At 45.0% G+C, this 66,641-nt stretch overlaps 1 protein-coding gene across 1 annotated transcript; it reads right to left on the minus strand.

Moving 5' to 3' along the window:
- Positions 1-5,522: 5,522 nt before the first annotated feature.
- On the minus strand, positions 5,523-48,594 carry HTR7 (5-hydroxytryptamine receptor 7). Its single transcript, XM_035138523.3, has 3 exons — positions 46,540-48,594; positions 15,727-16,476; positions 5,523-8,159 (listed from the first exon to the last, which is right to left on the minus strand). Exons 1-3 carry the CDS (start codon positions 47,169-47,171, stop codon positions 8,117-8,119), a joined length of 1,425 nt encoding a protein of 474 aa, XP_034994414.3. The 5' UTR covers positions 47,172-48,594; the 3' UTR covers positions 5,523-8,116.
- Positions 48,595-66,641: the final 18,047 nt, after the last annotated feature.

The raw sequence follows: 66,641 nt of genomic DNA on the forward strand, positions 1-66,641 counted from the left end.
TGATGGTCTGCACTTGAATATCCTATTTCAAATGATGAGTTCAGTATTGTAGCCATGGGCATTCATTTAACACTTTTCACCACGTTTACTGAAGGATTTGGGAATTAATGCAATTCTTTTCTGTCGGAGGCTGATTATGTTAAGCTGTTGTGCTAATTAGGGATAAAACTAAATGTTTCATTTGAATTTCAGTCAGGAAAAGGGAATTTTTTTATACAAACACACATACATATGCAAAGTCCCAAATCGATTCTGTTTCTGCTCATTGCCTAATGCTCCAGCTCCCAAAGATGATGGATCATGAATTCCATTATATCAATGTCTGCCCAGTTCTTGTCAAATTATATCTAATTGAATCTCTTTTCTTTGATGAACCAGAACTTAACGTGTACAGATAATGCTGAAATAATCTCTTTTTAAAAATATACTTTTTTCTTCCTCAGTTCTGAACATAAGAAAAATACAAATCACCCTGATGTTAAGGAAGAGTGGAAATAAATGTTTGTGTGATGATGAAGTGTACATTCTATGCAATAAAGCTCAGACAAGCTCCCCATCCTCAATGTATAATACGATGCTGAAATATTAGCTAGATGCTCGTATAAATATAGAATCGAGACTGGGCTGAATTGCAAGTGTGAAAGAGATTTTCATGTAGCTTCCTTCTTCGTTTTCATTATGAATTAAATGGGCCTGTTCAAAAAACTCAAGGGAGGCTTGAGATCAGAGGTGTGAAAGGAACAGAACACAGCAGAAATAATCCACCGTTAGCAGAAATGTAAGGTCCACAGAGTGCATGGATATTTTCTTCCCTCTAGGGTCGTCTCCAGGCAAGCTGATATGAATTGGGTAACCATGTATACAGCCGGCCACAATCCTGCAATCATAGCAACATGCCCCTGCCAGTGCCACAATCACAGGAATTGCTGCTAGTTGTATTCAGGGTCAACTAGGCAGCACACAAAAATCCATAGCCAGGAATGGTGGGATTAGGGTTGAACAAATCTTTCTTGTTTCCACTCCATGTCATTTCCCAATCTTCTGCCCTGTTCCTGCATTAATCTCAGAGTGCTTTGCTTCAGTAGTCTCAAAAAGACATGTTCTAATTTACACCCAAGTGCATGTTTCAAAATAATATGAAAATACAATACAATGCTGAGAACTGTGTTGCAACATTCAGAGTAGCACATCATCTGCTGGAGAGCCACCTTCTGCTTTGAAAATTAGTCCGAGACGGGTGGGGCTGCTCACATGGAAAAGGAAATGCCTTGTGTGAAGTAGCCCTAGGAGAATGCAGAATTGCCTCCTTCAGCCACACCAGGCAGTGGCATAGCAAGGTCAAGTGGTACCCGGTGCGAAAAAATTATTGTCACCCCTCCCTCCCTTTTTTTGCCTGCAAAGATGGTTTGACTTTCTTTCATATTTTGGGGGAGGAGACAGAGTTGTTGGGCTACTTGGAGGAAAGGCAAGGAAATAAGGTAATAAGGAAAATAAGGAAATAAGGAAATAAAATATAAATAAATTGGTTTGCGAAACTGCCCAACTGTTTCTGAAGTAGAAGCGGAAGGATCACCACCAATTACTGTTACTACTCAAGTTATGTGAACAGGCACACATCACTTTCCTGCCCCGAGTCCCTGGCTTCCCAATCTCGCTCTTCCTCTTTAAAACAGAAAAGCAGATTTATTTAAAATTATTTACACTTGTTTACATCCCCTCCTCATATATCTAAAGAGTGTTTTGTTTTAAAAAAATGGATATGTACTCATTCAATTTAAGCACCACTGGGATGTAGTGTTTCATGGCTGCAAGCTGAAACCCACGCTGGAATGCAAACTGCTTCCATTCAGTTGTTTATCCAATTTCATTTTCATCCTACCGGTAGCAAACTCATTCTCCCCATGCTGATGCTTATGCAGTCAGAATGGCACCACCCATGCACAAGAGGGCTGCTACGAGCAAGCTCAAGGGAATCCTATTCACCACGTTCGAGCATCTTCCTGACATGTTCCCCCCATTCAGTGGAAGAGGCTCCTGTGGTGCTGTGGACCTTTCTGTTCAGGATCTGATCATCACTCTGCAAGGGCAGATCCCCAAACCACAGCCCAGCAGTAGGCTGTCCTTGTCATGCAAGGTGGAATCACCAAGTTATGGTCAAGTCTAGATTGGGTTCTGACAATTTTCTCCTCAAAGTCTCATGATTTCCTTCCTGCTCTGAAAACTTTCGTACAATTTGGTGTCCCTCTCTGGATGTAGATTTCAGAGTTTTAAAAAAAACAACTTTGTGAAGGACTACTCTTTTGTGTGTGTGCTTTATTTATAATAAGATCCTATTCATTTCTTTAATAGAAGTGCTACATCAAGCTCAGGAGTGGGGATTGGTCCTCAAGACCTTGTTGGACTCCAGCTCCCATCATTCCTGACCATTGTCCATGCTGCCTGGAGTAATCTTCCCGATTCCCTGTTTCCATGGCAATCTATAAAAAAAGCTAGAGCAGAGCCAAACCAGGCCACTGAGTTTCAAGAACGTTTTTTGTGCACCTTTCAAATGTTCATTTTCGGCAAATTTTCAGAGGGTGCTCGAAAAGTTAGGGAAGTGTTTAGGGAAGGGGACGGGGAAAGTATCTGTGTTGCCTTGGCAACTGAGGCAATGAAATGAAGGTAATGCAGCAAAGCAAAGAGTATTAGCTTCTTGGGGCAATCAAGTGCAGAGAAGTTGAGCTGATGTTTTAAGTGGGTAGCAGGAATGTGCCCACAAGCCACATCTCTCCCCAGCCATCCTGCACCCTGGCCACCCTCTGGCAGCCATGTCTTTGGCAGAAGAAAGTGGCACAAGGCTGTATATGCATCTGCCTCCTTTGCCCAGTCAGAACTGGTTGGGTTGCATGCACAGCATATATCATAGCTGCCAAGTCTCCTGTATTCCCTGGGAAACCCCCGTTTTTCCAGCTGTTCCCAGCCGGAAAAAAATGGATTTTTTTGTTTTTTCCCGGTTTATTCTGGCGCTGCGGCCATTTTGGAACTGGGCGGAGCATGCTCAGAAGCAACTTTAGATGCTGCTCTGCCCAATTCCAAAATGGCTGCAGTGTGACTTCTGGTGCGGCGGTCATTTTGGAACTGGGCAGAGCAGCATCAAAAGTCGCTTCTGAGCATGCTCCGCCCAGTTCCAAAATGGCGACAGCGCTACTTCCGGTCTGCTACTTCCGGTCCGATCCCTTATTTTTCCGGCAGGAACTTGGCAGGTATGGCATATATAGAGGGGACACACCAGCTACAAAGAATCATGGGAACTATCATTTCCACTCACAGAGTTACAATTCCTAGCAGTTCCCAGGATTATTTGGGTGCTTTAAATGTAAGGTGTGTTGAGAGTTTGGTAAATATAGTGCAGCGGTGTACAGAAAGAGTCTGGTAAGGCTTCCGGTTGGAAGGATAAAGGAACATGAGGTTTATCGGCCAACATAGCCATTCTGAGTACAGTGGTACCTTGGAAGTCGAATGGAATCCATTCTGGAAGTCCATTCGACTTCCAAAATGTTCAGAAACCCAAATGTGGCTTCTGATTGGCTGCGGGAAGCTCCTGCAGCCAATCGGAAGCCACGCTGTATGTTCAGCTCCCGAAAATCGTTCAAAAGCTGGAACACTCACTTCCAGTTTTCGCTCGTTTGGGAGCCGAAACGTCGGAGTTCCAAAGTGTTTGGCAACCAAGGTACGACTGTACAGGCTTGTTCTGCTTGTGGCTGATTTGGAGGCATGAGCACATACTATCTCCTACTGTAACTGGCTGGAACTGACTCGGAGAAAAAGCAGGAAGGAAGTAAAAGCCGGAAAAGTAGTTACTATGAGAGAAGGGATTGGCTAGGAGGAAAAACAGGTTCTCTTTCTGTATATTGCCCCTGACTGGTTCAGGTAACTTATTGCAAGTGCTGCTACTTTACTCCCAGCATGTTGTGTACAAAGTCTTGATCAGCTAGACTTCCCAGACTGGTAGAGGAGCTATGTGTGCATAAGACCCATTTTGCATTAACACTGAATGTGTGCAGCCACTGGTGGTATGGCCAGTAAGCAAAAAAATAAACTAGTCCCCCACATTAATTGACTGCAGGGGGAAATTTGGTGAACACCTCTATGGCCTCTCAATTGATCTCGGTGGGGTATATGCTTGAATGGACATTCTGATACACATCTAGTGTGCATTCTGGAACAACTAGAGCTACATCATGACTTAAGAACTAGGACAATATGTTGCTCCCCCCCCCCTTTTACTGGTAAAATTCCATTGGCTATTAAACTTTGTGCATCACCAGGTTCACTAAATGTGGTCCAATATTCTTAGGATTATGTAATAAAAGAGGACGGAATGGCCCTCTTAAGTTTCTTTTTTTAAGCTTTCACCAAAGCTCCAGAATGAGGAATACAAGCTTTGAACAAGTAGTACGAGTTCATTTTGCACCCCTTGAAAGGGCATTGTTTTGCCTTGGAAATGAGAGCTAGAAATCCAACACAGCTGTGCCGAAATTCCGCAACTACCTGCACTTCCTGGAAAGAAACTGAATATTTTTGTTTGTTTGATCCAACAAGCTTTCTCAGTTGAATGAATAGGTCTCTGCTGTGGGTGTCCATTTTGTATTGCTTTTAAAATTCCACTTCTGTTGCTTTTGACTATATTCGACCATTTTCACTATATTTTGTTCATCGCCTTGTGATATAGATATAGAAATAGAATGTAATTAACAACAACAACCAGATAGCTTTCCTTTTATTGGTGCTCTTTGAATGCTCAATGATAACAGTGACAGCTGTGCAAGGACCACTCTGTGCTGAATGACCGTGGCACAGATCATTCTAGAGGTGTAGCCTTTTGATTTCCTCTCTTTCATAATAAGAGTGGCGCTGTGGGTTAAACCACTGAGCCTAGGGCTTGCTGATCAGAAGGTCGGCGGTTCGAATCCCTGCGACGGGGTGAGCTCCCGTTGCTCGGTCCCAGCTCCTGCCAACCTAGCAGTTTGAAAGCACGTCAAAATGCAAGTAGATAAATAGGAACCGCTCCAGCGGGAAAGTAAACTGCGTTTCTGTGTGCTGCTCTGGTTCGCCAGAAGTGGCTTTGTCATGCTGGCCACATGACCTGGAAGCTGTATGCCGGCTCCCTCGGCCAATAACGCGAGATGAGCACCACAACCCCAGAGTCAGTCACGACTGGACCTAATGGTCAGGGGTCCCTTTACCTTTACCTTTCATAATACAACCGAGTCCCCACATTTAATCTTTGGTGTAGGAGCCCATTGCAAGAAGACTGTTCTGCTGTTGTTCTCAATCTGCCTGATCAGAGCTTTCCCATTTTCCTATATGGAAATATTAAGGCTGACAGACACTCATTCTATCACTCATGGATTCCATTCAGACCCATCTGCAATGTAACCCATTCCTTTGAGGAAATCAGTCTGAATTAGCAAAAGGCATCCATTTATGTGTGCAGGAACCAGTGCAATGAATGCTGATAATGAAGTATGGATGCATTCCTGGCAAGCTTTGACAGAATGTTATCCGGGTAATATTATTTATTGTTATCACTACAAAGGACAGATGTGACCCTCGGTCTCATGAAGTTCAAGGCAACAAACATGGTTCTCTGTGAAAAAAGGGGTATCTACACATAATAACAGGAAATGCAGTACACAGAAAGCTGCTGAAATCATACCACCATTCATATAATTTATTAACACATTTTAGCACACCCCGAAATGACATTGAAATAGGATAACAGACACATAAATTAAGGGTTGCGTTGAATATATTGGGTTTTGCTTGTTGAATCATCTGCAACGAATTCACTGTAGCCCTATATTTTCCTAATATAGTCCAGTGATTCACTATCACCGTTTAAATTACCTTCTATGTCAAAGAGAAACGATTTTCCTATTTTAGACCTGATGGCTGCTTTTGAGTCGATCTCGTTTTTGTCCTTTTGTCCTTTCTTCTTTAGCCAGACATTGGCCAAATACAGAGAATGAACCGATTCACACTGAACATGAACCTCCCTTGGTCCTCCTGCGACCCACACAGCTTGCAGCTAAGCTTCGGTGTGCCTTCCTAATTCAGGCTCATGGTACGTCTCCTCCAGGCAAAGCATGAGCTGTAAACCCAAAAACAAACCTTGGTCACAGCTCATCCTTGTCTGGAGCAAGACAAACCATGTGGTAAAATGCTAAGCCTAACCATGGCTTGGCTCATAGCAACACAGCAGCAAGAACTTGAGGAAGAGCGAAGCAGCCACAATCTCCTTCCCAAGGAGTTTATGCATTCAGGCTATGCCTTCGTTCTCTTAGCATTACATGTGAACCAGCTTGATATCAGTTGCACTAAAGCCCAAAGGAAATAAATGGGACATGTTAGCCAAGGATCAAACTAGATACAATGTTAACTGCATCCAAGGAGTTAACGTGCATCTTTTAAACAATTTAAATAGCCGTCATGTATTGGGTGGGTGGGTCATTGAGCTAGGTCAGAACCAGGATGCACAGGAAGGGGTGTTTCAATTCCACCCCATGCCTACCACAGTTCTGACAAAAAATCTTTAAATGGAAACTTCCATCGCAGGGAAGCACTCACTGGGGATAATTTCTTATAGGACTGCGGTGTTGGTGAGTTCTAATTCTGTTCCCTCTGCAGCAGCTAATTAAATTTTTGAAGCATGCACTTTAATTTCTTTACACATAATTAAGATCTTTTTTTGCACTATGGTTGTAAGCCTAAACATACTTACCTGGGAGTAAATCTGGACATCCTTTTGAGTAAACCATGATTAGGGTTGTGCTGCATCTTCTCATCTGAGACAAGCTTGGCTAACCTTTTGTGCACTGGAGCCAGCCCAGAATATTTCGCACCTTGCAGTGGCAAGCATCCTCACAACCATAATCCTTTGCTTGGAAAACGTTAACAACCCTGCAAAATACATTCTGTATCATAGTCCCTTCCTGAATATTCATAGCACTAGGAAACTGGTATATCTAAACCACTGCAAGTTTATTTCCCATTTGCATTTGCAAACCATGGACAAGGTTGGCAAAGCAGAGACTTCCAAGAAAGCTTATATAATATAAATCTAGTGGTGTCTACACTTCCCATGATTCTCAGCAACAGAAAGTGGAGCAAGTTGGAAAGAAAGTGAGCAAAAAGGGGGCTGAGATGGAATGTGCAAAAAATAAACTAAAGCTGTGTTGTTACCCTTCCTATTTTGTCTTCCTGGTCAGAAACAAGTTGTTTTAAAAAAAAACTGTAACCAAGTGATCTTTATAATTTACATTGACTGATAATGATGAAAGGTTGCACAGACTTTCATCCAATGCAACACTAAGCAACCATCCCATCCACACAAGGAGTTCCACTTGCTCAATCGGACTTTCCCCACTCTCCTCCCCCTGTGCACCCCCTAAATCTGATCTGGGGTTTCCCTCAAATCTCCAGAGCAGATTTGAGGAAGGTGGGAGGAGGGGAAGTCTAATTAAACAAATGGAAATCCTGGTGCTGAGGGGATGGTGGCTACTTATCATTACATTGGATACATGCCTCAGCCTCCAGTTCCCATCTCTAGCCTCAGCTTTTCGATCGTTTCTCCTTGCGAGGGAAATATTGATACCCGGGGTGAAATTTTGCCTGCTCTTGTTGAAAGGTTTTTTTAAAAAGGAGGCGCAAGAACAACTAACAGGGACAAGTTGGCAAAGTCATCGGGTTGGCGAGCCCCTCGCAATAAGGCACACCTGAGAGGGACCTCCCTCGCCATTTCAGGCATGCATCAAACTGATTATTGCCTATGCAATCTTGTCGTCTTCTCTTCCCCCCCCCAAAAAACCCCAAAGAAAATGGTTTATTTGTACACAATGGTCATCGGTTCAGTTGAAGAAAAGAAAAGGCGATCAAAAGAGATGTCACTGTGTTCCGCTGAAGTACATTTAATACAATATACCAAGCTCACTGACTATCTTTACAGTATCCCCTTCCCAAGAAGACCCTGTGTGTTTCCTGAGCCCATCACATTCTCCTTGCAGGTTGGATCTTCAACGCTGTTCCTTGCACAGCCGTGCCTTGTTCGTTATATGACTGTTTCATCTGCATCCAGTCATAAGTCATGGCTCTTTTTTCTTGAGTAATCAGAGCTCCTCCTGTTTAAAGAAATAAAAACCACAGAAATATATCAAGATGAACGTTCTTTAGCTTATAATCATAGCGTACAGAAGAAGATTCCCTGTCCCTTCGGGGAGTCCTATGAGGTGTCAAGGATGGGCATGACAGGTCATAGGAGACTTTTTAGAACCGGCCCTTTGAAAGATGGAGGTCAAGTAGGATACAGACAGAATTTGGTTGGTTCAGAAAGCAAGGTGGGATCAACAGGAAGCCTTCTCAGAATTGTTCAAGAACAGGTGAAGTGATCTAAAGGTTAAATGGATAGGTGAGAGACCAATGCTTAGGAGACAGCTATCACTGCAGGTTCTGATCAGAAGTTCCCACTTGATGGATGTGTTCCTTCCTGATTGATTTCTGGAATGCTGGGGACACTCACAACACAACACAACACAACACATGTGGGGATTATTTGTCTAAGGTAAAAATCAGTCAATTGGGGTTTTCTGAGCGATGACTGCCAGGGAAAATGCAGGAGGAAGGACAAAGGATAGAGCTCCAATGCTCCTGACTCACCCTGCCAAACATCAGCTCAGAAATGTTGCAGACCTTTACTTATCAATGGTCTCAACCCCATGCAAATGGGGAGTTGCCTGTGTGTGTGTGTGTGTGTGTGTGAGAGAGAGAGAGAGAGAGAGAGAGAGAGAGAGAGAGAGAGAGAGGTAGGATTCTGTAGGTGTACTGCAGGCATGTCAAACCTGCGGCCCTCCAGATGTTTTGGCCTACAACTCCCATGATCCCTAGCTAGCAGGACCAGTGGTTGGGGAAGATGGGAATTGTAGTCCAAAACATCTGGAGGGCCACAGGTTTGACATGCCTGGTGTACTGTATTGGATAACAGTGGTTCCTAGGATTTTTTGTAAAATGAAAACAAGAAAGCAAACTACAGAACAGACTGAGACAAAGTTATGGAGAAAGGAAGCAAAATTGCTTAGAAACAATCTCCCCAAATCCAAAATAAGTTGACTTAATTGAATTTACAGATGTTTCCTAGACCTCCTTCCCCCAGGACACACACACATACACACACACACACACACACACACACACTGGTATCACAACCCACATTATTCAGAAGGACTTTTCAGAGGCTGGGGGGTGGGGGGACATAAACAGGTTCAGAGAAGAGGAGGAAATGGGAAACTTTCCTTCTGTGAATTTCAAGTTAATTTGCTTTAAGATCCGCACCTCTCATTGCTTCATAGCATGTCATTAATGATCAATAGATTAAGCCTTAGCCTATTCCATGTGTCTTATTACGTGTCTTATTAGAACCACTCTCCTTCCACGAACTTCCTTAAATGTATCTTTGGATGCAACCCAGGAATCCCAATTGTGTGTTTGCCCTGTAACGTTAATGAAAGGGTTACATTTTTCAGAGTATTCTATATACCTGTTTTCCCTCCAACTGTACTCCAAGAATAGAAATGCACCTACTTTTGGCGGGGGTGGAATAAACATCCCAAGATGGGCATTCATTTAGGGAAAACAGTGGTCCTGGAAGCACCTCCTCTTTGCTAATTGCCCTGCACCTATGCTAAGCTCGACAGTCAGACGTTTGGAAGCTCGACAGTCAGACGTTTGCACTGCAAGGCACTTAAACTTCTGATGTGGACACTTATGAAATGGAAGTACTTTTCTAGCTCTGTTTACTGACATGCACAATGCAACACTGTCACAATAATGAAAAAAGACAAAGGCCAAATCCTGCCACTTTCTCCAGTGCTGGTTAAAAAAAAAACCCAAGATTGAGCTGAGTCAATGTGGAGGAGTATTTGCAGTTTCATGTGCAACAATATTTTTGATCACATAGAATCCTTTCACACACACCCCATATGCAACAGAGGGGTATTCTTTGTCCTCGAGGCAACCGAGTATTCTGTCAGTCATTCAAGCCTACCAATGGTCCTTTGAAGGCGGAATTCATTTCTCTCTGCTTACTTTCTTTTTCGAGGAAGCAGAGCAGATGGCATGCATTCTCTGACAGAGGGCAAGTGTTTCACTGCCCAACAACCCAGCCACTTGGATGTACAGATATTCAGGATTTAGCCCTAAGGGTAGGACTACATGCTACAGCAGCTACACAGAAAATGAGGCTTCCTTTTCTCTCCATAAACATCTGGTTTTACATGTGCTGTGCCCACAAAGTCATTACAAAGTGCATTTTCTTTCATCAGCGTGTAAGTTTTGAGTGGGCTAGAGAAATGCACACTGCAATGATGTAGGGATATGGGTTAAGTTGAGTGAAATGTTAAAGCCAGAGGGGTGGATGGGGACAAGAGTCAACCCAGGGATGGTGTGTTCAGCAGCAGCTCCATGTTCTTTGTAGTAGTGTGTAGTTTTGCCCTAAAGAACACAAACAAGCAGACATACCAGCGGGGGGACAACCCCATTACATACACACAGTATGTTCTTTGATACCCCCATCGGTCTAAGCATTCTACTCTGGTGGGGAAGGGCAGGAGGTGATACACAACCAAGCACCCTGAAGGGTGAAGATTTGCAACAGACGTCCGAATACGATGCACACAGGGTTTGGCTTTCATTTTATTAGAAAAATAGAAAAAGCTTAAGTTTTGAAATCAAAACGAAAATAGGCATTAGAAATGAAATTAACTAACCATGTGGTTTTATCCAAGGTCAAAACTAGTTTCAGAAGGAAGGAATAATAAAGAATAAAGGTCAGTAAATGAAACAAGAAGAAATGGACCAAAAAAGTACTCTTTTTTGCTGTTTTATGTTAAGAATGACTGGCCATTGTTGTTGTTGTTGTTTAGTCGTTTAGTCGTGTCCGACTCTTCGTGACCCCATGGACCATAGCACGCCAGGCACTGGCCATTAGTAAGAACCATATGTTTGCCTGTTAGAAATTGAAATCTGTTCTTATACAAAGCTTATCATTCCAGAAAGAACAAGCAGTACAGTTAGGTAACTTTGCATTACTTTACTTACTACTGGTACTGAAAATGTGGTATAAGCCAGCCCTGCTGCTTTGGAAATTTGCCTACTCTAGATCTCTTACAACTCTACGCATGTAAACCTGCATAGGGTTGGGCTGCAAGTTCAATGGGACTTACTCCCAAGTAATGCATGCAAATGACTGCAATCTTTTACAAAGGACAGAAGCTGTCCCTTTGGGAAAGGCCTGGTCAGCAACCCAGGCCTGAGCCCAGCAGAATCAAACAGAGGATGAGGCCAAGGCTGACAGCCTCAGGAAGGCAGCAGCTGTAGGTTACAAGCAGAACATTATGGATGTAAGGCTGAGAAATTATAAAAAGAGGCCACTGCAAATCTGGAAGAACGGGCCTTTCCCAAAACTACATGGACAGTATGTTCTTCTTCGGCTGCAGTTCTTCTGCACACCAGGATAGTCCAGGTTTCCAAAAGGAATGATAGAAGGAGCTGCAATGTGGGCTGAAACAGGTTCTTTTTCATACAACATGGGTTATTTAGTTTCCCTACTTTCCCCAAACTATTTTTGAATTAAACAATTTGTCTTGTTTACCTAAAGAGCCAAAGCATGAACTCCGCAGGATAGTAGGCGCTGATAAATCCTACCTTTAGGACCCACAATGAATTTTGAAGCTCGGCAGGAGTCATTTAGCATTTTTTTAAAAAAAAGCTAATAACCACTGCGGTCTTCCCCCTTTCCTGCCAACAAGTGCCTCCGATAAAGCAACGGCTTCATCCATTTAATAAGCAAATCCTCAGCTCAGCGACTGCCAGCAGCAGATTTATTTCAAATCATTTGGCACGTCTCTTACCCTGAACAAATATGGAACACCATCTGTGGAGTGGAAAATCAAAAGCTATGCCTGCATGTGGTCTAAACAGCAATGTAAACAAATAGGTGGAGATACTTTGAAAAATAAATGTGGAGAATTTCACCAGCATCCCCACTTGCGTCTACATACTTTCCAGGTGATCTTTCTCCATGATGCTAAATTTTAGGGTGGTCCACCCAGTGGCAGGGTGGAGTTGAAAAAAAAAAACTCTTCCATTTTATGACAGGGGTAGGAAACCTTCAGCCTGTAGGGGCCTCTGTCTGGCACCCAAGACTCTCCCAAGGTCATTCCCTCCCAGTGGCCCACTGCTCCACACCTTCCTCAATTGCTTTTGCCTGGTTGGAATGTTTTTCCTGAACTGCGATAATGGTTCCTGCTTAACCGGAGGGGTGTGTGTGTAGAAACCTCTGGCTTTTGTACAGCTGGACTAGAGCCTACTGTATGAGGATAAGTCAGATCCATTGCTTCGCTCCTCTCTGCCTCTGACCCTACCCTGCCACTCACATACAGAGCCCGGATGGTTTCCCACCAGGAAATGTGGCCAATGCACTGGAAAAGGTCCCAGAACCCTAGTTTTATGGTGCACCTCTCCCTGGTATCACTACAGACGAAGGGTGGGCTAGAAACCCTTGTTAATAATAAGCGCACCAATAGATCACTGCTGAGGCGCACCCAGGATTGTGAGGCCTGAAGAGATTGTGATGGTGCCTCTGCAAGCATTGCCATTGGCTGTGGACTTTTGGTGACATCTCAAAAGCACAAAGAAGGTGAGTGAATACAAAGGTGAGCCAAGCGAAAGGTCCATTGATTAACGTCCTCTTCCTCACCAGGACACAGTGGGGACCCCGCTGTGGCATGCCTCATTGCCTGGTCTTCTTCCATGTGGAGGAATCGAGTGGGCAAATGGAAGGTGGTGGTCATAATAGGGCAAATTTGCTTGCCGAGTGGGATTGCAACCGAGTGGAATCCTGGGAAGGTGGCTGATATCCATGAAAGGAAGCTGGCCCCTGTCTGGCGAGGGACCTAGCAGAAGCTGGCAGATGTTGGTGGATGGAAGCCAGTGGAGTTCGCATTCGGAAGCTGCTAGATGCCGTAAGCAGGCTGATGTTTGCAGATGTAAGCTTGGTTGGAGCTCATCTTCGGAAGTCCGTTAGTACTAATGTGAATGAGTGGAGCATGAAAGATGAGTGCATGAGTCCGTTGGCATTCTTCATGAAGTCAACTGGCATGTGTTTGTTTGTGTGATTGGATGTGGTCGAGGCAAATCTTGCGTGTATGTGCTCGAAGGTGATGTGTGGAAGGAAAGTGGTGGATATTCATGAACAGATGAAACCTGTGGACGCTGGCAGGCTGAGTTTAGTGGCTGAAGTTGCCAGGCAGAAGGCAGCAGGAGTGCCCGGGCGATGCTGCTGGATGGTAGCCATGCCACTCATTGTTCCCAGGATCCCCCCACCCCCACTCCGCTTTCTAGGGATGTCCAAAGCTAATGAGGTTTTCTCAAGACCACCCATGAAAGCAATGCAGAGAAACTGCATGCCTTAAGGAAACCAACTTGTGTTTCTAAATAGACGTCTTTCTAAATACATATTAGTGTTTGAAATATTTATTAACCACCCTTCGACAAAATATTCCAGAGCAGTGCACAAAAGTATAAAATAAAACTAATGCAATAAAACAACAGTAAATAAATATATCAAAATACCACAATGCAAAAGCAAATCCCTTAATGGATCTTAATGGTAGACATTCAGTTCAAGGGAGAAAAACTGATCCTGATAGGAATATACGCCCCAAATGGGAAAACAAAAAAACAAAACAAAAGCAAATTCCCCCTGCCCCACACCCCCAAGAAACCCTACCTGGGCAAAACATAAAACAAAAATGATCTGAAAGCAACAAGCCTTACATCACTCCTGCCATTGTTCATCATGTTCTGCTGCCTAGTGTTACTTTCGCTTGATAGCTTTCATGCCCCCAATAAGGGGGAGAGGGAGAGCACAATAACTTCCTTTCTTTAGAAATATGGCTAAGTGAGAGAGCACACGGGGCCAATTTTCCTACAAAGAAGCAGATGCTCTCAGCAAAGTCCTGCCAATAGACCACCTGAGCAAACACCTGAACAGATCACACGGGCCTCATTCCCACTAACAGCAGAGGAGGGAGTCATCCTGTTCCTTTAACTACACAACATGGGCAGAGGGCTGTGCAGAGAAGTTGGAATGTGCAGTCAGGCTTTTGAGACCACTGTGCTACTGAACAGATTGTTCCCCAAATGCAGGGTAGCACCAGAAATGGCCCAGCGGAGTACCAAGTTCTGCTGCCAAAAGGAAAAGAGAGAGAGAGAGAAAAAATGATATCCTAGTGCAGGGGTAAGCCAATGTCATAGCTTCAGATTTTTTGGACAGCAACTCCCATCAGCCCTGAGCAGTATGACCAATAATCAGGGATGATGGGAGTTGTAGTCAGCAGCATTGGCTATCTATGCCCTAATGCAAGTGTGCATGTATTTGTACATGCCTAAAAGGGCCGTCTGGATCACATCATATACAATTGGACTATGGAATCTGTGGCCCTCCTGCTGAACTCCAGCTCCCATCATCGGTTACTATTGGCCATGCTGCCTGGGGCTGATGGGAGTTGGAGTCTAACGCCATCTGGAGGACCAAAAGTTCCTCACCCCAGTTATACAATTCACCCTGTTGTCTATGTTTGTCTTTCCAATGTTTTCAAATAATAGTAACGTATCAAAGCTCTCAAGATAGCACTGCTTCTTTTCGTTAGTTTCTCAACTTCAATACAGGATCAGCAAGGATTTGGGTCAAGGTCCCAGGGTTCAAAGATGCACCTTTTGCAACAGTTAGCCTCAGCGGACCTGGCAATCCCAAAGCCACTTATTATTCTATAAAAAAAGTCTTTGGGGCTGCCCCAAAGTAAATAATGTTGAGATTCCACTCGTGGGCTGTGATCAGCAAAACCATTGTTTATTTGGGGTCCATCTGTCCTACGAAACGCTTATGCTTTCTAAACGATTGTCAAGTTTAAACTTCAAGAAACAGTGGAAAATATGCCTAGAAGACACCAAGCAGGCATGCACCTAATCATTCGGACAAAATGCTCCATGGATCATTCACCAGATTTGGCTGGTAATCTGAGGAGTGCAGGAAATAACAATGGGAGCCAATCAATGGCAGCATCCAATCACAAAGTAGAGCTTTAAAAACAACAGCTATGTGCCCACAACTATTAGGCCTGATGGCTAGTTTGTGGTTATGGTCTCCTGGAAAGAAAGAAAAAGTATAAGCAGCTACCAAAGTTTGGAGTAACACAGTTTTGTATAGCTACACACTAGAAGATCTTCGAACAGAGATCCTAAATTAAGATTCTCAGTATCTTTTAAAAAAAAACAAAAAACCCCACCCTCTTCACATACAACTGCTTTAATACAAAGAATTTTGGTACTGGGGTATCCAATACTACGATGATGCTAAGCACTCACAGGTGAACTTATTTATTTGTTATTCTGTCTTCCTGGGGCAACTGTAGTTGGGTAGAGAAAGGGAACCCTAATTCTTAGCATTCTCTCCAGATTTATGAGGGGAAAGCCACAACAGACTGGGATAAGACTGACAGAAATCTTCAACTAAAAAAGGAATAATCTGCAATCAGACACAATCATTCTTATCTGTATTTGGTGTTACTTGGAAGAGGAAGCTTACACAAAGAACTAGCAAATAAGTGTAATAAAAAGGCAAAATGACCTTACAGAACAAACTCTGGCTTTTCAGCAAGCTTCAGGGCCTCATGCATGCCTGCGGCCGATAGCTTACGGTTGATATTCCTATATCTGCATTGCAGCAGGTTGCGATAGGTTGTCCTCAGGTCCCGATTGAAGAAGGCATATATAAAGGGGTTGATGAGAGAGTTTGCATAACCCAACCAGAGAAATGTCCTCTCGACCCACAGCGGGATACAGCTGCAAGACGTCCCGCAGATAAAGGGCCTGGCAGTGGAAAGTATGAAAAACGGCAGCCAGCACACCGTAAACGCCCCGACAACAATCCCCAGGGTGGTGGCGGCTTTCTGCTCCCTCTTGAAGATGGAGATGTTCTTCCGCTCGTGCTTAAGCAGCCGCGAAAAATTTGTGCACTCTTCCGATTCTTTGTGCAGTTTCGCAATGCCGTTCGCCGAAACGACCCCTTCGTTTTCTTCGGGGCGGGGGAAACCGGCGAACTTATGTTTGGCCGCGCTCTTCTTGGCGGCTTTGAAGATCTGGTAGTACATGAAAAGCATCACAGACATGGGAATGTAAAACGCCACCGCCGTGGAATAAATGGTGTAACCGAAGTCTTGGCTGATGAGGCAAACTTTGTTGTCGTTGATATTCTGAGCCCAGCCAAAGAGGGGCGGCAAAGTAATTGAAGCCGACAGCAGCCACACGCTCAGGATCATTTTAGCCATACACTTCCCATTCTGCCTTACGGGATAGGTGAGAGGCCTGGTGATTCCAAGGTACCTAGAAAGCAGAGAGAAAGCAGAGTTAGTGTGCCTTTCGTTAGTTACAAAGTTTGCGGGCAAAACCACTGCTGTTGTAACTTGCTGCAGGGAGCCCCACAGGTTGAACTGTAGCTAGTAATACTAATTTGACCTGCAAACAAAAGATGAAACAAGAAGTTTGCATTTTATACCAGCCTGGTTCTTTAAAACACACCATTTCTAGGGTAACTATAGCAAGCAGGAGAGTAAAAGGTAATGCATGCACCAACCAAATTTTATTCTCTTTTGCATGAAACAATTCCAATTTTTGGTTTCTTTTGCGCAGTTTTTAAAGTGTGCTTTACAGCAACCTGTCTTCAGGTGTTTGGTCTAATGGCTCAAACCAGAGAGGGAGCTAAAACTCAGAGTTCCCTGGGAAGAATGATTAATTTCAGGACCAGGACACACGCTCCCCAATTCTACCACTCAGGTGAGCTTCCAGTAAAGGAGACCACACAATTGAATGGGATTGAATCAGGCCACAACTTTATTGACTATAGATGAAGTGGTTTGGCATAGGCATTGGGTAAGCATTTATTTCCAGGCTGCCTACCGGAAATGACATCAGGGTCAACCTGGCAGCGGGGATTCCTATGACTTACATCAAATAGGAGGATCCCCGCCTCTAAGACAAATGGACAGAAGCAACTCCATCACGGGTCTCTTTAACAGGATACCCTATTTCTGGAGGGGAAGGCGAGGGTACAACCCCCCCCTCCAACCCCAGCTGAGGTTGAAGGTAAAGGGACCCCTGACCATTAGGTCCAGTCGTGACTGACTCTGGGGTTGCGCGCTCATCTCGCATTATTGGCCGAGGGAGCCGGCGTATAGCTTCCAGGTCATGTGGCCAGCATGACAAAGCCGCTTCTGGCAAACCAGAGCAGCACATGGAAGCGCCGTTTACCTTCCCGCTGTAGCGGTTCCTATTTATCTACTTGCGCTTTGACGTGCTTTCGAACTGCTAGGTTGGCAGGAGCAGGGACCGAGCAACGGGAGCTCACCCGTCGCGGGGATTTGAACCGCCGACCTTCTGATCGGCAAGCCCAAGATCTGTGGTTTAACCCACAGCGCCACTAAACCACCACTAAACCGCCACTCGAGCCAAAAGGCTCACTGCCAAACCCCTAATCTGCCGCCAAGATTTTAGGCCCTGTGATATGTCAGACAACCAGATCTCATTTCCCTCCCCCGACAAGTGCACCCCATCTGACCGGTATAGGGGCTCTCAGTCAAAAGTAATGTAAGGGTGCCAAATCACCCTGCCATTCCACTGAAGGACGCTCTTGCGCACTGCCCGATTGGCTTTCTTCTGGGCCCGGTTAATGCCCACAGGATCGGGGTTGCGCCAAGTACACCTCTCCAAAAGTTCAGACCAACAGATTAGGGTGGCAGGATCCTCGATAATTGCCCAGGTTAGGTCAATTCTCCACTCTGGTGGAGCCAGAGTGGCTGACAGGCAACATTTGTTCCCGTTCTTCTTTCTGCTAAGATAGACAAGGACAAAGCTGAGATGAAGGACAGCCAAGTGCCACTCCTTAGAAAAGTTGAAAGTAAGAAGGCAGGCAGGTGGGGGCTGGCTGAGGCTGGTGGGGCAATGCCAGGTTCTCCCTGATGGATCAGTCTCAACTTGTTCTGATTCAGGAAGAAAGATTGGGTCCAGTTTTCATTCCAAGTTTGGTTTGTGTTCATTCTCCCTAATACTTCTGTGGGCTCCCCCACCCCCCCAAAAAACCCATTTCAAACCTTGCCTTTAAAAATTTGCATGTCGGTGGAGTTGGGGTTGAGGGGGTTGGGGTGTGATTCTTCAAAGCAGAATAAAGCAACAGCTTCAATGGAAATATTAGTCTTTGGTATTTATAAATGTTCTAAATGCGGCAAAATCAATTTCAAAGAGAGTTAAATGTTTTCATTCTGCTTAAATGAATAAAGGCATTTTGCAGCATTATCGAGTCACGCTTCTTACAGGGACTATTTTGGAACACGCAGATTTCTTCCACGGTTTGATTAGCTTACAATGACTTGAAACAAAGGAGCATTCCGTGGTCATTTCACTGCAAGAAAGGCATGCTTGCTTAAATTCTCATATCAACGGTTTCTATGTTAAATAAAATGCGTCCAAGTGTTTTTAGATTCCATCCCACCCACAGGATTAAAAAGAAGCTTTACAAGATGGAAGAATTCATGAAGCTAGCACCATTTATAATGCTACTCAGCAGCAGGTGGGTAACCTGGCGTTTTCCATCTACAACTACAAATCCCATAATCTCTGGCTGTTGTCAATGCTGGCTGGCGCTGATGGGAGCTGGAGTCCAACAATATCTGAAAAGCCACAGGTAAGCCCTTCCCTGCTGTTAAGGAAAGGCAGCTTTTGGAATAGGGTAAGAATAAAACAAATGCTAATACTTCATCTGCAGTTCCACATGTTTCTCGACAGTTTTGCCATGACTGATGGGACAGTTCAAGAGTTTGGAATTATGCTCAGAGGGAAAGCAGCGCCCGTCTGTCCCTGCAAAAACAACCAAGAATCTTATGGCACTTTATAAGCTAAGCCAATGTGATGCCATCTAGATGTTTTTTGGGTTCCCATCCCAGCCAGTGGTCAGGAATGATGGAAATTGGGAGTCCAACAGCATTAGAAAATCACCAGGCACCAGGCACATTTTGCACCTGGCTGAGCCTAGGGCTTGCCGATCGGAAGGTCGGTGGTTCGAATCCCCACAACGGGGTGAGCTTCCGTTGTTTGGTCCCAGCTCCTGCCAACCTAGCAGTTCAAAAGCACGTCAAGTGCAAGTAGATACAGTCATACCTCGGGTTGCGAACGTGATCCGTGCGGTAGGCACGTTCGCAACCCGCAGCATTCGCAACCCATAGTGCCACTTCTGTGCATGCGCATGATGCGATTCGGCACTTCTGTGCATGCGTGTGACGTCATTGTGCACTTCTGCGCATGCACGAGCACTGAAACCCGAAAGTAACCCGTTCTGGTACTGGACCGCAACCTGAAAACGCATGACCCGCAGCGTTCACAACCCGAGGTATGACTGTAAATAGGTACCACTCCGGCAGGAAGGTAAACGGCGTTTCCGTGCACTGCTCTGGTTTTGCCAGAAGCGGCTTAGTCATGCTGGCCACATGACCTGGAAAAACAGTCAGCGGAAAAACGCTGGCTCCTTCGGCCAGTAAAGCGAGATGAGCACCGCAACCCCAGAGTCGTTTGCGACTGGACTTAACTGTCAGGGGTCCTTTACCTTTACTTTTATCAACTACTTGAGGCCAAGCGAAGATGCCCAGGGACCAGAATGGCACCCGATGTCTCCACCATCAAGAGGTGGATGCCTGGAAATCCTTGGATCTTGACTGTTTTCACACACTAGCAGCACATTAGATACATTAGAATTTGGCTTGGGGTAGTAAAATGTCCCCCAATGCTTTATTTTTTAAGTTTCTGTTTAGGAAGGTTAATGAACATCTAGCCTTTTTCTAACAGAGATTTATTCATTTTTTAATATTGGAGGGGGTGATGATGGCCATTTGAATTGAACGCAGACGCAGCTTATTATTGCTGCATATTGATTGTATCCCTGTATTATACCTGTACAAGCTCAGAGATGAACCAAGTATAAAGGTTGACTTAGGAATCCCAAAGGAGGACCTGGCTCATAGTCCCTTACACCCCTTACACCCTGACACCCTGCGTTATGCCAGAGGTCCCAATGATGTAAAAAAAACCTTGAGAAGGAGACATTGCAGGAAGACAGAGCAGCCTTGCAAAATGAAAACATTCCCGGCAATGTAAAATGAAAACATTCCTAGCAAAGGATTCTCTTATCAGAAGGGAATGATGCACAGGAGCCAGCCAGAGATAAGTAATTGACGACACGCATAGATGATGCAGGAGGGGGGAAGGATGCGCAGACCACTATAGTCCTGTTTATGTTACCCATGCCTTTGCGTCAATGTTTCTGACCTTTTGCCTTGGCGTCTATGCTTTAGAATCCTTGCGTCTATGTTTTAGGAAAATATAGTCAGGAAAAGTGTATAAGAATCTTTGCAAATTTGTGTCTCTTTACTCCTGTCGTGAGCTTGACCACCAGGAGTCTCTTAAATTTAAGAATTAAATTCTTTCTCTGGATTCAAACCCCCCGGTGTCATTATTGGCTATCTCTGTCCTGCCTGGGCGCAACTTAAAGGACCCTTAGTAGCTGATAAGGCTACATTTTAAGTGGCCAAGGGTTAAAAACGGTCCAATTTAAGGTCAATCATATGTATATTATATATTTCTGAAGTGCCCACCAATGAAAGTTAATGCATTCAGGTACTTTTGAGAAATTGCACAAGCAACAGAGCGACGTGATGATTGAGAAAGACATATCAGTGCAAAACTATATTGGTTCCACAAAATATGCTATTTGAAATAAAAATATATTTATCCTCATAAAAATACATCAAACTAGTCCCACTAATACTTCTATTTCAGCTGCAAGATAAAAACAGCATCAATCTTGTATGCCTCAGACCATTCACCTCAATATATACATTTGATTAACCTTGAAAATTAAGATTCTTCTTTAACACAAAGTAAATAATTCAGTTACCTACTCTGCAGGAAGTGTGCAGAATGACTGAAAAGAAATGCATACATATATCAGTAGGCATAAGGAAGAATTTTCATTTATTTATTTTTCTGCTTTTTAATAAGAATCTACCTCATTTGCAGTTATTGAACCAATATATGAGCTGAAACACCTCTATCCTTTGAAATTCACACTTCTCCCAATTTTGCAATGCAGTTTTCCTACCATGCAGAAAGTACAGAAAATGCATACACTGTATTAGGGGGAAATGTGCAGGAAAATGCATATATTGGTGGAAATAATATAGAAAAATGCATTTTATATATTGGAGAAAATTGCTTGCAAAAATACATTAAGTTAATCAAAATTGCATACAAAGATATGTGTATTAGGGGAAATTTGCACTGAAACACTGTTGAATTTTCATTAGGGGTAGGGGCTTGTGGGGGGGGGAACCACAGATTGCTGCAGAAATGTAGAGCGCTGTGTTTAAGACTGGAAAAATGAGAAGTTAAGCGAACTAAAACTGGCAGATATACCAGCCCCTTTGCAGAAAATCACTGGGAGAGGATCTGCAACTTGACACATTTTCTCCCCTCCTAAAGAATCTTAGGAACTGTAATTTACCCCTCACAGAGCTGCAATACAGTCGTACCTTGGAAGTCAAACGGAATCCGTCCTGGAAGTCTGTTTGACTTCCAAAATGTTCGGAAACCAAGTGCGGCTTCTGATTGGCTGCAGGAAGCTCCTGCAGCCAATCGGAAGCCGCAGAAGCCCCGTCGTACATTCGGCTTCCAAAAATATTTTGCAAACCGGAACAGTCACTTCTGGGTTTGCGGTGTTCAGGAGCCAAGAACTAAGCTGTTCGAAAACCAAGGTACAACTGAATATATTGATTTACAGTATTTACTTCATGAGCTTGAGAGGCACCTTTCTTCTTCTTTTATTCACCAAAACCAAACTAGTGCCCATACCATCACAAATATTATGTTCTATGGGATGGTGTGCTTCCTGGACTCAGGACGGTGCAGTCAGTGCAAGCACGACTACCTAGAAGTGTTCAAAGTGGAAATGTAGAGTGAAGCATACCAGAATTTGTCACCACTGCCTGGTTCTGAAGTCCAGCCAGTGGAGAGAGACTCTTTGTTTAGGCAGCTGATAAAACCTGGACTGGAATACCTCCAGATTCTGATGCAATAAAACCAAAACGAAGTATCAAAGCAGGCCTTGCAAACATTTCACATAGGGGAGCTTTCCCCCCCTCCAAATCTCAGTTTTTAGCATCAACTCCATCATCAGTATTTTTCCCCACTTTCCTAATTTTAATATGATCTGCGTTGATGTCTTTTTGTACTTCCTGTGTTCTTTTCTTTGTCCATGTGATTGTCTAGAATTCTTTTTTAATGAGTCCCCTATCTTGCAAATGGCTTTTTAAAAGCCTTGTGTGTGTGTACATATATTTACTCCATTTATCTGTCATCCACACGCTTCTCATTTGGCTCCCCTACTGCTCGTGGCTTTCTATTTATTTTCCTTTTACCTCTCTACATGTTTCCTTGACTATTCATTTTCCTCATTTCCGTTTTCAGAAATAAGCATTTCATCCCTTTCGAGATCCTTCTTCATTCCGCTTTCATTCAAAAGTCGTTTATAATCTAGCAGCGGAGGTGCTTTCCCAGCAGGGTTTCTCCTTTGCCCTTTCTTTCCTCAGATGCCGAGTTTTGAAACCATTTACTTTTAACTCCCAATATGTCCACTGCAAATAATTGTTGTGCCTCCATTCCTCATCCTTTTTCTGTTTTCTGTACTAGTGAGCTTTTCCAGCCCCTCTCTTATTCATGCAGGTGCTTATTGGTTTTTACCATTTTTCTTGGGATATATATTTGTATCTATGTTTATAAAGAAATGGAATAAAGTTTGTTTTTTACCCTCTCATAATGGACATATATTCATCTTTGCCCATAGATTCCCCTGCTCTGGTCTACCTATTTCTCTGTTATTCTTATATAGGAGCATGAGAAGCTGAAAACGCTTCTCTATGCAAACCAGGAAGTGACTTCTCAAGATGACTCTTCTTTTCTTATCTCTGCAGCTGCAATCTTCTGGGTGATACAGACACTATTAGGCAGTTGAATGTGCATGTGTACTCCGTCCCACCCTTCCTCCGCGCAGCCCCGGGTACTGGCAACCCATGCTATGCCACTGGCATTGTCCATACTGACTGACCGGGTTTCTGACAGGGTCCTCTCTGTGTCCTGCCTGGAGACACCAGGGATTGAATCTGGGGCCTTTGCCATCCAAAGCTGAGCTAGGGCCCTTCCCTTTCAAAGCACAAAATTATCCACATGCCTTCCAGTCATTTCTTGCCCACCCTTCACCACAGGTGATACAGAATGGCTTCCCTTAAACGACAAGAGAGAGGAGATCCAATTGTGGGTTCTGCCTTGTGACATTCAGCAGGAGAAAGCGAGTGGATTGTAGCCCAAGTCAAACAAGATGCAGTTGCCAAGAGTAACATCCAACACTACAAGCACACACTCCTCGAGTCCTGAGCTGTTTGAACAGCTGCCTTTGTTTAGTAGATTGTTTCAGTGCAGTATGGTTTATTGTGAAATATATGCACACAAACAATGGCATAGACAGCACACACACACACACACACACACATACACAGAGGATTATGATGGCAGTGGTGACATGACAGGCATGGGTTTCGCCAGGAAAATAATGAAGAGGCTACTGGCCAGCTTGGAATCTCAGGTTCCCACAGCAGCACTGCAGTTAGCATGCCTGATGTTCAATGAATATTCCTGGCCCCAAAAGCAATAAGTGAAGTATACAGTGTGGTGCACCACCTTGGATCTCTGGGACCTGCTGTCCTTTTGTCGCTCTGTCCCTACTATCTTAAGCAACAGCCGCACCATCTGTTAAACGTAGCTGGCCAGGATGAAGTCCGCTCCACCAGATAAAGCAGATGGTAGGGGGGAACTAGGGCCCACTTGAGGCAGAACCATTTCCCGACCCCTTTGTGAAGGGGAAAGGCTATGGCAGAACATGTCAATGCAGACTGCAGAGCTAAGTTAGGAGGGGCCACTATGAAAACTCTATGGCGGCTATCCAGCTGAGGAGAGCTGGATAAAACAATCTTGTGTTCTCACTCTCTTTCAGAGGCCATTTGCCTTCACACTCATGGGGCAAAGGAGGCAGGTGGAAACCACAGAAAGGAGGCACAACCCCTTTGCTCCCAGAAATGAAAGCTGGGTTTCGAAATCTCACACCCACCCACTGTCTCTAATTCCAAGGTTGGGGAACCTCTGGCACCCCAGCCCACTGGGAAAGGCTTTCAAAACACTGCTCAAGACAGTGCTTTGAAAGGGGCTTCTGTTGACCCCTACAGGCAGAAATAAAGGCTACTGGACATGATGTCAGGTGATTGACAGGTGGGCTGGGGAAGATAATGATATTGGGCCTATGGACCAGTTCCAGGTGTCCCCCCCCCCCGACCCTCGTTTTGTTGGTAGTAACAGATTTAATATCCAACAATACTTCCTCCTTTCCTCAATATATTTAAGTTTCTGAAAGGTTAGGTGGGTGGAAATATGCTAAGACTTTGAAAAAGAAAACTCCCTAGAATGCAAATGATGTAGGAGATGATGAATGCAGCCTTCTCAGCCTACTTCATAGCTTGGATGATAAAACTGTAACAATATTTATCTTTGGAGAAGTGGAGTCGTTTTCAGTGCGCTGTTTTATCCATTACTTGCCTTTGTTCTTCCCTGAGCAAACACGGAAAATATATAAAGTCTTGAACTATGCCTGTAATTCGAGAGCCATCCATAGAAGCACAACCAACACTGTGGAAGGCTGCAAATCACTCAGGACACGAAATAAGAGAATAAAGCAGGGAGGGGAAACTTTTCCCAATGGACAATCTTCCGGGGGGGGGGGCAATGTTATGGCTATGACCTGAACTTTGTACAGCAGGCTACATTACAGAGGCGCCTACGACACCCACACCTCAAACCCCACCATTGTCTAACCAGAGATGCGCAGCTGAGCGCCGCTTCCCTCGGCCAGGCAGCAGCAGCAGCAGGAGCCACCGCCGGTGCAGCGCTCGTCCTCAAGCTCGCCTCGCCGCCGTGGCCCACCACCTCAGCATCCTCAGGCCCGGCAGAGGCTCCCTGCTGTCTACCTGCAACACTGCAGCCGCCACCGCCACCAACACCGGGCGCAGCGATCATGGCCAAGCACCGCAAGGAGCAGAACAGCTGGGTAGGTCTGGCGCTTCCTCCAGGCGGGTAGGTCAGCGGCGCTTCCTCCAGGCCCGGCAAGAGGGCAGGCGCCACGGCGGCCTTCCCCAGCTCTCCACTCCCAGTCCCCAGAGAGGCTGGAGTGGGGTGCAGGGTCACCCCGGCTGAGGAAGACCAGGATAAGCCACCCGTCCCTGCCTCCCTCCCTCCAGCCCATCCCAAATGTTGCTCCTGAGCTCCTAGGCGGCCCCGACTGTGCCCCCCCGGGGGTGCATCCTGCAGGGCGCCAAGAGGATGGATGCTGCCCCACCGGCCAGCAGATTGTGGGGCAGGGAGGGGGGAGAGGGAAGAGGATGTACAATGGGGCCAAAGAGATGCAAGGGGTGGGGAGCGGGGATCCATCGTTTCTCCTCCTCCCCCTTTACTTGTCAGAAGTAAACACTGAATTGGAAGACGGTGGTCGAGACAGGGTGGCTGTGCAAAAAAAGGGGGGGTCTGGCTGTCAGATGCATTTTAGTAGCCTGTTAGCACTCCTTGGTGGCCAAAGGTAGTGTTTCTCTCCCCCGCCCCCCTTTTAAAATAATGTGTGGTGGTTGTTTTTGCAGGAGTGGATGCATTCTGATCCTTATTAAATAGTGAATTTTAGTCATGATCTTCCTGCACAAGGAGGCACTGGATTCTAATGCAGAGCAGGAAGCCCCCTTTCCTTCCTCAGGCTGGGGAGTTTTGTGCAGGGTGTCTGTGTGTTGTGATAATGTGTGAACTGATAGAGCTCTCTGAAGCCAAAAAGGTGTGGTGCTGAGTGTATTTGCTTGAGGTTGCAGATTGAGGTTGAATCCTGACAAGACAGAAGTACTGTTTGTGGGGGACAGGAGGCGGGCAGGTGTGGGGGACTCCCTGGTCCTGAATGGGGTAACTGTGCCCTGAAGGACCAGGTGCACAGCCTGGGAGTCATTTTGGACTCACAGCTGTCCATAGAGGCGCAGGTTAAATTCTGTATCCAGGGGAGCTGTTTATCAGCTCCATCTGGTACGCAGGCTGAGACCCTACCTGCCCACGGACTGTCTTGCCAGAGTGGTGCATGCTCTAGTTATCTCTCGCTGGGACTACTGCAATGCGCTCTATGTGGGGCTACCTTTGAAGGTGACCCGGAAACTACAATTAATCCAGGATGCGGCAGCTAGACTGGTGACTGGGAGCAGCCACCGAGACCACATAACACCGGTCTTGAAAGACCTGCATTGGCTCTCAGTACGTTTCTGAGCACAGTTCAAAGTGTTGGTGCTGGCCTTTAAAGCCCTAAACGGCCTCGGTCCAGTATACCTGAAGGAGCGTCTCCACCTCCATCGCTCTGCCCGGACACTGAGGTCCAGCACCGAGGGCCTTCTGGAGGTTCCCTCGCTGCGAGAAGTCAAGTTACAGGGAACCAGGCAGAGGGCCTTCTCGGAAGTGGCACTCGCCCTGTGGAACGCCCTCCCACCAGATGTCAAAAAGAAAAACAACTACCAGACTTTTAGAGGACATCTGAAGGCAGCCCTGTTTAGGGAAGCTTTTAATCTTTAAGAAATTAGTGTATTTTAATATTTCTGTTGGAAGCTGCCCAGAGTGGCTGGGGAAACCCAGCCAGATGGGCGAGGTATAAATAATAAATTATTATTATTATTATTATTATTATTATTATTATTATTATTATTATTATTACTAGGAGGTTGAATCAGCATGAAAGGGGGTGAGTTTTAATGCATGTGTTTATTTACTGCATTTTGTGTGCATATCTTGATATTTACGGTACATTACGATTCATAACAGTAGCAAAATTACAGTTATGAAGTAGCAACGAAAATAATTTCCTGGTTGGGGGTCACCACAACACGAGGAACTGTATTAAAGGGTCGCGGCATTAGGAAGGTTGAGAACCACTGCCATAGAGTGTTGGTATTTAGATGTGAGAAAGCCGGCTGCAAATCCACTTTGATCCCCATAACTCACAATAAAAGTCACACAGCCAGCATAATATACAAATTATATGTTGGCATCAATCCTCCTCCAAGTGGAAAAGCCCAGCTGTTAACGAGTTGAATGGAGATTTTTCTACTTTTACTAGAGATGTCAGCCAGAGGTATTCCACTGCCAAATCAAGACCAGAGGACATTTTAAGAGACAGGTAGGTAGCCGTGTTGGTCTGACGTAGTTGAAACAAAATAAAAAAATTCCTTCCATCAGCACCTTAAAGACCAACTAAGTTTTTATTTTGGTATGAGCTTTTGTGTGCATGCACACTTCTTCTTCAGAAGAAGAAGTGTGCATGCACACGAAAGCTCATACCAAAATAAAAACTTAGATGGTCTTTAAGGTGCTGGTGGAAGGAATTTTTTTTATTTTAAGAGCGTTCACAGATATATGCCATAGCTCGGGGGTCACCAATGCAGTGCCTGCAGATGCACCCAAGCACACCTTAGCCACCCGGAAAATGACTCAGTGACTACAGCTGAAAGTAACCAATAGCCACATTTGAAAACCCAGCTAGAAACCAGGCCAAAACATATTAATTGTGCTAAAACATATCAAAAGCTAAAATTAAGTCAAAGACTCATTTGGAATGCAGTCAGAGTCACCATTTGAAATTTGGAAAGAGCTTTTACATTCATTAGCAAAAGAGGAACAGAGAAAGACGGTATTATTTTGGGATGGAATGTTTTCCCATTGTTATACATGCTGCTTAAAAGCATAATATTTTTCTAAGTGCCAATTATTGCTGTATGTTCCCATTAAAAGGCAATAAAAACACAAGAGGACACTAAGTTAATGATACAGGAGTGCTTCTTTCCACCATGGGGAGGAAGGGAAAGGAACCCAAGAAATATAACCCCAGCGTCGAACAATGGTGCCATTTTGCAAATATACATAGCACAGAAAACAATACGAATGAGTGAACTTGAGACAAAACTATGCAGAAACTCCCATATTGGAGGTAGACTGTGCTGAAGCAACAAAATACAGGATCACAGTAGCACCTTAGTGTACATGCAGGAATTCAAAAATCTCCCTCTAGAACAGGTGTGGGGAATCTTTGAACCTCTAGGTGTTACCGGACTACAACTTCCATCAGTCCCAACAAGCATGGCCAATGGCAGGGGAATTATGGGAGACGAAGCCCAGCAACACCTGGAGGGCCAAAAGTCTTCCACATCTACTCTAGAGGCCCACTTTGTCTAACAGAGTGCCTTGCCAGAGCCCAAACTACAGTGGCCACTTTTGAAGGGATGTAGGGAGACGCTGCTGTAAGCAGGGAGCAGAGAAGTGGACAGTGTTAGAAACTCAGGTATATATCTAATCGCTAAATGGCACCTTAAACCTGGGTTACAGGTGGCGCTGTGGTCTAAACCATTGAGCCGCTTAGGCTTGCCTAAGGTCAGCAGTTTGAATCCGCACAACAGGGTGAGCTCCCGTTGCTCTTTCCCAGCTCCTGCCAACCTAGTAGTTCAAAAGCACAGCAGTGCAAGTAGATAAATAGGTACCGCTACGGCGGGAAGGTAAACGGTGTTTCCCTGTTCTCTGGGTTCCATCACAGTGTCCCATTCATTGTGTCAAAAGCGATTAAGTCATGCTGGCCACATGACCCGGAAAGCTGTCTGTGGACAAACAGTGGCTCCCTCAGCCTGAAAAGTGAGATGAGCACCGCACCCCATAGTCGCCTTTGACTAGACTTAACCGTCCAGGGGTCCTTTACCTTTAGCTTTGGTCGTCTTTACCTTTACCTGTCCCAGTCATCAATCTAGCATCTAGGGATCTAGAGATCTCCACGTGGTTGCAACTGGACCCGCACTAGTCGCAAAATGCACCTGTCGCCTGGCTAATTTCTAATACTGGGCCTGTGGAGACTGCCTGGTAACCTTATGTCTTAAGTGCCATAACTGAATGGACTGGGGTAGGTGGAGAAAAAGAAGGAATAAAAATTAAGCTACCAACTTTAGATCAAATACATCAGAACTACAAAAAAAGCTCTTAAAGCTACAGGTAGTTTCTTTGAGTTGGGACTGGCAACTCCAGTAAATTGTTGAACCTTTAACTCTTGACCATTTTTCTCTTTTAAACAACAGTACTTCAACACACATACCTTTGTTTTTGTTTCCTGATGAATAATATCCCCCAGAGCAGTGGAATGATACATCTCCTCCATAATCTTACAGGATGTTTCTCTCATGCTAAAAATAGTTTATTACTTTTAAAACAACCAACTGACATGTTTAATTTAGAAAATATTTAATTGCTGACTGGAAATAGAGGCACAACTAGTCTTTCATCTGTACTATAACTTGGCTTTCTGTACTCCCACACAAATATTAAAACTGTTTTGTTACCTTTCTTCTCAGAACAGTGAAAGAAAATGGGGCTGAGGAAAATCATTCCCTGTTAAATCACCTAAAGATTTTCTAGAATCGATCTTCACAGTTACAGCCTGGAGTTGATAAACTGAGTTTTCGGATACTTTCATAAAGAAGCGGGCTAAGGGGTATGTATCTCAGGGGAGGGTGTGTGGTTTTTTTTCTTTCAGCATAGCACTAAGGAATACAGCAACCAAGTCTTTTAAAACAAAATAAAATCAGAGTAAGAGAAATGCTAGTGGCCTAGGGGTCAAATTAGATAGGGCATAAAATGCATCATGCGGGCTTTTAAAAATGCAGACTGCAAAACTGGGAGAAGGCTGATAATTACTGAAATATAATTAATTATGTTTCTAACCCAGTCATTGCAATTTACTTTTTTTTAATACAGTGGTACTTTGGTTTGCAACCGCTTTGGATTACAACCGTTTTGGATTACAACCACGTCAAACCCGGAAGTGCGTGTCCCCCCCTTTTTTTATTTCAACCCATTTTTTTGGATTACAACCAATTGGGGGGGGGTGCCCCATTGGTGAAAGCGCGCCTTGGGTTACAACCTGTTTTGGTTTACAACCGGACCTCCGGAACGGATTATGGTTGTAAACCAAGGTACCACTGCCATTTTATTTGGAACTGGGACAATAGTACGGTAGCTGCTTTTAAGCATGATGGAACACAAGCCGTTTGCAGGGAGGACAGGAGATCAAAAAAGTGCCGGCCAGGGTGTGAAACATCCCTAAGAATTTTCCTCACTCTCCTGAGGCAATGGTCTTCCGCGATGTCATCCAGCGGATTCACGGGACAGCCCATAATATCTTGTGCTGTATTCACCACCCTCTGTAGGCACTTCCTACTCACTGATGTCAACCCAGCGTACCACACCATGATGCAGTATGAAAGGACACTTTCTATTGTGGACCAGTAGAAGGAGATCATCAAATGTTGATTGACATCGTTCTTTCGCAATACTCTAAGGAAATGGAGTCTCTGTTGGGCTTTCTTAACCACCTGGGTTGTATTGATTTTCCAAGTAAGGTCTTCACTGAGATAAACTCCTAGGAATTTAAAGGAAGAGACTCTCTCCACACAGCCCTCCCCGATGTATAGCGGGGCTAGTACTCCTCTCTTCCTCTGGAAGTCCAACACCATCTCCTTTGTCCTGCTGATATTAAGGTGCAAGTTGTTCTCTAGGCACCATGTAGATATTTTTTGGACCTCCCCTCTATACGCTGATTCATCTCCACCTGTTATTAAACCCATTATGGTGGTGTCATCTGCAAACTTAATAATTGCAGTAGATGGGTCAGATGATACACAATTGTATGTATACAATGAATACAGGTAGGGACTTAGCACACATTCCTGTGGTGGGCCAGTGCTGATTTTTAAGGAATTAGATGTTACTTGTCCAATCCTCACTGTTTGTGTCCGATCTATCAGAAAGTCTTTACTCCAGCCACATATGGTAGAAGAAATGTTCATGTCAGTCAGCTTTTTAATGAGGATGTCCAGAAGGATGGTATTAAAAGCCGCACTATAATCAATAAACAACATCTTGACATAGTTCTCCAGTTTCTCTAGATTACTTGCTGCAAGATGAAAGGCGGTAGCTATCGCATCATCTGTTGACCTATTTCTTCTATAGGCAAACTGATGTTTATCAAAGTCTGGTGGAAAGCAAGCTCCAAGGTGTTGAAGGACCAGTCTTTCCAAGCGTTTCATCACTACAGATGTTAATGCAATAGGTCTGTAGTCATTCAGGCAGGTAATTGCCGTTTTCTTTGTTAACTGGGACAATAGTAGCTGCTTTTAAGCATGATGGAACACAAGCCGTTTGCAGGGAGATGTTAAACTCATCTAGTGGTGAGGTGTTTTTAATGTTGGTTGATCCTTGTGCTGCAGAGGCCTGACTAGGCTCAACCGGAAGTCAAGAACTGATAGCTGTGCTCTCATTATCCAGCCACTATTTGGTACTTGGCTCTGGTTGGTGGATCTCGGGATTCTAGTAAAGATCAAAACAGATCTCACAAGCCTGACGACTCCCTTCACTGTACCAGATACACAGAAATGAAGCAGCAGAGCAACTCCATTTTACCACTGATAAAAAGAAAGAAAATTCCTGTACGTAGTAGGATAACCAGACCCTCCAAGGATCATTCCACACAAACGATGCTATGGTGTGCCATTTAAGCAAAGAATGCACTGGAACAAAGTATGCAGGACTAAAATGGCACAGACAGTCCCAGGAAACTCAAATGAGCTCCGGATAAAAGCTTCCTTTGGCTTCCTAAACAACAACAACAACATCCACCATATTCCACTTCATGGTTACTAGCCAATCCGATCTGAGAGAAAAGCCTTTTCCCAACTGCATCTACATTTATAGATTAAATTACATTTCAATGCACTTAATAGAGATGATACAGTATTTATTATGCACAGCCTTGATGGAAATTTTGGCCAAGGACAGCTAAAAAAGATCTAGATTCTCAGAATGATTAACTTTGCCAATTTAAGTGCATGAACCCTCAGTTCTTTTTCAGGAGCTTACATCCACATGCAGCATCCTGAAACAATTAGTTTTATTTTCAAGAGGTTTATGGCTCCAGTTGAACACAGAGAAGACCGCTGAAGACAACTAGGCTTAAGCGCTCTTCATTGTGCTGGACTTCCAGAACATTCTGCAATGAGCTTGACCAAGTAATCAGAGCAACTGAAACTTGACAATAAAATACTATAATATTCTCTCTGCTGAGCCTTCTCCGAGCACAGTGACTTGTGAGATGTATTTAACTTACTCTTTTCTTGGGAGTACCTTGGAAGAACATAAACCTCAATCTAAGGGGTGTGGGGAGTTTTGTCAACGGTGTGAATTCTGCAGCCCTTTCCTATCGGTCCTGTAACTTTCAAACAAGTTGGGACATCTTCATATCAAGACGTACACAAAGGGCAGAGACTTGTTATAAAGTAATCATTGCTGGGAAATATCATGACCTTTTGGAGAGATAAGTGAAACCGCGGGTTGCAGCATTTCCTGCCGAGCGAAATGCCTTGGCCTCGGTTTATGAAGTGTTTGCGACTATTTTTAAGCACTGCAGAAACTTAGCAATTTGTTATAGTGAATGCTCTCGCTGCGTGGCTTGCAAGAAGGATTAAGCAAGGTGATAGTCTCATGAGCCAACTGCTGGATAGGAATCTGCAGTGCTTCCAAGTTTCACAGCAATCTTTCACAATGGAGAATCCAGGCATTGCAGAAGATGATCGTTGAAGTGTCTCTCTTTTGGCTTCATTTATTTAAAAACCGAGGAGAGGAAGAGATACGTACAGATTTGTACAGGTATAATTTAATACCAGAAGTCAGGTGCAGAAGAAACTAATGTGACACACCAGATCTGGAAAGAGTGGCTTTCTTTTCTCACTCTCAAGCTACCAAGGGAAAGGGAAGAGCCCCTACACAGTTATTTAAAGTAGGATGCTGACAAACTATACCTGTTGCTGCTGCAGCCCCTAAGAGATCAAGCAGAATGGCGCACCTCACTTCTATCTACAACAACAAGGTATCACATAAGCGTATCCCAAGGTTACCTTGACCCAGTCGTTGTGGCCTGTTTATTATCTAGGACTCTCTCTGCTGAAGCCAACAGCGAAAAGTAGCTGAAATGTGGCCTGATTTAAGAGAAGCGTGACTAAGAGATACAGCTTGCGTAAAGTTACCTCAGGCAGCTGCATAACACGGAGCCCTGTTTGGAACAACATGAAACAGAAAACAGCAATATTTGCTTTCTCAATAAGGATACGCTTCTGTCTCCATCCTCCACTTTAAGGAGACAGCACTACCTCCAAATGGCTTTTTTTCCGGCCATAAATGGCCCATTTTGGAATAACCAGTAAACTGCCCCTTCTGTTCTATACACATTTAAAGTAGTATCATACCACCATGAGCAGAACTGTAGTTTGTTAAGGGCGCTGAGAGCTGTTATGTGATTCTCCTATTCCCCTGCCAGAGCTACAATTCCCAGAGCAGTTTAAAAATCAATCCCTCTTCACAGGAAACTCTGGGAATTGTAGCTCTGGCAGGGGAATAGGGGTCTCATAGCTATCCATCTCCTGCCATCCTAATATTGACTCTGGTTTGGGGAAGGTGTGCTTTCTAACTGCTGAGAAGACAGCGTTTCTGAATAAAAATATGTCACTGTCTCACTCAAGACACAATGTCCAGTTCACAGGAGTTGCAAAACCACTGTATGTACCCGTTTTCAGGTACTGGTACTTTGCTTACTGTTGCAAACCCTCACCATGATCAACTCCCACCCAGAAACCAATGTCCCCACTGTGGAAGGATGTGTGGATCCAGAATTGGCCTCCACAGTCACTTACAGACTCACTGTTAAAACCATGTTTATGGAAGACAATCTTACTTGTCCAAGAGTGATTGCCAAAGAGAGAGACGCCTGGGCAGCAATTTTCATTCTCTCACGACACTCCACACCTCCTTGTCTTTAAGGTGTTTTTATTGTGCATATTATTTACAGTGCAAAGAGTCTGGAAAACATGTCTGCTTAGTCCGAGTCAGAACCTCGCAATGGCTTCTTTCTGTTTCGCGCCCAACATAACAGCTTGGGAACCCCAAAGCGCCTCCCTCTCGCCCTACGGGGTGTCGTGCGCCTCAATTCAGGCGTCGGGGGGGGGCCGTCCTTCTGACTGCTCTCCAGTGGCCAATCCCGTCATTTCCTTCCCAGGTGCTTCCTTCTCTACTCGGTGTTGAGGCTCTTGCATGCTGTCAGAGCCTCTCCCCGCCCTCTCTACTTCCTGATTCCTGTAATCCGATTCGCTACTGGACTTGCTGCTCTGCGAAGAGCTCGACCTGATGGGGGGGGGTTGTTCCCTATAAGCCCTCCCCCTTACATAAGCTTTTGATAATCTGTTACTGTTTGTATAGCAGCTAATACATATAGACAGATACCGCACATGGTTTCAAAAAAATAAGGGAGATTATGCAAACTCATAAGGCATTTCCGTGGCAATCACTAATTAGTCAAGCTGATTATGGACACAACTTCGTGCAGAGGCCATTTCTACATTTCCTTCGGAGGCAGTTCATTCCCAAAAGGCCAACTGGGCTCTTGATTGTGTGTCATCTTTCTTTGAGTTGTCCCTGATGCAAATCTTTGCTAGTTACTGTTCTAACATCAACAGCCACCTTAACTAGGCATCAAATATGCCTCTTCTGGGCACCACCTGTTCCTCGGGACAGCCAGAAACTGTTCAAACTGGGAAGGGCCGAAATAGAACAAGAGGTGACCCAAAAGAGGTCGACTCACAGGAAGGGATGGGGGGGGGAATTCAATTCCAAAAAAAATGACCAAGGCCTACATTTCCCTGGAGTTAACGCCTTGTGAAAGCGGGGTGTAAGTATTGTATGGCCTGTTTTCATGTGCCCTTAGAGAATACCGCGTTTTGTAATTTTGCATGGTTTGTCATTCTGAAGAGTTCCCATAAAGTGGCCTATGACTTGTCAGGGCTCGTTTACCAGATTTGGCTCCGCACAATGCTCAGCACTTGCTGGCTTTCCTGTCAATACTCAGAAATTCCAGACCAAAATTACTCCCAAGAGAAGGGACTCAGAAGAAGGGGAAACATTATCCAGACACAGCACTTTCATGCTGCTGCAAAGGCACAATGGAAGAGGGTGGACAAACACCCTGTCCCTTTGACAAACAAATAAATCATGTTATGGCTCTGGTACACATGCAGCGCCATTACTCCAAGGGCCAATTCACACAGCGCCCCAGTCTGCATTTTCCAACAAGAGAGTGTGAGAGCAGTTCTCGGAACGCTGCCTCCATGCACATATTTCACATGTCAAGGTCTACATTTGATTAGAGCATTGGTTCTCTAGCTTTCCACACACACACACACACACACACACACACACACACACACACACACACACCATTTTTTTAATTGATACACTGGAAAACAAAAAGGAAACAACTCCTAGCAGTGTTTGATTTATAGCACAGAACACAACTACCTTATAATATGATCAAGGGACATCCAGAAAACATAAAACAATGCAGCTACATAATAACATGAATCATTCCCCAATTAGAAACGAGCCTCTTACATATGTACCTTAAGTAGGTATGCAAAATCAGTGAGAGGTGTGAGCTTGTAATATCATGTGATGCTCTTGCTCTCGTTTTGAAAATATATCTATCCATATTCTGCAAAAAAAACACCTTGATGCTACACTACCCTGAAATGTTTAAACATTTCTTTGATTGTCCTTGAATCTTCCTGCCACACTTGTCATCCTCTCCTGCCACATCAGTGTGGTGCACACAACACCCTTTGAGAACCACTGGAAAGTTGCAGGGAAAGTTTTTCTTCTCTTCCCCCCCCCCACCATCCCTCATCCCTGCAGCCCCACCCCACTCCAAACCTGGCTGCTATTTGTAATTTTCCCCATAGGGAAAACTAGCAGCTTCAGAGACTGGAAAGTTATTTTGGATTGAGGAAATGGCACAGTGAGAAAGGGTGAACCAAAATACGCCTTCTCCCCCAGCACCCTGGCCTCAGCCAAATGCAAACACTTCTTACTTAGGGTGGCCATTTATGAATTGCCAAAAAAAGAGGGTGATATTTGCACATGCTAATTTATGCATATACATGATATTTTAGAAATAGCTACTATAATTCAAATGGAAATATAATCCACCTCATCATAATGAAGAAGACTGTTACCTGTTGTACAGGTGCAGCATCAAGGTGCCTCCTCTCACTTCTTATGGTGCCTTATCTCTAAACTGGATTTGGACCAAGTTACCCTTCAGACAAATACAGAGGACAATTCTCTGGGTGAAAGACACAGAACCACCCTACTCTTATCTGCTAAAAGCCTTGGAAAAGGTCAAAAGAACCAACCACTGGTCTCACCTGTGGTGCAGTCTTTAGGATGATCCGGGTCCTGAAATGGACTAACACATTTTTGAACCTGAAGTTTTAGAAAATAAAATCTAGATGCCGTTCTTCCATGCCAGTAAAGATCATAAACTAATTGGGGATTAAGCTTGCCAAAGCAATAGGACGGCCTTTCTCAACATCAGATCCCCAGGTGTTGTTGGACTACAATTCCCACCATCCCTAGCGAGCAGGACCAGTGGTTTGGGATGATGGGAGCTGTAGTCCAACAACATCTGGAGGCAACAACGTTGGCAGGGAAATCAGTGTGGTAGGTTTTTGTTCCCTTGCTGGTTTGCAGGTTGTTGTTGTTTTTCCAGGCAAGTAAGTTTTGTGGGCTTACTTACAAGGCTGCAATAGGCTGTTGTTGCTTTCCTTTTTTCTGGACTCACAAATATATTAGATTTTATTTACTGCAAGAGTTGGCAGTCCTATAGGCTTTGCGTTTGTTCACTGTATATACAAATTGACCATGCTCACATGGTATGTCCACCTATCGTGTGAAACCTTTCAATCACATGTGGAGAGCTTCTTGGGGAACTAGCATCTATATATAAGGGGACATGAGTTCAAGGGTCTTCTCCACACCCCGTAGCAAAAAGAGCACATTCTGGACTCTGAGGTTACTACCAGATAAAGAATAAGAATATCCCTGCCAAGCGATATAAGGGAGCAATCTGTGCAACCTTAGCATGATTGATGCATCCATTCCAGATACCTAGAGGGCAATCTCTAACAGGCCTTTTAAAACTATTCACTGAAAGCTGGAATGGTGCTACGATATGCAAAGCATGGACTTCCTTTTAGAGTCTCGGCCACCCCAGGGGAAGATAATTCTAATAACAGGGATCTTAAATCCCACATCTGAATGACAAAACAGGCACATAAATGTTGACATGCTGATCCAAAGAGCCAGAAGTGGGTATATTCAGGGACCTGTATTGTGAAAAATCGGAGCCCAGGGGTGGAAAAGACAAATTGCAGGCTGTCTTGCATCTGATATATGCCTTGTATGCCTCTAGCAAGACAGCCAAATTACCTAGCGATGCTTTAATAAAATATACGGCCACATTAGACTATTGCCCCTTCCCCCCTCCCAGCCCTTCAGTATTCTTTCACTTGCTAAGCACTGAAGTCCTTCCTCAATAAGCTACATATTATGCAAATATATTTGGCGCCATTCCTCACTCTCTAGTAAATAGGGCCCCTTGCATTTTTATGTATCAGCAAATGACTTCACTTGGGAACATAGGTGCTAACTATGCAGGGCCCTGGGTGCCCAGGCACCTACAAATTTCAAACGAAGGGGCTGCCCCACCCCAAGGTTCTACACCACGGGACCTGCTGATATCACAAGTGCATGTTGTGGTGACATCAGCACACACTGGACACCCACAGTTGTGGGGGGCAAGGCAGCATGCCTGCTTGGGAAGCATTATGGTCCTTCAAAAAGAAAAGCTTCGCAAAAGACCCAAAGTCAAGATCCAAATCTGCGAAACCTAACTATGTGCATGTTTACACAGAAGTAAGCCCTCAGCCCCCACCGAGATCAATGGCATCAACAGCATGGTTAGGGAACCTAGATTCACAACCTTTGACTGAACTTCTATGTCAGAGTTTGCTAGCCTGGTGCCCTCCAGATGTTTTGGACTATGCCTCCCATTAGCCCCAGCCGGCATGGTGCCGACTGGGGTTAATGGGAGTTGTAGCTAGGGATGGGGGGCGGGTATCAATTATGTTTGCACTTTAATCAGAAACTGCTAGCAGTCACATTTTTCAAACCAATGCGCAAAACTAGGGCACCACTGTCCTCCAAAATTTGCACTTCTCCAGATTTTATGTTGCAGTTCTCCAATCAAACAGTGTGTACAAAAAATGTCTCTGTTGGGAGAAAAATATTTTCCTGAAAAATAAAATAAAATAATACATTAAATTAAGGAGAACTGATGGAGCAAAAAAGGGTACATATTAGTCCAAACTGCATACAAAAAAAAAGCGTATTAGAAGAAATTGTTGCTGAATCTTCTTTTGTTAAAAAAAATAAAATGCAACTTGATGTAAAAATGTGGAGAACTGAATTTCAGACTGGGAAATGGGATCCCGAGAAAGAAACCAAAATTGACGGATTCATTTATACCCAGCCACAAACTTCAATACCTCAAAGACCATCTCCCCAGATATGAACTGACTCAAACCCTGCAATCATCATTTGAGGCCCTTTTTTATGTGCCCCTTCATGAGAGGCCTGGAGGTTGGCAACACGAGAATGGGCTTTTCTGCAGTGGTTCCCGATTTGTAGAATGCTCTCCCCAGAGAAGCTCACCTGGCACTTTCATTACGTATCCTTAGGAGGCAGGCAAAAACCTTTCTCTCTAACCAGGCCTTTTGCTGATTAAACCTTTTATAGCCTTTTAAATATGTTTGTGGTAAGGGGGTTGTTGGTTTGTTTTATGCTGTATTTCGCGTTCACATTTTATATTATGTTGTGAGCCACCCTCTGAAGGGCAGTATACAAACTTAATACATAATAAATAATTTGTAAAAGCATCTGGGTTGGCAAAGGCTGATCTACACATTAGAACAAAGTTGTCACTTCTGTGAGACACACGCCTTGTAAGCAAGCAAACCATGATTATTTATACAGCACCATCCATGTGCTATGTACATAAATTGCTATGTACTATTGAATTTCACATACCCTCCCCCCCAAATGTCCCATTTGTTTTGGGGGCAGTGGGGGAGATAAGAGGGATGAATGTTAAGTTTCTTCTCTCCTGTTCCCAGTTGCCCTTTTTTGTTGTGACTTCCAAGCCCAATTCATCAGAAGAGTGATCTTTTCAGGTGGATGCACATGCGATCTCTTTGCAGGTCAAGTGGATGCGCAAGGAAATGGGCTGCAGCCAGCCACAGCAGCAAACAGAGGAAAACGCTCCAAAGTGATGTCGTGAATGGAGCCGCCAAAGTTCATCTGTGTGTCACAACAGGCGAGGGAAGAGAAGCCCCAGATTAAACAGGCTCTTTGTTTGTATTTTCTTCTTCCTGCCTCGCTGACAGCTGCCTCTTGCTCTCCAGCAGATGTGTAAGCCACAAGAGGCCATGGGTGCCTTTGGTCCAAGCATACGCTGTTGTTGCTGCTTTTATACAGAAAAGCAGGGTTCTTGATACCCATGAACAGGGGTTATATTTCAGAATAACTATGGTTTGAAATGAACAACTGAAGTTTCACATTCCATTTCCCCACCACCACCAATCAGTCCATAAATTCAGATTTGCTTTGAAGACTGAAAAAAAAAGGGGGAAGCTGGGTTTGGCTCTGCCCTATGAAAAACCCCAGTGCACAGGCAGTGCTATGGGGCCACATCACCCCTTCACTGGTTATGTGAAATGTTTCCAACTTTTGCATTCACTGGATTCAAATCATGCATCTATAAAGTGTGCTTTAATCAATCTTTTAAATTCATCAATGTAATTAAAATAGTTAATTAGTAGGCAAGCAACATTTAGTCCATCAATCAATTTTTGATAATTACTAAGGTGTCTCGGTCAGCAGAGGCATACCTGAGGGTTGGTGAAACAGGCCCAGGAGGTCACAAAAATCACCTGTCAGACTATGGAGTATAATAATATTTTATTTATGCCCCACCCATCTGGCTGGGTTTCCCCAACCACTCTGGGTGGATTCCAACAAAATATTTAAAATACAATAAAACATTAAACATTAAAAACTTCCCTAAACAGGGCTGCCTTCAGATGTCTTCTAAAAGTCAGATAGTTGTTTACTTCCTTGACATCTGATGGGAGGGCATTCCACAGGACAGGTGCCACTCCCGAGAAGACCCTCTGCCTGATTCCTTGTAACTTCGCTTCTCGCAGTGAGGGAACCACTAGAAGGCCCTCAGTGTCCAGGCTGGACGATGGAGGTGGAGACGCTCCTTCAGGTATACTGGACCGAGGCCGTTTAGGGCTTTAAAGGTCAGCACCAACACTTTGAATTGTGCTCGGAAACGTACTGGGAGCCAATGTAGGTCTTTTAGGACCGGTGTTATGTGGTCTTGGCGGCCGCTCCCAGTCCCCCGTCTAGCTGCCGCATTCTGGATTAGTTGTAGTTTCCGGGTCACCTTCAATGGTAGCCCCACATAGAGCGCATTGCAGTGGTCCAAGCAGGAGATAACTAGAGCATGCACCACTCTGGCAAGACAGTCTGCGGGCAGGTAGGGCCTCAGTGTATATGTGTATGGTGCCATGTCGCCACTGTTGCAGCAAGATCCAAAGGGGGAGAAGCTTCCTGTCCTTCTTGCACTGCACTGCAAAAGCATGCAAATTTTTTTGCCCTTCCTCCAAAGGAAAGCAGAGCAATACATTTGGCACCAGCTAGGCTGCAGGAATTGCCTGAAGGAGGCGTACAAGATGCCATCCAACTGTCTTAGGGACTCCACTCCAGATTTGTGTAGGGTTCACTCCTTAGCCTTTTCTTCCCGCAAGGCAGCAGAGGTTCATGATCAGAGTTTTCCTTCTCCTTGGAGGGCTTGATTACAAGAGTTTGAACTATCATGAAGGGAATAGGTTGTACAGCATATGCACGACACACTCAGAACCCATGCAACAAGACCCCACACAAATGCACCCAAAGCAACTCACAGTGCAAGACCTTGCTAGACTGGGATTGGGGTGGCCAATCTGTAGCTCGTGGACCAGACACGATTCCAGGGCAACATGACTACCAGGTCTGGTCAAGCAGAACAGGAAGCAAACAAGAAAAGTCAGCGGGTGGGCAGGTGAACACAAGTAAAGACGTCTTTTTCTCATCAAAGACAACACAAGAATGTAGGAGTGTCACCTATTAGGCTCAGAAGTATAAGGTGCTCCAAGAATTAAGGATTTCTTCATGGGCAAGTGGATGGGAACGAGTAATAGTGGGGCCATTGCACAGCAAAATTGGAGATTATGAGGAAAAACTGCTTTGGAAGAAAAGGACTGGCATGATTTGTAGGGAACAAGCCTCAGGATCAAGTGTCTGGACTAGACTTTCCTAGTCCTGTTTGCTTCTGAGTCTCATTCCTAATAAAAATAATAAGAATAATTTATACCCCACCCATCTGGCTGGGTTTCCCCGGCCACTCTGGGTTCCCAATAGAATTAAAAGCACAATAGAACATCAAACATTAAAAACTTCCCTAAACAGGGCTGCCTTCAGATGTCTTCTAAAAGTCAGATAGTTGTTTATTTCCTTGACATCTGATGGGAGGGCATTCCACAGGGTGGCCGCCACTCCCGAGAAGACCCTCAGCCTGGTTACCCAGTGGTAGTAATGTGAGTTTTCCAGAAACTTTGGAATTGCAAATTAGTGAAATTTGCATAGGGTTATTTCCCATCGGTGAGTTTTCAGTTTGCATTGGATAACATTCTGATGCCCTAGAGCAGGCATCCCCAAACTGCGGCCCTCCAGATGTTTTGGCCTACAACTCCCATGATCCCTAGCTAACAGGACCAGTGGTCGGGGAAGATGGGAATTGTAGTCCAAGACATCTGGAGGGCCGAAGTTTGGGGATGCCTGCCCTAGAGTAAACTAATTTAGCACGCTTAAAGGTAAACACTTTGAAACTGCCAAGCTGGCCTCAGACTGGATTTGAAACTGGCATCTATTTGTTGTTACAAACCTATGGAACGGGAAATTTTCTGCGGAAAGTTAGGCAGTGGGAAATTTTCCTCTATGCAGCACTTCCCAGTAGCAGCTGGTATGGAGAGAGCTGCCCTCTAAGCACCAGCCTTGCTATAGCTTAGCTGGATGAGGCTGGGGCAGGAGGACGGGAGCAAGATCAGGGCTGGACGGACACACCAGCGGGAGCGCCAGCCTTGACCTCACTACTGGCCTACTTCATCCCATCCCCATCCAAGGAAGCTGCAGAAGCACACATGTTGGGAGGGTGGCTCCAAGGCTCTACCCTACTACACCAGCTGCTATTGGCCCAACCTGCTGTTTGTCGAGCAGCTAAACTTTGATTGGCCATGGAGCTCAAGCTCCTTCAACAGTAGAATCTATTTTCTGTCTGTCTCATACTCCACTCCCACCAGATCCTTCCACTCCCCACCCCAGCCCCCTATTCCCAGAACTCTGACTGACCTGCTTTCTAGTTCATTCTCATGTTCCAGAGAACTGTCTGCAACAACATGCTGTCTGGAATTCTGGCGGTTGTTTGCTTTGTCTGCGGTTCTTCGGACATCATCTTCCAAAACCTGAAACGGGCTGGGCACCTCGAGGTCATGTGGAATTTCCTTTAGGCTTTTCTTAATCCTGACATTGGCTCTAGCCCAGGGCTCTGAGGCCCAAGCCCCACTGAAAGTAGCAGAGGAAAATTTGACCACCTGTGCGCTGGAGTAAACAAACCACAGGGGATTCGTTTCTCCGGAATTACTCTTCTTTCGTGGAAGCAATTTTTATTTACGCAAGACGAAAAGCAATTGCACTGTCAGCAATATGACATGTTCATCATTCCTTTCTATTTAATTAGGAGATGTTCTGTAGGTTCACAGCTGAAGCCCAAACTCTAGTTCAGCACAATAAAATTAAAAAGCCACTTTCCCCACTACCGCTGTCCATGGCTTCGGCACAACCAATATATTTTGTTAGATTAAAATATAAACAAAAAAGCTGTTCTGACAATTGATGGGGGGCTTCAGGATTGCACCCGTAAGCAGTGCCTTCCAGTTTGTCCACTGGCCAGTGGCTATACCCTCAGCAGCCACATGCTTGGCTTCAGCATGAAAGAGGGAATGTTCATGGAGAGATTTATGTGCTCAAAGCTTCTCCGTGGGACTGAGAAGCTAATCTTATATTGAATGAGTTTAAAGTTTATCTCATTCATGTTGATGTCAATTCCACTGAATTCAGCCCAGATGAGCATTCACATATAGAACAAGCATATAGAATTATTCCAGTTCTTCACCTGCCCTGATTTTTTAAAAGCAGCAAATACCTGCCTGCTATCCAAATCTGTTGTTCTCCCCCACTTTGCCTTCTTCCTCATGGCCAACATTTAGACTAAGCTCCTTTCGGGAGCAAGAATCCATCTATTTCACTTAGGAAATAAAAACATACACATAGGTTCTAATTACTAAATTAGACTAATGCACAACCACAATATGGCTACCCACCCTCCAATCCATGTTTGTGTGCATGCATAGAATAGTACTAGATTGGGCTGAGGTGTAAGAGTAAGGATAAATAATAAATCTGGATATATATATTTTTTAACAGTAAAAAATAGTTTTGGATCCAGAACCAGATATTTCAAGGACCGTTTCTTCCTCCATGAACCGGCTCATGAATTGCATTCCCCTTCCAAGACCCTCCTCTGCATTCCACCATCAAAAAGAGTTTGGATTTGATATCCCGCTTTATCACTACCCAAAGGAGTCTCAAAGCGGCTAACAATCTCCTTTCCCCTCCTCCCCCACAACAAACACTCTGTGAGGTGGGTGGGACTGAGAGACTTCAAAGAAGTGTGACTAGCCCAAGGTCACCCAGCAGCTGCATGTGGAGGAGCAGAGACGCGAACCCGGTTCCCCAGATTACGAGTCTACCGCTCTTAACCACTACACCACACTGGCTCTCAAGGCAAGTATAATTGGCAGGGGCACAGTGCAGTGCCTTTTTGGTTATGGCACCCTAACTGTGAAGCTCTTTCTCAAGGGAGGTTTAACTGGCGCTTCTCTGTTGTCCTTCAGGCAGTGGATCAAGACTTTTATTTTTCTTCCACCAGACTTGCAATGATTATTTGCTCATGGTTTCCTTTATCTCTTTTAAAATGGGCTGTAAATGCTCCTTTTAATTGATGCTGATATTTTATTTTTGTAAGCTATTTGTGAGGGCTATTTCTATAGCCAAGATGTTGCAAGAGTAAAACCAAGCAAATCCTTACACTGGAAAGGAAGCAGTATGTGAATCAACTGCAATTAACCATATCAGCGTAAGGGGGATAACCTAGACAGACCTTTGCTTTGAAACATTCCTACACAGCATCCTAGTACTAAAAGGTAACCCAGTGCACCCAGGATGATTTGTAAACAAGTGCAGGTGTCAAAGATTTAGTAGCTCTTTAGGGAGTGCCGCATGTTGTCTTCATATAAATGGAGAAATAGTTCTAACAGACTGCAGCCCCGTGCAGAATCAGGCAGGCTTAAGCCCACTGATTCAACAGGCTTTGGAACGCCTAATTGCATGATGGGGCTGACAGAAAGACCCTGTTTACTATAGCATTATGCAAAGTTGGGAGGCCAATAGGAGGCAGAGGCAGGTAGAATCAACTTAAGACTCGCCCATACTGTGGTTTAAAGCGACTAGCAAGCTTCCAGGACCTCCATTAATTCTCCCTTGTCTGTATGAGGTGGTCCTGCAAATCACTGCCTTTGCCCACAATTCCCCCTTTCCTCATTCTGCATTTTCTCATACCAGGGATACTCTAGAAAGAAGTGGAAATCCAAACTGAGGGAGGGGGAAGTGTGAGAGGGCAGAGATTTGCAGGAGAACATCAATGGGCGACAGCAAATTAATGGAGGTATGGGAAGCTTGCTAGTCACATTAAACAGCAGCTTGCTTGCTTGCTTGCTTGCTTGCTTGTTTGGCCTGACTTTTTACACAGTGTATCTGTTCTTTTACTTCTCAGATTTGAGGATAAACAAAGCAAAAGTGACCCCTGCTGGAATGGTTGTAGAACCTGCCTTTCTGCTCCAGTCAGACAATTTACTACTTCATTCAGTTTTTAGAGCCTTGCCGTAATTCATCGGTTAACTTCACTCAAGGTCCCTCCATCAGTCTTGGCAACTCAATATCTCAAAGCTGTGATTACTCCTCATGCCTCAATAGAGGCAACTTTTTTGGAAAAAAAATGGGAAACTTAGGTGCACACAAGCAGAATCTCTAGCCATGATCAGGTGGTGTGAAGGGTGGGCTTTATTTAAAAGGTAGAAAAGCGACTGGGTGCACAGATGTCTTAGACCTAAGGTTTCCTGTTTCTGGAAACAGAACAAATAGTGTAACCACAACAGCCTGGTTCCAAGCCTTGTTTTATTCTAGATTAAATTCCTCCAGAACGGTTACTCTCAATTCTCCCTGACAAAGCTTGAAATCACCTCTCCACGTAAGGCACACAGATAAAACCCACCCTGTGCAAATGTGTTACAGGTTCAGTTGTTCACCTCAAATGTTTCTGAGCAATTTCCTTCACAACTTACGCAGAAAACAAAGGTCAAGTCAAGTGATCTTTAGAAAAAGCATACCAGTCAACATAAAAGCATGGGGAGACCGGTAAGAAATCTTCTCTCTCTTAAAACCACATTGGTGGTATGTACAGTATATCAGGATGAAGGTCAGCAAGCAGAGTAAAGAATCTACTTCAAATCCCAAAATCCTCAGTATGGCAACAAGTAGGTGTTTTTTTAATTAGGCCAACCAACATACCACAAAATAGTGATCGATTTTCTGAGTTCTTCAGAACTCTCATAGCTAACTGTAAATATGAAGCCCACCATTATCCGAACTTAATCCACATTCCCGAGTGGATTAAGGAACAAACTCCTCTCTAACCCTCTCAGAATATTCCTCCTCTACTTCGAATCGGAATTTCAGGGCATCTTCCCATCTGCACGCCGATCCACGCGAAAAAAACCGCGGCGTCTGAAGCGGCGACCTGATCTGCTGCTTCCCACACTGCAGCAGCCTCCTGAGGCGCTCGCACGTGTGAACGCAACCGCCGGCCGGCCCGCGAGCAAGTTTTACAAACACACGCACCCCCGGTGCCCCGAGCCTGAGCTGCTTCGACGCGAAGCCCCCTCCCCGGTTCCCTCGACGGCGCGCCGCCCGTTACTCGCTCACCTGTCGATGCTGATCACGCAGAGGGTCATGATGGAGGCGGTGCAGCACATCACGTCCATGGCGATGAAGACATTGCAGAAGACGCTGCCGAAGATCCACTCGCCGCCGATGAGGTCGGTGACGCTGACGAAGGGCATGACGGCCACGGCCACCGACAGGTCGGCCAGCGCCAGCGACACGATGAGATAGTTGGAGGGCTGCCGGAGCTTCTTGACGAAGCAGACGGAGATGACCACCAGGCAGTTGCCGGCGATGGTCAACAGGGTGATGAGCGACAGCGCGGCCCCGATGACCACTTTCTCCACGTTGCCGTAGCTCAGGATCTGCTCCCCGCACTGCGTGTCGTTGCCCACGTCCACGAAGCCCGGGCTGGGGCTGCTGCTGCTGCCGGCGCCGCTACCCACGCCGCTGCCGCTGCCCGCATGGCCGCCTCCCCCGGGGCTGGCCGTGACCCCTTGCAAGAGCTTGCCGCCTATCCCTAAGCGGGGCGGGTGCAGCGAGCCCGAAATCATCGCTGCCGCCGCCGCCGCCGCGCCGCCGGAGCCCAGCTGCCGTGGAGCGTGCGGCGCGAAGCAGCGCCGCGGGCTGGAGACGAGCGGGCAGCTGCCGGCGCCGTGGAAGTCGAGGACCATATTGAGGAGGGCTGCCCACCAAGCCAGCAGCAGCCAGCCCCCCGCATGGCCGCCTCTCCGCGCCGCCGCAGCGACTCCCAGCGCTCTGGCGGCGGCGGCGAGGGGCTCCTCCTGCCCGGGCAGGGAGCTCTCCCTCTGCCTCGGCGCCAGCCACCCCCGCCGCGCGCCCCCTCCCGGGCTGGGATCCCACCACCGCCACCACCAGCACGATCCCCGCGCAGATCCCGCCGCTGCCCCGGCGCCGAGGGCTCTAGCATAGTCCGCTCGGCTCCCGCTCGACGCCGCCGAGGTCCGCCTCCGCAGGGGGCAGTGTGAGCCCCGACGCAGCCCAGCCCATTGGCTCAGCCGCAGGCGGGACGCGACGGCCCCACACGAGCCGGTCGAGGCCGGGCCGGGAAGTTTCGAGGCGGCGGCGCTACTGCAGACCTCTGCGCAAGCAGCCGCGTCCCTCAATGGAGAGCACCGTCGGAGGCGTGGTCGTGATGCACTCTCTGACCCCAGGGGCAGGGCTCCGTCGAAGGCAGGGTTGGCTGCCTGCCTGCCCCCCACCCCTGAATATGTCTCGCGTGTCGTCGACGTTGCACCCTGGGACACGTGCACCGACGGAACTGCGCGCTCGTGGGAACTCAGGGCGCCGTTCCGTCTCCGCGCCTGGTTCACGCGTTCGCGTTTCTGGATTCCACGCGGTGACTGAAGCCTGCCGCACGCGGCCCAAGCGGTATTGCAGGCTCTGGTGGGACCATTCACATGTGGCTAGGTGGGGACGACTGCTGAGAAGATGTCATGCGATACAGATATGAAGTGGTCCTGCCTTGGTACCCATCCCCACCCCTTCCCCAAATGATTCCAGGGCTTTGGACAGCAGGGCAGGCAGAAAAGCAACAGGGTGTGGTTATTCACACCACTGAATCTCCTCAGCTTCACCCACCCACCCCGCCTCCCAAAAGTTGCACGCACTACCTACTGAAATTCTGTCTATTCAAGATTATAAAATCCTGGCAGCCAAACAAGTTAGGAGCTCTGAAACCATACAGATATTAGGCAAGGGTAACAGAAGGTGTGAGTTCCAGTGAGTGCTGAATTCTCCGCAGTCTTTTCCTTTAAAATTCCACTCTGTGTGCCTAAATGGACAGCACCATCCTTTTTTATTTTCTTCCAGCTTTCATACTTCCATTAATTCTCTGTTGCCCATATTAGGTTCTCCTCCAAATCAATGCCTTCCCCCACTTTCCCCTCCTCCAAACCAGGTTTTCCATCTCCTCCTTTTCCGAGTGTCCATGGAACAAACAGAAATCCAGAAAGGGGGGGGGGAAGCAAAATTGTTTGCAGGGAGATTGGACAATGTTTGCTATTTAATAAGCACTCACCTTGAACTTGCGGGTATATGATTGAATCTCACCTGAAAATAGAAACTCTCTTAATTACCTTCAGTTGGTTGGTTGGTTGGTTGGTTTTTGTGGTTGGTTTGTTTGTTTTTGAAGCTTAAACAAAAACAAGGGAAGGAAACAGGGTGGTGACTTGTGGTGATTTCGCTGTCTCAGCCCAGCATCTCCAGCTTCTCACACCCCTGCCAGCAACTGAAGACCAAGGTGCGAAGGAACTGGAAGTAACTGGAACAAGGAGGGCAGAGCAGTGCTGATTCACAGCAATAAGAAAAGGGAGAAATGGCAAGGCTACATTTGACAAGAGGCCTGCCACTGGATGGACACAGCATTTTCAGAGGCAAAGCTGCTCCCATTGTTTGGAGGGTGGGAGCGAGATGGCTCCATTTCAATTTAGGCCAGGCTTGATTTCCTCAAATAAAGAGTGTGGGATCTTTTTTTTTTTAAGCCCAGCTGAAAAGGGGTTGGGGTGGCATCCGAGCCTCAGAGCTGCTTTTGGGGCCCCTCCTGCAGTTTTATATGTGAGTGTGTTGACTTTGGGAATGCAGAATAAAAGGAAGTGGAAGGGAGGCATTCAGAATTCAAATGCACTTTCTGACTAATGGCAGTTTTAGATTCTCGTTTTGCAAACCGGTGCAAAGCTGCACTGATTGTCTACGTGAGCCAGGAGTGCAGATCTGGAGCGATTAGGAAGAAAATGAAACGTCATTGAGAAGGTTCAGAGAACATTTCTTAACATCACAACCAGCCAGCCTGGCTGGATTGGGCCAGATCTAGTCCAGTGTTTCCCAAACTCATGTCGCCAACTGTTTTGGGACTACAACTCCCATCATCCCTAGCTAGCAGGACGAGTGGTTAGGGATGATGGGGATTGTAGTCCAAAAACAGCTGGAGACCCAAGTTTGGGAAACACTGACCTGGTCTAATTGCCCTGTTCTTCCCCATGGGAAGCCCCCCAAGCAGGACCTGAATGCAAATACCCATCTCCCCACTTGTGATTCCCAGCAACTGGTATAGGGAGGCATGTTGCCTCCAGCAGGAGAAACAGACTATGCAGGCAGTGAGTGGAGATAGATCTGGACTCAGACACTTCAGAAATCATTTAATCATACAGATTTTATTAGTTGTCGTCTGTGCCACCAGATGACTTGGTTCACAGGGCTGCTTGAATCAAATGCATAAAGATAAAATTGCTCAAAGCACCTCTGCCAGCAGGGCCAAGAGAGGGAGGGAGGGAGGGAGGGAGGGGTGGGAGCTGAAGTCCAACTGGCCACAGGTTTCCCATCTGATTGACATCCCAAATTAGGTGCTGCTGCCATAGCAGAAAAGGGTTGCTTTTTCTGAAAAGTGTGGCTTTTCTAAAGAAGCAGCGAGTGAGCTTCCTGCTCCATGTTAAGCTGTAATAGAAATGTAATGTTACATCTATCTTCACCTGAATATCTCCTTTGCCTTGGGCTACTTCTGTGCTCTGTGTAGCAGCAAGGCATGTGGAGAGAGAGAGAGAGAGAGAGAGACCCGCAGTTCCCTCTCTGCGGTCTGGCAGGGAACACCAAAACAGGCTGGCGCAAGGAAGGGCCATAGCTCAGTGGCAGAGCATCTGCTTTGCTTGCAGAAGGTCCAAACTTCAGTTCCCAGCATCTCCAGATAGGGCCAGGAATGACTCTCCCTGAAACCCGAAAGAGCTGCTGCCAGTCATGTAGACAATAGTGAACTAGATGGACCAATGATTCTGACTTGGTATAAGGTAGTTTGCTGTCTTCCTTTTTAAGCTGTGCACAGACAGTGAGCACTCTAATTTCTAGAGTGCTTCTTTCTGAAAATTGGATAGGATTTTGAAGGGTGCAAGAGAGAGAGATGGGAACTGTTTTTAAAAGGAAAGAAGAGACAGAAGTACATGGGCGTATGGGGAGCCAGCCTGTGCCTCCTACATCATTGCACAGAGGGAAGACACTTAAATGAAATATTCCTCGTCGCCATTAAGCGGATGGCATACTCTGGTTGGAATGAGGTGTGGGATTTCACAGCCTCGGGAGTCTTGCACTACATTTGGCAATTTGCATTGAGCCATGTGTTTCGGCAACCTTTCTAGCACTTCATATAAATGGATCTGTTCGGGGCTTGCTTCTCCAATTTCCCATTTTTAGCTGCTCTCGTTTTTATCTGCACTATGAGAGTTCAAGGAAGCTTACCACCTACCACTTTGAAGTTTGATGGGCTGCCAATTCAGGTTTTCCCTCCTGTCTTGCCCTGGACAGCAGTGGCTCTTATGATGGTGGAGTGAGCGGGAAGAGATATGTACGAGGGGGATTGTGGAAGAAGATGCTTACCACAACTCACGTTCTCCCTCTACCCTGGCCTGGCCAAAAGAAAAACAGTATATTTCACTCCAAACCTAGAGAGGTAAAAAGACTGTTCTTTGTGTCACTAAATCAGGGAACCTTTATATTTGAGATTAAAACAAAACAAAACATTTTCAGCTCCATCTTACAGAAGCAAGTCCTATTGGTTTCAATAGGCCTGGCCTCTTGAGGCGACCTTTTTTTATTGAATGAAGAGTTAGCTGCACAACATTGTGTGATTCATTGCTGAGCTGCTCTTGGCACCTGCTCCTGACACTAACTAAAATTATTATTATTATTAAGTCTACTTGACAAGCAGTAGACTAGGATTTTGTGCTCCCCACGTGGATAATACAGTAATATGTTTCAGGGAATCCCAGCATGACATGACCAACCAGCAGACTCCACTGCCAGAAAATGGAACAGCAAATGTCCTCCTGCCCACCCAGTGAAGGTACATGATACCCAAGACAGGTCAAATTATTTTAGTACCTGAAGCACAAAACCCTACAAGTGCAGTAAAAAATACAATAATAACCAACAATTATCTAATATGTAGTTGAGATTGCCCTACAGCATGGCTAGTTTCCTGGGAGGACAGACTGATTCTGTTTCTTTATCAATGTAGAGGTTGAATCGATGGGTAGCAAGGATGCCCACAGGCAGAGACAGTGCCAGCCTCAGAACAGCATCGCTTCAGTCCCCCAAGAGCCTAAAAAGCCAGCAGGAGGAGCCTCTTTGCAAGGCAAACAGGGTCTCTCTCTCTCTCTCTCTGGCAAAGTTCAAAATGCATCTTTCTCTGCTCGCATCGCAATCCCAAGACAGGCTTTCAGCAGCCACCTGTACTGACGTTCCTAGCTGAGCTGTTTTCACACAGGAGCGCTTGGTGACCCAGCACAGACCAAGATGCCTATGGCTGTTGGATGAGGAAGGAAAACGGATTGACTGTTACTGTGTGTGTGTGTGTATTTTGCTCTGCTTTCAGGCCAGCTGAAGGAAGGAAAGTGAGAGGAAAGGCTGTCTTTCTCACCTACTCCCCAGATACCCCTTTTTTTTATTTCAGCAGTTGGACTCCTAAGAATAAGACTAATCAAAGATGCACACATCACACCTGGTCAGGATGCAAAATGTGTGATTCCTTATAACTAGAAAGATAAGGGTATATTCTACCATCTCAACTACTGCATAGCTTAAACCTCACATGAAGTATGAGGCCCTGATACCCACATTTAGGACCTTGTAGCTGTTATGGCCTCTCCTCATTTTCCCCGGTAAAATAACTTCTCTCCAGGAGCACATGTACATTATTAAAATTTGGTGCAGAATCTTTCTGCAGATCTCAGCTGCAACCCCCCAAGCTTCTCTGACTCTATCTGCCTTAACTCCTTTGAGATGTTTGGTTTGTGTGAGCCCCATCAAGATGAAGGGGAGCTGTCCTCACAGTGCCCTTCTCTCTACAGCTGCATTTTGTTTAAAAGAAAAGCCTTGAATACTGAAGATACGTATTTCAAATCCACTTTGCTCCTTCCCAGGAGGCAACTCTTTCCTGCCTCCACCTCCAAAAATGTAATCGGACCGTAGCAGACCTCAAGCTTCACAAAGCTTCTGAAGCAGAATAATTTGTTAATGTTCCAGCAAGTTTACCAAATGCTTCTCCTGGCTCGCAGCGAATAAACCCAGCTGCATCTTACCATGCTGGAGAAGGGGACCGAAGACTCTTAACAGTGTGGAATACTGCCAAGTTATCCCCCCAAAAGCTGTCCTCCATCCTGTGCCAAGCAACACTCCCCACAGAGAAGGCATAGCATCAAATTGAGCTATGTCAACCATAATAACTAAAATAGCATCAAGAGTTTGGAGGAAGCCACTAGGATTCTTGGATCCTTTCAGCTTCATGGCGACACACCTCAATAAGGCAGAAAGAATAATGTCCAATCGCTACTCGAAATCGAAACAGAAATAAATGTCTTGCCCCATTCCTACCCTGCTCATCTTTCTTTAAAACAAATGTGAAAAGGTAGATTTCTACATTGCAGGGGGTTGGACCAGAAGACCCTTCTACAAATAATTCTAAGTTCAAGAAGAAAATGGTAGCCCAGCCTCGTAGTGATTTGTAGTGACCGTTAGAAATAAATTAGGTATTCTTCAAAACCTCCACAGCTATGCTTCTGTTTTACTCTGCTGAGTTTTGGTGCTCACATTGAGCAGATGTGAGTCTACTGCACCAGGACCTGTTCTCTGGGAATGCGGTGTCTGTGTTCCTGTGATCGGAAGGTCGGTGAAGGTGCTCCAGTTGCCCAGCCCATGCATGCGCTTAAGACGTGGGCTGAACAGGGCGTACTAACAAAAACCAGCACTTTGAATTGGGCTCAGAAACTATTTGGTAGCCAGTGCAGTTGGACCAGGATCAGCGTAATATGCTCAAACTGTCTTGTATAGGATTTGGAAGTGGTTCAACTGGTGTAGCATAGGCTTCTCTCCAAACCTGGCATTTATGGGATTGTTTGGTAATTCACATCAATGTGGAAGAGATTCTCTGGAGGTAGCAACTTGAGAAACTATCACGCTTCATCCCCTCTTTCACTGCAGATTCAAGTGTCTTTTGATTCATCATTTTGACCTTCCATTCTATTTCTTGATTTAATAACTGTGAATACTGTACTTGTAATAATTTTATACTTTTTGGAATCTGCTGATTCTTTGGATCCAACCTTAATTTCTTCTCTTTATCCTTTAATTGAGCCAATATCTTTTCTTTTTTTCTCATTTTGCTGCTTTTCCATTATTGCATTTTGCTGTATCAGAAATCCTCTCATGACAGCCTTACTCGCATCCCAAATCACCCTTTTGTCAATTCCTATCTTCAAATTAATTTCAAAATAGTCTTTCAGGTTTTCTTGGGGCCTCCTTTATTAATTTTTCGTTCCTCATTAAAACAACCCCTCTTTCACTGCAACTGCTTCCTGGTTGCTAGCAATGGACGGATACCATAACTAGTGTCCTTTGCAATATACTTCCTTATAGGTGCTAGCATAATGTTCTTAAATGCCAAGGTTTTGTCTAATCTCATTCTTATTTCCTTTCCTCCTTTATTTGTCCTATCCCTCTTTCCCTTTTTCTGACAACAAACAACGTAACCTCTACAATTCCTTTTAAAGTTATGTAAATTCTTGCCATTATGAGCAACAGTAAGCTGAAAACAACAAAAACTCTGTGCTCGAGATACGTTGTCTAAATATTTATCATTTTTTTAAAAAATGAAAGTCTTAAGTAAGTTCTGAAGCTGTGTCATATTTTAGCTTGATATTGATTCCCACCATGAACTGTTTATCAAGCGCGGCTCTTGTTTGACTTCCAGGAGAGATGTTGCAGCTGCTGTCTCCTGTGCTGCCATCTCTGCATTTTGCACAAATAAATCTCCGTCACTTTGCAGCAGAAGGAGGCGGCAATAAAACTCACTTCTCTGGCACTGTCAAAATACATTTCAACGTCTCGACAATTTAAATGCGGAATAAAGGTTTTGCTGATATAAAGGAATTTGACTCAGTGTGTAGGAATGGGAAATCAAAATATCTTTTTATGGATTTGAGAGGTCATTTTTCTATGCATCCGTTTCTCTAGGTGCATAGATGGACGCATCTGCACATAGTGTGCATACTTCAGAATACTTTCAGGTCATAGTTTTGCAGTCATCAGTACTGCGATCCATTGTGCTCTCTTAAATTCATGTAAGAAAAATAAATGCAGGATCCTAAATCCTTTGCCTAAGAACACAGGACGAGCCCTGCTAGATCCGACCAAGGGGCCATCTAGTCCAGCACTGAAAGGTGTTGTAAAAGGCACCTGACTCAATGCAAGTATTATTTTCGCTATCTGGCATGCTCCAAATTAGAACACCGCCTGATCCGAAGCACCAAACGTTTTGACAGCATAAGGAGGAAATGTGATTTCCCCATGAATAGTTTTAAAGGCTATTTAGCAGTAGTCGTTTTAGTGTCTCAAAAGCACACAATAGCAAAAGGCATTTGTGTACATGGGCATGATAAAAAAAAACACAACAACCATAAACTTAGTGATTGACTCGAGCTTGGAACAGGAGAAAGTGAAAGCGCACCTAGTAGCCTAAGCTGGATAGAGAAGCCAACTTCTGATAAGCCTCCACAGCAGTGCCGGATTTACGTATAAGCTAAACAAGCTATAGCTTAGGGCCCCACTCTCATGGGGGCCCGCAAAAACATACTTCTTCTTAATTGTATTTCAGGTGGCGCTGTGGGCTAAACCACTGAGCCTAGGGCTTGCTGAACAGAAAGTCGGCGGTTCGAATCCCTGTGACGGGGTGAGCTCCCGTTGCTCGGTCCCAGCTCCTGCCAACCTAGCAGTTCGAAAGCACATCAAAATGCAAGTAGATAAATAGGAACCGCTATAGCGGGAAGGTAAACGGTGTTTCCATGTGCTGCTCTGGTTTGCCAGAAGCGGCTTTGTCATGCTGGCCACATGACCTGGAAGCTATACGCCGGCTCCCTCGGCCAATAATGCGAGATGAGCGCCGCAACCCCAGAGTCGGTCACAACTGGACCTAATGGTCAGGGGTCCCTTTACCTATTAATATACTTCTTCTTGTATTTCAGTTGAACAATTACTTTGATAAGATACACATTTTGTTATGTGCAAATGGCTTTAGATACCTATTAGGCCCATACATTACCATATAGCATATATTCAACACAAAAAAACAGTGACAATTTGTTGTTGACAAAGGACAGCTGGACATATAAAGGGTCCCATTCCTTCAGTAGCTTAGGGCCTCATCAAACCTAAATCCAGCCCTGCTCCGCAGGAAAGAGCTCCAAAGTCAGGAGTTCTGTCCACACACTGTCCACACAATTCAAAGTGTTGGTGTTGACCTTTAAAGCCCTAAACAGCCTCGGTCCAGTATACCTGAAGGAGCGTCTCCACCCCCATTATTCTACCCGGACACTGAGGTCCAACGCCGAGGGCCTTCTGGCAGTTCCCTCGCTACGAGAAGCCAAGTTACAGGGAACCACTGTTGTGGCTGCTGTTGTTCCCTGTAACTTGGCTTCTCGTAGAATGTTAATTTCTTTTTGTATGCCACAACAGCGGCTAGAGTACTATTAGCCAAGAACTGGAAGTCTCAAGAACTACCAACAGTCGATGATTGGCAAATGAAGATGATGGAGTATATGGAGATGGCTGAGATGACCGGGAGAATCCGTGACCGGGGAGAAGAAGCGACTGAAGAAGATTGGAAAGATTTCAAAATATATTTGAAAAAATATGCTAAAATTGTGTATTAAGATGAGATTTAGAATTCTATAGATGCTGTGGATTTAGAGAATAAGTGAAGTAACAAGAGGGACGAAAGATTTGAAATAATATGAAATTTATATAAAAATGTATAAGAAATTGCTAAAGATTAAAATGAAATGAAACGCAGATTGACGGAACCCGAGGAGGTCCCTATATACAATGTTAAAAGAATTTGGAGTTATATTTGGATTTTTTTCCTCTTTTTTCTTGTTTTCTCTTTTTTCTTTTTTGATGTTGTAAAAGTGTTTTTTGTATGTTTTTGTTATTCTTTTGTCTATAAAACTTATAAAAATTATTATATAAAAAAAGTTACAGGGAACCAGGCAGAGGGCCTTCTCGGTAGTGGCACCCACCTGTGGAACGCCCTCCCACCAGAGGTCAAAGAGAACAACAATTACCAGATCATTAGAAGGCATCTCAAGGCAGCCCTGTTTAGGGAAGCTTTTAATGTTTGATGGATTTCTATATTTTAATGTTTTGTTGGAAGCTGCCCAGAGTGGCTGGGGGAACCCAGCCAGATGGGCGGGGTAAAAATAATAAATTATTATTATTATCATCATCATCATCTAACCAAGGACTATCTGTTCATGACGATGGCAGAAGCCATGCACCCTGGTCCTCATTGTGCACATATGGCATTGTGTAAGCCTGGCATTCCACACAAAGCCCTATGTGTGTACACAGCATAAAGCATGAGCCAAGCCTATCTTCAGGGCAGTCTGGAGCAGGTTGGGCACCCTGGCGCTGAGGAGCAGAGATCGCTCCGGCGCCCCCGCCCTCACAGCGCCCCGACCAGTTTCCGCGCAGCTTGACCAGTTTCCGCGCAGCTTTGCCGCGCAGCACCCCACCTCCCGGCCCGGCGCCCTGGCGCGCCGTGCCACCAGCTTACCTAGAACCGGCCCTGCCTATCTTCCCCAAATTTAATCATGTGATTATGTGAACTGGACCTTGGCACATATGAAAGCATGCATGCACACACCATCTGCCATGGCGGTGGTTTGCATGTGTGAATTGGCCCTATATCCATCCGTGGTGAATGCTTTGGCTTCAGCATCACAGGATGTCTACTCAGAAGAAAGCCGCACTCAGTTCAGTGGGCCTTACTCCCAGGTAAGAGTGTGTGGAGCTATAGTGTTTTATCTAGGCAGCCAAGGCTCCTCCGGATGACAAGATCTTTTTGCCCCAGGTCAGTGAGGACCACTTGCTTTTTAAAATCCCCCCCCATATATACAGAACTTCCTGTGTGCCTTTTGGATTGCATCTGTAGGTTTTTCCCTCTGTGTCTAACTGGGGTCAAATAAGTGTTGTTTACTTTTTACAATGTATGGAAGATGAATCTCCCTCGGGAGGTTCTGGACTCTCCTTTCTTGGAGGTTTCTAAGCCGAGGTTGGATGGCCATCTGTCGTGGATGCTTTAACTAAGTTTCCGGTGGGGGGGGGTGCACTAGAAATATGACCCTTGGGGTCCCTTCCACCTCCATGATTCTATGGTTTTCTGCTTCAACAATATTTCTTTATGTTCCTATCATTTTATGTAATTGTATTTTGTATAAATTATAAAAATTATTAATAAAACGTGTTCTATTTAGAAACAAAAAAAATTGATAGCTACCTTTCTACTGGTAGGACAGCGGGGGGGGATGGGCATAGCCAGGATTTTTGTTAGGGGGCAGGCTTTTGTTAGGGGGGGGAGAACCTTAAATTTGTATTGATTTTTACTGATTTTTACTTATTGGGGGGCAGGGGGCAGCTGGCTACACCCATAGTGTGGCACAGGAAGGAAACAAAGTCGGAAGGGGTTAGGAAACACTGATATAAACCATCAATCACCCCCAGACTTGTGCTGAAGAAATGCTCCCATCTCCTGTGAGTCTCCAGCAGCCTAATCCTGTACCCTGCTTCACAGGGCGCTATCCATGGTCCTGACCCTTAGCAGCTTGGGTTTCATTTTCCCATATGTTGCTTGAATACCACTCTCAAGAGGATGCCCTGCTCCCACGTCTCCAGTGATTACTTCTTTTAATTTTTACCCCACTCTTCGACTCAGAAGGCTCCTAGAGCTGCCTTCAACTTCCGTAATAAGATGGGTTTGCAATCTAACAGTCACAACACAAAAAGAAAATGGATTGGGAGTGGGGAAGAAACAAATAAATAAAAGCGCATAACATCCAACCCACCCAGAAACATGCAAATTAAATTTCTTGAGCGATACAAATGCTGCGGAATGATTGCCAGGATAACTAGATCACACTACTTCCCCTTGTAGCATTTGTCTGACACCTACAATGATGCGGGACATGCCAGCCACATGCTGGGTTAATTTTTGCTAGCTATGTTTTCCATATGCAGCTCAGTCCATCACAATCTGGGTGATCTGAGGCTGCATGCAGTGTTTAAAGCAGAAATTATTCACTTAAAATAATTTGGGACTCATCCACAGTAGAAAAACGGTATCTCTGCACATGTTTGGACGAAGCAAATTGTTCTGCTCCTAGGAGTTTATGTCAGTCCAGTACACCTGTTATAAATTCCCAGGGCTTTTATCAGATAGGGCAGCCACACAGCACACTTTGCTTTTGCTCCTGCGGTATATGTCTCACAAAGGCGGCCTTTTGTAAGTATTTCTGTGTTGCCGAGCATAGTAGGGCAATCATAGAAATGGTAAAATCCTCTTTAGTGCCAAAAGCATAGCAATTACGTATGCTGACATTTTCATCCCAAATAAAAAGAGGCATTTCATCCCAGCATGCAGAATAGATTGGAGTCAGAAGAAAAAGAAAGAGAAAATGCTGGCTTAACAGAAATCTTTAAAAAGACTAACCTTTCCTTTGTTGAAAAGAGGCAATTATGTGGATCCATTTCAAATGGGGTTTGGCATAGAAAGAGCCTTGGATGTTCTTGTGGAAGGCCAACGCCAGGAAAGGGATGGAGGGAGGAAGTGTGTGGTCCTGCTAATTTTCCTGGACTTCTCAGTAGCTTTCAGTAACATTGACCATGGTATCCTTCTGGATTGAGAAGTGGAGGGTCAGTGTTTTGGTGGCTCTGGAGAGCCAATTCATAATAATAAATATTGTGCCAGTAGCATGCATTTAGCATAATTATAACAATTGCAGAAGTATAACAGTGCAATAATCAAAACTGGTTACTGATAACAACAACAGTCCTGGTGTCTCACAGACAGTCCAGATGTAGCATATGCAACTATGCACAGTCACCACGTCACAACTACTTGAGCGGGACAGACAAAATGAAGCACACTGTTGCTGTGAATTCCTGTCATTGTGTTGACCCTCAAAACAACCTTTTTTCTTTTCTGTGGCCACCCCAATCTCTGAGCAGTGCAATATTCCAGAGATTCCAGGTGCTTACTCGGGGTTCATGTTTCCTTTGGAATGAGCAGAGACTGTGGTGTCTTGGTGATATATGGTTTATTTACACATATATACCTGAACCTACGGTGGAGGGTTCACAGCATTAACATCCGAAGAGGGTCTTGCTTCTCCTATAGCCACAGCCATTGGTGGACCTACATTTTGGGGGCTCTGAAGCTTGAACTGTCATGGGGGCCCCTTCGCAACCAGCAACAAGGTCTGGGGTTGTTCTGCAGCAGATCACCACACCTTTACAACATCTGTGCTACTGACTCTCAAACTTTGGGATTGTTGAAATATATACAACAAAAACATAATCAGTTTGAGATGTGTGACTCAAACTGGGTCACTAGACCCCCAAATTTAAGCCACTTGGAACAAAGTAACTTCTGGGGCCCTGCTGGGATTAGGGGCCCTGATGCTTAAGCTTCCTTAATTTCATAGTATATATCTGCCCCTGGCCACAGTCTTGGATTCCAACAGAAATCAGGCATAGCTCTGTCTTCCAGCTGCCCAGCCTGCCCAGCCTGCCAGCTTCTGGCCTTTGTCTTTCAAACAAAGAAAGAGGCCCAACACTTCCTTTGTTACCTTAACGGCCCATGCTTAGAGGGCCATAACCTCACCAGGATGCTAATCCCTGCTTGATCTAGGAATTGGAAGGGGGCTCATGAATAAAGCCTGCCCCCTCCACAATTCATAACAACATCATTGTGGGTTTTTCAACCTCCGAACTATGCAGGCTTTTAAGCAGGCAATCCACCATATTTGAAACAACCACCATCAACCATCATTTGGTCACTTGGAACTATGGTAAAGATAAAGGACCCCTGGATGGTTAATTCCAGTCAAAGGCGACTATGGGGTTGTGGCACTCATCTCGTTTTCAGGCTGAGGGAACCAGCGTTTGTCCACAGACAGCTTTCCATGTCATGTGGCCAACATGACTAAACCACTTCTGGCACAACGGAACACTGTGACGGAAGCCAGAGCACACGGAAATGCCATTTACCTTCCCACCACAGGGGTACCTATTTATCTATTTGCACTGGTGTTCCTTTGAACTGCTAGGTTGGCAGGAGCTGGGACAGAGCAATGGGAGCTCACCCTGTCACGGGGATTCGAACTGCCGACCTTCTGATCAGCAAGCCCAAGAGGCTCAGTGGTTTAGACCACAGTGCCACCTGTGTCCCACTTGGAACTATATGTGGAGATCATACGTGGTACAAAGTGTTCTGGGAGAGTACACTATTGGTGATCCCACACAGGGGCAAGCGTGTCTCTCACTTTGTTGGTCTGGCACTGAAGCCACTAGCCAATAATCAAATTTGAGGGCTTTATTGATTCTTGTGAGGATCAGTGGCATTGTGCCTCAGAAGCATTGAGGGCAACCACCCACAGCACATTTTGCAAAACATCTTTCCATGAACTGAAGAAAAAAAGTAGTTCACCCAAGCATCCTTGAAAGAGAATTGGCATTAAGCCTTGCCACCTGCTGAAGTGATGGTGCTGGTTGCTAGCTTATAGACATTTGCAGATGCAACTGAGGTCTCAGCGACTCCAAAACCTGGAGTAACAAAGTTATAGCTATAATGCAAAATCAGACAAAAACAACCAGGGAAGCTTCCAGCTGTGGGAGAAGCATTTAGATGTGTGAAGGAGCTTTGTAAACCTAGACATACTATTGACTCCAGATATTGTTTGTGGTAATATTAACAGAAGTAGGTAATTTGTCTGCTATGAAACTACACAAAATATTGCTTTTCCCATCCTCTACTCTCCTTTTTCACATGAAATGGATAGAACAGGTTCTGGGCACAACACTTGTATCAAACAACCATTTTGTGTGGTTACGTTGCCCCCTATCATTTTTATGCAAATATGTCTTGATTTTCCTAGACATTCCAATGGGGGTAGAATGTAAGATAAAAGAGTAAAAATGTGAGTGTAAAAACAAATTTTCATTAAATTAACGGAGGGGAGTTGTTGCGGTTACTGCTATTATTATTATTATTTCTCTTTATTTTAGATCTTATTGTTATTTATGTGGAAATTGTTCAAATTTGGTTGTGTGCTTTTTGATGTTTTGTTTATTGTTTGTTACTACTTTTGGTTATGTTTGCAAATTTGTGATGATTCCCCCCCCCCAATGTTGTAAGCTGCCTTGAGCATGGTGTGAACTTTGGAAAGCATACAAATAAATTGACGTATGAGCTAGGCTTTCTGGATTTCAGTGCAACTGCCCACAGCCCTGGCTCTGACAGAAGAAAGGACAAATTCTGCAGGATAAACATATCTGCAAGAATATTTCATCGGCTATTTGTATGACATGCATGATCTTTCCTCAGATGATTCACCATCTTTTTTTCTCCCTTTTTTTTTCTTAAAAAGTATGACCTCAACTGTTAGGTAGGAGGGAATCGAGGTAAATTTTGGAGTTATGTAAATGAGTAATCCTCAGCATGGGAGAAAGTAGATGGCATGCTGTTTGCTGCCCTTTATCAACAGCAAAGGCTCTGAAAAACATCCATCTACCTCCTGACTGCAAAAAGTTGATTCTAGCAGAAACCTGGAAACATTTTCCACATTTCCAAATATGGTCCTCGGAGACTGCCATTTCCTCCTACTGCTGCAATGTCACAGTGAAGGGTGAGGAACTGAACAATAACATAAACCAAACTTGCCTTTCCATATGGATCCAAATAGAACTCATAAAGATCTTTTCTAGATCGCCTAGAAAATGCCAAGCTACAAAACTGCTCCTCCTCGAAAGGTAAATGAAATTAAGCTTTGAATTGACACAAACAAGGAACAAGCACTGTCCATCTTCAGTATTCACTGGAGGTGTCCCCCCCCCCATTTCCCTTTACTAATGTCAGAATTTCTAGTCAGAAGTAAGTTCAATGAAACTCAGTAGGGCTTATTCCCGGGTAAGCGGGGTCAGGATTGCAACCTCAGGCACTAGTTTTCCATTACAAAGTAATTACGAATGTTAAGCCAGAATGGAAAAAGTTCAGAGAGGAATGTTCCTGCTTCTCATTTCTCTGCTATAGCTTGGGTGTGTGAGAGTGATCCCATTCAAGACACAGGCCTAGAACTAACTCCTTGGTCACCCGGCCTACTCCCCAACAAAAACTTGGACATATCTGAACTGTGTTTCACTTTATTAGCCCTCATCCTGTCCATCACTGCCTCCCCTTCCTCACTGATGTTTGAGGAAAAGGGAAGGTGCCTAACTGGGTTTCATTGGCCTGTTGGTAACAATGAGCTTCAGATCCTCCTGTGGTCACACTCTGCACTCCTAAGGAAAACCCATGTCTTTATTATTGCTCTTGCTCTCTGCCTGCTCCCATCTCCTCCTCCTCCTCCTCCTCCTCCTCCTCCTCCTCCTCTTCTTCTTCTGAAAGCTGAGCCGTGCCATGGAGGTTTCGGGGCTAAGTCCTATGTGGAATCTACACACATATTAAAAACGCTGTGAAAATGCTTTTTAAAAAAAGTTTTGAAAAATACATTGAATTTTGCATAGCTCACTGTCGCCATCTAGTGTCACATTTGTATATCACACTTTACAACAGATTTAAAATGTTTTATTTGCAGCTGTGCAGCTGAGTCCCTAGTTGTCCCTTTATCTTCTCCAGCCTAAGAACAGCCTTGTGAGTTATGGGCTATATCTAACCATTTCTGTCCACTAAGGACAGGCCCCTTCCACTAGTAGGTGGATGAGTCTTAATGTTGAGCTACAGAGGAAGCCAACACAACAGTCGTGCTAGCGGAAATGCAGAACAGATAGTTACCAGCAAACTCTGTATGCATTCTTTTGCACTACAGATTACCCCTAGGTGCTAGATCGGAAACAACCATAAGTGCTTTGATACTAGAGAGTAAGAACATAAGAACACAATAATAGCCTACAGGTCAAAGCCATTGACCCATCTTCTCCAACATCCTGTTCTCACAGTGGCCAACCAGATGCCCATGGGGAACCAGCAAGCATGATTTAAGCACAGGGCCCCTCTCCCCTCTTGTGGTTTCCAGCGACTGGTATTCAGAAGCATTTTTGCCTCCAGCTGTGGAGGCAGAGCACAGCCATCATAGCTAGTAGAGATGGAGAGCAGAGACTGGGGGAAGAAATGGCCATGTGCCCATGGTTATTCAAGTAAGAGATTCATTCCATGGCTGAACCAGGATTTGAACCAGGATATCCCCAGCCAACAGTGGACCAGCCTGGCTCTGACATACTCACAGCACAAACACTTTCTTGAGTCGACATCATTGTTGGAAAGGTATCCTGTGAGCCACCCATGAGGATGTTGTGCTGGAGAAGAAATAGTTGTTTGTGCGTAGAGTATGAAGCATGCTATGCTTCTGGAGGGAGGCAGTTTTCCGCCCTGAAAATCACTCTCAATCACAATCAAGCGTGTGTTCCACGGAAACAAGTTGTCTGCTCTTCCCAAAGGCAAAGATACCATCTGGTTTGTTTGTGTGTTTCTTTGCTGAAACAACACAGAGACATGGAAACCTGTTGCTGTCTCTTCTTTCCCCTTGAGCTATACAGATAGAGAACACGGCCAGGTCACAAGGAAGGATTAACAAGATGCCACTGAACTGGAACCAAAAAAGGACATCTCATGTAAGGCAACATCAGCAAAGAGGGTGCAGCAAGACAGTACCAATTTTGGAAAAACCAAGGCAGTGGCTGTTTTCAGGTGGCATCTGGTCTGCGCCAGGAGACTAGAGACTGAAGAACGACGTTAATTCTTGTGCCATATGTTGATCAACGGATACCTGTGACACTTGCATTAAACTGTCATCGGTAAAACCAGCAGATTTGTGTGTTTCTTGCCATAAAATTGTTCCATGTGTCTGCAAGGCATGGATGTTATCCCTGTGGATTCTGCTATGCTGTGGAAAGGTGATTTTCAAATGTTATCTCAGGAGGACTTAGAGCAGAAATGATTTCACTGTTTTGTACATAAATTCACGTATAACACATATGTTATTTCTGACTTCATATCTGTACTAGATCAGTTCTCTGGATTCCTTGCTGCTGGGGGGTTGTGCACAGCTGTGAAACACATGAACGGGTGAGGGGGCAGGGGGGGGAACTGGCAAAAAGAATCCCATTGAAGGTGGTTTAAGATTGTTAAATACCATGGTGATTTTAAAAAATGCATAAAATTAACACTGAAAAACTTTTGCAATAACTCAACTTTGTAAACTTGGGCAGGCTGGGCCGTCCTCTTATATACCTGCTGAGATTGACAAGGCATCTGACCCTCACCTGAATCTCATAGCTCTCCTGACGAGTGCTTTGGTCTGCTCACCAGATACCAGGCACTCTACTATTCAAATTAGGCCCCAGTGTTTTTGTTATCATCCCCTTCTCAATTAAGTAATCAATTTTAATCTAGAATTTAAATTCTCAAAACTTCCTTATTTGAGCAAGTAAACTACTGCTCATACTTTATTACAAACAGCATTTCTACCTGCAGCACACTTGAGCAAACCTGCTCCTCTTCCTTTCACAGATATTTTGTTGCCATTCGCAACTGTTGCTGCCTCTGATTAGTTATCATTTAACTCTTGGGGGACATAATTAGCATCACACTTCAAGTGGATGGAAGTTGCTGAACCAATTACAGTAACCAACTATTATTGTTAATAGCAGCAGTTTTCCTATACCTTGATATTGCTGGATAGTTTTGATGAACTGCAAAAGCATTTTTAGTTAGCTTTCTGTTGCACCCTGGAACTTTTCTTTATTAGTGCCACTTTGTTTTGTATGATTCCTTGCAAATGAAGGAAAACAACTTTTCTGCTTGTATATGTTGATAATATAATTTTGGTTACTGAGGACAAACAAGATTGTACAAAAACCAGATTGGGTGCAGGTATGGCCAGGACATAGGCGCCCTGTGACAAAGGTGACCTGTGTGCTTGCTTGCCTGCTTAACAGCTGTTGGGAACTTCAAGGTCCCTGCTCTCCCTTCTTATGGTCTTTGTACTGGACATGGAGACTCCAATAGAAAGCATTCCATGTCAAGAAGGAGGGCAAGTGGGCACCCTATCAAATGACAGGGCAGGAGCTACACAGAGCAGGGCTTTTTCACTGGTGGTGCCCATTGTATGCCTAGCTCTCGCCAGACCTGCTCTCTTTTGGCCTATATTTTGCAGCTTTATTATTTAGGAAGACTTTTGAAGAAATGGTTGACTAGTCTTATCAGTCGCTGACATACGAGTGGATTTTATTTGCTGCTATTCTGGGCTTCTGGTGCACCAGGGTTTACACCAGCGTAATAGAGTTGGTTAGGATGTCAGAAGGGATACAATTCACGAGCTTTCTCCATTATCTGCACAGCAGGGGGTGTTCAGTAAATGGTGCAAAGGCTGAGCTGGTTACCTGCTTTCAGCAATAGGGGTCGCTGTTTAGTAGTACCCAATTGGTTAGCTGTCAGATTCTAGAGCTCCCTATTGGTGGCTCTTAGGTAATTCACAAAACACAGAGTCCATTCATAAAACACAGGGTTCATTTATAAACCAGTAACATAAATCTCTTTTATGGGGTGTATGTTTCAGCGATTGGACATAAATGAACCCTGTGTTTTATGGCCAAGCTGTAGTGTAGCGCTTATGTGACTGTGAATAAAAGGTGGCTGGGCTCATTGTCTCGGGGTTTGAGGGGGGAAGAGGTGACAAAACTGATTTCCAATAAGTGTCCCCCTTTATTTCCATAACAAGTCCTTGAGTCTGTACTCTGAATGGTGACACCAGGGACCTAGAAGGGGCAGGGCTTGTCAGTCCAATGCCTGCACAGTCTCATCAGGGCTGACCTTAAGGCAATTGGAGCAATTTGGCCAAATTAGACCTTGCAGGCCGCTCCTAAGGGGGCCCCTGCACCAGGGCAATCTAGATGGATTTTATTTATATCTATAAGATTTTGCAGACTTTGGCTGTGAACTGGGGGGGGGTCAAGTTGCGCCCCACTGCTTCAAATTGGGCACCACTTCCTAGCCCTGAGTCTCATAGTTGCTGGGCCTGAGTTGCCCTGCCCTT

The sequence above is a fragment of the Zootoca vivipara genome, chromosome 5, assembly GCF_965207765.1.
Source record: "Zootoca vivipara chromosome 5, rZooViv2.hap1.1, whole genome shotgun sequence".
NCBI lineage: Eukaryota > Metazoa > Chordata > Lepidosauria > Squamata > Lacertidae > Zootoca > Zootoca vivipara.

What these genes read in the sequence shown, in the direction of transcription:
- HTR7 (XM_035138523.3), bottom strand. Translation starts at nt 47,171, where the DNA reads ATGGTCCTCGACTTCCACGGCGCCGGCAGCTGCCCGCTCGTCTCCAGC. An exon ending in TGCGTGATCAGCATCGACAG is followed by an intron (nt 16,477 to 46,539) that starts GTGAGCGAGTAA and finishes TCTGCTTTCTAG; the next exon opens with GTACCTTGGAATCACCAGGC. An exon ending in GAAAAGCCAGAGTTTGTTCT is followed by an intron (nt 8,160 to 15,726) that starts GTAAGGTCATTT and finishes TTCTTTAAACAG; the next exon opens with GAGGAGCTCTGATTACTCAA.